Below are 69,401 nucleotides of genomic sequence, written 5' to 3'. Positions count from 1 at the left end.
GAAACAAGTCGGAAAATCTGTATTTTAACAGGATGCACAGCTGAGGATCATTGTGGCACCTCACAGAGGGAATTATAGGAGCAAGAAAATCCTGGAAGGGACCCACAGGATCATCCTGACACCCCAAAAATGCCAGCCTGTGCCTGCTGAGGGACATTCCCCTTCCATTGTCCCTTGCTGGGCAGTGGAGTGGGAGTGTTTGGAGACACAAGGCCAAGCCTGGCAGAGCTGGGCTTTGCTGCCAGGCTGGGCCTGCCCTGACTGGCCTCGCTTGGTAACTGAGGCTCAGCACCCCCTGCCCCTGCCAGACCTGCTGGGCTGCTAAATTGGGTGTTAAATGGCACAGCAGAGCCAGCAGGGCTGCAAATGGAAAGGGAATCCTGATTTTCTTGGGAGTTAAGAAGTGAGAGGTTCTGGACATGGGTTGGTGTTAAAAAGAAATGATGCTGGCAATTGTTTTCATCTGTTGGAATTGTACAATCCTGGAATGGGTTGGGATGGAGGGACCTTAAAGCCCACCCATTCCCAGCCCTGCCATGGCAGGGACACCTCCCACTGTCCCAGGAGCTCCCAATGTCCAGCCTGGCCTTGGGCACTGCCAGGGATCCAGGGGCAGCCCCAGCTGCTCTGGCAATTCCATCCCAGCCCCTGCCCACCCTGCCAGGGAACAATTCCTGCCCAAGATCCCAAGATCCAGCCCTGCCCTCTGCCCCTGGCAGCCATTCCCTGGCTCCTGGCCCTGCAGCCCTTGGCAATTGTCTCTCTCCAGCTTTCCTGGGGCTCCTTCAGGCCCTGCAAGGGGCTCTGAGCTCTCCCATGTTGGCTGTATAATTTTGAGGGTTTTTTTTTTTTTGAGGTTGAGCTCCTGAGAGAGGTTTCTGAGTTTTTATTTGAAGTGTGGCAGAAAGAGCTGAGAGCAGCTGGGGCTGCCCCTGGATCCCTGGCAGTGCCCAAGGCCAGGCTGGACATTGGGAGCAGCTGGGACACTGGGAGGTGTCCCTGCCATGGCTGGGGTGGCTCTGGGTGGGCTTTAACGTCCTCCCAACCTAAATTGTTCTGTGATTCTGTGATGTTGATTTTCATCCATTCACATTCTCCTGCCTGCAGAGTTTTCCTCCAAGGCCTTTCATTTGTTACTTCCCTGTGAATCAAAACTGAGCTGGAGCTTTCTCCCTCTTCCAGATGAGCCAGAGCTGTTTCCTGCACTGCCCTGAGGACAATTCCTGCAAATCCATGGAAAAGCTCAGGTGCCATCAGGGCACTGCTCCTGCTCCCAGAGACTGGTGATGCCCCTCTGGAGGAGCTGCAGCCCCTGCTGAGCTCTGACCTCACTTCTGAACCCAAAAACCTCCAAATCTTTCACATCTGAAGGTTCAGCAAAATCCTGTGGCTGTTACTTTGGAAGCCTGGGAAAGAAGGGTTGAAGCACTCTCAAAAGCACATTTTACTACTGAATTCCCATCCAGGCAGGAACACAAATTACCAGAAATTTCAGAACAGTTGGAAGAAAACTGTGATTAAATTTTTCAAGCCTCCAAAATTCCCAGGTGATTTAATCCCCCAGATCAATGATATCAGTGACATCCAACACCTGTAAGCTCCTGATCTTTGTAAAAGCAGAGCAACTTTGCACAAATATTACTTGGAGGAATGAACACCTGCTTTAATCACCAGCACAGAGTTTGAGGCTTCTGATTCTGTTTTATGGCATCTGCTGCAGGTTGAGCATGCAGGAATAAGTGGATTATCCAAAAGATTTGAAATTATTCACATTGCACCGAACAGTTCCCTTAATATATTGTTGCAAGGACTAAATTCCTTTGGAATGTGAGTCCAGTGAGTTCTGTTCACTGATCTGGGGAAAAACATGGGATGCTGTTTGTGAAATTTTAAATTTTGAATTGTCACCGTGTAACAAAGAAACCAAGACTAAGAGCAAGGCCCTTTGCTGCTCCCAGGATGATTTTTCTCTGCTTGGCAACAACAAAGAAGGTGCTTGATGAATCTGCTCTGTGTCATTCCAAGAGAGAATTCCTGAATCTTGTGGAATCAATGATGTGGGATCTGCAAATCTTCTCCAGGCTGGGTTATGCTGAAGGTCTCCTCCAACTTTGTGTTTCCAGGATTTCTCATTTATTGAGTATTTCCAGCATCTCTACAGTAACCTACAGTGGCATTTTGGTTTTTTTCCTGGGGATTTCTTGGACAAAACCACTTGAGCATGTTCTGGATCATGGAATCTTTAAATGGAATTGGTCTTCAAATGGAAATCCAAACATTTCCTGTTCCATCAGATGTCCTGCACAGGGAATGAACTCTTGGAAGCAGCAGGCTCACTGTGTTGCAGGTGGGAAACAGCTCCATGAGACCAAAGTCACAATTCCAGATGGATTTTCCAAGACCTGAAAATGGTGAAGAAATTCCTGAAATCTGCATTTTCTGCCCAGACACACTTTCTGAATGCAAAAAGGATTTTTGAATGGAAAAAGAATGAATGTCCAGGAAAAGCTGGTGCAGGAATTTGTAAAAAAAAAAAGGAGCCACAAAGCCTGGCTGAACAATTTCCACTTTAATAACCTGGAATTTGGGAAGAGCCACTGTGATCAGGGAAGCAGAAGATGGGTGGGCTCCACTAGAACAAGGGTGAAATAATTTTTCTTGATTTTTTTTTTGTTTGTTAGTTTTTCTCATGTATTACCCAGATTCTGAGCATTTCTGCTGGATATCAGCACTGTGAACAGCAACATGGCTTTTGAATTTCTGAGGGTGAAGGGATCAAACCTCCTCACTCCTCTAAATTAATCTGGGTAAAGGATTCCTCGGAGAAAACGTGGGTTTAAACTAGATTCAATTGGATCAGTTGATTCATGATGTTCTGTTTGCACAACACAATTTATTAGCAGCAAATTCCTGCCCAGAGAAGAGGACAAACAGCTGGAAAAGCCGGGAGAGGCTTCGTGGGGGAGACGTCACTTTAATTGCACGGAATTCCATTATCGCTTCCGCAGCGCTGGGAGGATTGCTCAGCACAACCTCGGAACCCTCTGGAAGGAGCTGGAGTGGCAAATCAGCCAATTTCCCAGAATTCTGGAATCCTGAAATCCCAGAATTGCTGGAAAAGCCCTCGCAGCCCAGGGAGTCCCAGCTGTGCCCGATGCCCACCTTGTCCCCAGCCCAGAGCCCTGAGTGCCACGTCCAGCCCTTCCTTGGGCACCTGCAGGGATGGGCACTGCAAAGCTCCCTGGGCAGCCCCTGCCAAGGCCTGAGCTCCCTTTCCATGGGCAAATTCCTGCTGCTGCCCACCCTGAGCCTCCCCTGGCCCAGCCTGAGGCCTGAGCTCTCCTCCTGTCCCTGTTCCCTGGCAGCAGAGCCCGACCCCCCCGGCTGTCCCCTCCTGCCAGGGACTTGTGCAGAGCCACAAGGGCCCCCTGAGCCTCCTTTGCTCCAGGCTCAGCCCCTTTCCCAGCTCCCTCAGCCCCTCCTGGGGCTCCAGCCCCTTCCTAGCTCCCTCAGCCCCTCCTGGGGCTCCACACCCTTCCCCATCCCTTAGTAGCTCTGCTGCTTCTCCTTTTCTTGCCTTGGCTCTGGGACAAGGTCAGGACCAAGGGCTGTCACCTCTTAAATGTTTGCAGAGGGGTCCAACCAAAGCCATCCCTCGGGTTCCTGACAAATCCTCTCATTCCCCTGACAGAGCAGCAGTGCCAGTCCCTGGTTGTCTCCCAGGTGATGGGACTGCACAGGATGCAGCCTGCCTTGATTGATTGATTGATTTTTCTATTTTTATTTATTTATTTTGCACAAAACACCAACAAAACTTAACATCCTTTCTCTTACCTGTGGCAGGAAACCACTGAAGCAGAAATTCAGCCATTCTGGCACCGTCTGTGTCTGGTTACAATCACTGAAGGCATGAAAAGACCTCAAGAAGTTATCCAGGGCTCAGAAACCTTGCAAGGTTTGCATCTTGGAACTGATTTTTCTTTTTTTTTTTCAGCTTTGAGGTTGCTGCAAAGAACTTATCCTTGGAGCTGAGAGATGCTTCACCCATGGGCAGCACCCTCAGGATGTCTCCAGATGTCACCTGAGCCTTTCAAATCCATTTCTGCAGCTTTTTAGGTGCATTTGCCTCAAAGCTTCTTCCCTTGGGGTTTTCCCAGCACACCAATAATCAGTGATGCTTTTCCCAGCTGCATTTAACACCCTCAATGCCCTCCACGGCTTCCTTAACTCCCTAACTAGGAAGTTTTTTCCTTAAATCCAGCAGAAACTGTAATTCTGGATATTGTTTAAGCTCCCTGCTCCCCTCCAAGCACTGAGAGTTTCCTGCTGTCTTCCACCTGTTACATATTTGAAGACTCTTATCGTGTTTCTTCTCTGTCCTATTTTCTTTAGGTTAAAGCAACCAAACCCAGTTCTTTGAGCTTTCCCTCCAGGGTCAGCTTTTTTTAAAGACTTTCAGCACCTTTTTGTGCTCTCAGGACTTTCCCTAATTGGGCTCGTGAGGAAGTTGGAGACCAAGCTGGGGTTTCTCGAGTTCAGTGACCAAAGGGAATTGTTCATTTTTCACTTTCAGGCCTCCCCAGGGCTGAGTGGGAGTGCAGGAATTATTCCACACATCCCAACCAGCCCATTTAGACATTTTCAGGACAATCCTTGATGTCCCACACTGTTGTTAATTCTCAGGGAGTTCAAGCTCTTCCAAAATCTCCATGCATTTTTGTCCAGGTTTTTTGCCTTGTTGGTTCCTTCCACTTGGGGGTTTATTCTTATCTAAATCTGAGTTTCCACCTGCACTGAATCCTGCTGTTTTCACACCATTTCTTCAAGGATCAAGATGTTAATCCTGCTAGAACTTTCCCACTCAATCCTTCCTCCTCCAAAACACAAGGAAAACAGGGAATGACACAAACCCTGGGCAGGGCATCTTGCAAAAATGCTTTCCATGATTTTTTCCACACCAACAACAAACCCTCTTGGAGGATTTTTGATGTTTCAAACAGCTGAGTCCACCTTACAATGGTTTCATTTTAGTTTTCTGAGCGGAGGCTGTGCTGAAAGCCTCGCTCCAGTCAAGATATGCAATAACTATTGTCCATAAGAGCTGCTACTTGTCAGGGGAGGAAATGAGCCTGGCTGGGCAGGATTTGTTCCTGGCAAATCATTCTTGGCCTCCACTTATCATTTCATTATTTCCCATGCACAAAAGAAAACTTTGTTTCATTATTTGTTTCCAGAAATTTCCAGGAATTCAAGTTGGGCTGTTTTCTCCTCGGATATTCCCCAATATGGTTTTTTTACTCAGCAGCACCTGTCCCTGCTCTTCCCTTTTCCAGGTGTGGGAAGGGATTCCTTGGGATTCCTCTAGGATTCAGCCACTCCTCCACGTCCTCTCAGTTGGTTCCTGCCAGGTCTGGCTGACTGGAAAAACCCCAGCTTGCTGAAATGTTGTGTTCTGTGTTCTCTGTGGTTACTCAATGGACCATTGTTCATTCTGCTTGCTGAGGAGTCAGGAGAAAAAGCCATCAATCATTTTGGCATTCCCTGTGTCACCTCTTCCCATCCTGCAGGAAGAGCACATCAGCTTTTCATCGTTTTCTTGCTCTAAACTCCTAAAGGACAGCCACACCTTCCTGGAGTTTTCTCTTTGCTAATTACGTTGATTTTATTCGTTTTCACTCTTACAGGCTTCTGCTTTTATTGCTGTTCCCAGTTTGCTGGAGTGTCTGCTCACACTGGAGGGTTAATGAGCCACTGATTGGGATTTAATTGAGTTGTGGCCTGAAGATGGGACACAGGAACCGAAGGAGCCTGTGGTGGCTCTGCAGCTTCTGCCAGAGCCTCCCTCTGCCTGCTCGTGCATTTAGAGCTCTTCCCTCATCAGGGGACAATGGAATGGCTTAGATTGGAGGGATCCTAAAGCTCATCCAAGCCCTGTCATGGACAGGGAACCTTCCTGTTCCCAACCTTCCTGTTCCACACCCAACCTGAGCTGGGACGTTTCCAGGGATCCAGGTGCAGCCACCCTGTGCCAGGGCCTCCCCACCCTCCCAGGGAACAATTCCTTCCCAATATCCCATCTAATCTCCCTTTGTATCTCTCTAATCTTATCTTGTATTCCACATAAGCTACAATTTGTTACAATTACTTTTGAACTCAATCATTGGGTTGCCTCTCTCCCATTAAAAGCTTTTCTTAGTTCAGCCATTTCTCTCTTTTTTTCCCCCAGGGTCTCCTGGCACTCAGAAGTTTGGGATAACCCAGCTGATCCCTCCTGGTGACTGCACCTTCCAAACCACACCTTAATTCCCAGGGTGCCAGAGCCAGAGTTTTCTCTGGGAGAACTGGGCCCTCCCAGAGCCCCAGATCCCTCCACAGTCACTCCCACCCTCACCCAGCTGGATTTCTCAGAATCCCAGGATCCTGGTGCTGGAAAAGCCCTCGCAGCCCAGGGAGTCCCAGCTGTGCCCGATGCCCACCTTGTCCCCAGCCCAGAGCCCTGAGTGCCACGTCCAGCCCTTCCTTGGGCACCTGCAGGGATGGGCACTGCAAAGCTCCCTGGGCAGCCCCTGCCAAGGCCTGAGCTCCCTTTCCATGGGCAAATTCCTGCTGCTGCCCACCCTGAGCCTCCCCTGGCCCAGCCTGAGGCCTGAGCTCTCCTCCTGTCCCTGTTCCCTGGCAGCAGAGCCCGACCCCCCTGGCTGTCCCCTCCTGGCAGGAATTTTAGAGACTCCTGGTCCCACCTGGCAGAGCCATTAACACTCAGGAGAAGGTAGAGAGGGGCAGGGGAGTCACAACAACTTTCCTGACCTTCCTGGGTTTAGGTTTTTTTGGGCAGGACACTTTTGGGATATCAGGATAAACAGGAAGATGCCCCTTCCTCCCCTTTCCATGGAAAAGGACAATCAGCCATAAACAGGTTTTGTTTCCTCCCGGTGGGATGGGCTTGGGATGGGCTGGAATTCCCTGCAGTTGAAGCTTTGATAGACTCTGGTTCCTCAGTCTGAGACAGTGAAGTGTTCAAGTGAGTACTTCCAGAAGTCGCTGCGTTCCTCATTCAGAGCACTTCACATGTGTAGCACCAATTGAATTTATTCCATCTGGGATCATTCAGCACTTCTGCAAATGAGACCACAAAATGTCAATTCAGACACTCAGAAACTGGGAGGGTGAAATTCATGGCCACCTGCAAGAAGTGTGGTTTAACTGACTCGTGCAGCCTCACCCAAGTGAGGAAGGAGGGATTCAATCCCTTCCTAAGGCACATCCCGGCGGGTTTAAACCCAGGATCTCATCCTTTTCCACGTGATCCCCTGCAAATTCACTGCTCATCTTCTGTCTGCTGGAACAAATGTGGAAAAACTTCTGGAGACAGCAGCCTCCTCCACTATGTCATCCTGACACAGCTCCAGAGTGGCTCCACCCTGAAAAATAAATGTGGCACGGAGCCCATGGAAAAGAAAAGTAGGCAATTATCTACTTTGCATATGCAGATGTAAAGGAGAGGAAGGAGAAATAACGCTCCTCATTATGTGGTATTGATTTTGCAACCTAATCCTCATTTAAAGCAGCCTGGATGTGTGCAATTATGCAGCTTTTTAAAACGTAAACAGAGAAAAGAATCCAAACTCCTTCCATCGTGTGTGAGCATCACATTGTGGCAGATGGACACAGAGCTGCTGGAGCAATTCCAGAGGAGGCTCCAGGATGAGCAGAGGGATGGAGCAGCTCTGCTGGCAGCAAAGGCTGGTACAGCTGCCATTGTTCAGCCTGGCCAGGAGAAGCTTTGGGGTGAACTAAGAGAAATTCCTGAAGGGAGGTGACAGGAGAGATCCCAGATCCATGGAATGTTTGGGTTGGAGGGACCTTAAAGCCCATCCAGGGCCATGGCAGGGACACCTCCCACTGTCCCAGCTGCTCCCAATGTCCAGCCTGGCCTTGGGCACTGCCAGGGATCCAGGGGCAGCCCCAGCTGCTCTGGCAATTCCATCCCAGCCCCTGCCCACCCTGCCAGGGAACAATTCCTGCCCAAGATCCCAAGATCCAGCCCTGCCCTCTGCCCCTGGCAGCCATTCCCTGGCTCCTGGCCCTGCAGCCCTTGGCAATTGTCTCTCTCCAGCTTTCCTGGGGCTCCTTCAGGCCCTGCAAGGCCACCCTGAGCTCAGCCCAAAGCTTCTCCTGGCCAGGCTGAACAATGGCAGCTGGGCCAGCCTTTGCTGCCAGCAGAGCTGCTCCATCCCTCTGCTCATCCTGGAGCCCCCTCTGGACACACAGATCCGTGATTCTTCCTGTTCTCTTTTAGCTCATTCATCTTCCTACTACCCCATCTTTCCCCATCCTAATCTTGCTCAAATCCAGCCTTTCTTCATCCCAGCCTTTTTCCATCTATTCTTCTCCCTTTCCTTTTCCCCTCTGTTTTGCATCCTCTCATTAGCTCCTAGCCCTAAATCCTAAACCCCCCTGAAATGTGTGGTGTTTATGGACAAACCTCGTGGAGCAGTGAGGAAACAGCAGGGAGAACAGGCCTGCACCTGTTCCACACCCCTGCCCATACCCAGGCAAACAAAACCTCACCTGGCAGGGCAATTCCTCTTTCCACAGGCAATCCCTGATTTCCACCAGCACCTCCCAATATCTCTCCTGATCTGGAGCTGGAGGTAGCAAACATCCCAGTCCTAAACCTGTGATAAATTTTGATTTTATTTTGATATTGAGCAAGGTGTCAGAGGTGGAAATTAAAGTTTTTAACAGAGGGAGAGAATTGGCTTTCTGTGGTGCACAGAGGACCTTCAAAATGAGGTTTAATCCAGCCTAATCAAGAGACTGCTAAAACCCAAAATAGCTGTGGTTAGAGAGGCTCTGAATGGTGATTCTGAGCTTCTAAAAGTGTCATTTTTTTCCTTTCATTTTCCCCTTTAACCCTGCCATGCTGGGCCAGCTTCTATGTCAGGAGCCTCTGAGATATTGCAGGACCTTTTTTCATAGAATCCCAGAATTACTGAGGTTGGAAAAGCCCTCCCAGATCATCAAGTCCAAGCTGTGACCTCCTTCCAAATCCTGACCACCCTTTCCATGGAGAAATTGCTCCTGGTGTCCAACCTGAGCCTCCCCTGGCACAGCTTGAGGACATTTCTCCTTGTCCTGCCCCTGTTCCCTGGGAGCAGAGCCCCACTTTGCTACAACCCTCAAACATTCCAAACATCTTTCCCAAAGAAAACCTGCACTGGCGTTTTTGCATGGAATGCATGAGGACACATTTTTATCTTGTTCTTTATTACAAAGGGTGATGTGTTAAGAGTGGAATTATTCATCCACGCTCTCTGTGCTGCTGTTTGGGATAGGGATGGATGGGACTGACACCAGGATGAAGACAGGGTGGTTTGCCCAAATTCCAGCATGAAAAACTCAGGCCATTTTGCATGACACTTATTATTTAAATAGATACAATCTCTATTAGGGGAGTCTTTATTTCCTTACTGAGTATTCAGGGCATGGCCACCACTGTTGTTCAGACCATCTTCTCTAACCATGTGCTTTTAAATATTAAATTTCCTACAGTCTTTGGATCCTTTTGGAGGAAAAGCTTGTGAGATTCAAGGGAGCTCAGACCTGGTGGACACCTTAGATCAGTGGTGAAAGATCTGGGGATCATCCTGAGCTTCCATAAAGGGATGGACAGAGCAGGAGAGGGCAGAGCTGGCAGAGCTGGAGCGTGTCCAGGGCAGGGAACGGAGCTGGGAAGGGGCTGGAGCCCCAGGAGGGGCTGAGGGAGCTGGGAAAGGGGCTGAGCCTGGAGCAAAGGAGGCTCAGGGGGCCCTTGTGGCTCTGCACAAGTCCCTGGCAGGAGGGGACAGCCGGGGGGGTCGGGCTCTGCTGCCAGGGAACAGGGACAGGAGGAGACCTCAGGCCTCAGGCTGGGCCAGGGGAGGCTCAGGGTGGGCAGCAGCAGGAATTTGCCCATGGAAAGGGAGCTCAGGCCTTGGCAGGGGCTGCCCAGGGAGCTTTGCAGTGCCCATCCCTGCAGGTGTCACCTGGACACCTGGTTTGGGGAGTCTTGAGACAGCTTTAAATACAGCTGGGGGTGGGATTCCCAAAAAGAGAGGGAGTTGGCCACATGCAGATGTGTATTTAGGGAGATTCCATGTGGAATGGAGTCAGAAGTGAGAATGAACAGTGACTGTAAATTTAGATCCTACTGGGAATCTGATATTGGCATTTGAAAGCAGCACTGGGAAGACGACAGGGACAGGGATTGAACATTTCCTTTTCTTCTGCCAGAGAAGTGTTTGAAGGAGGTAGAGCATGGGGAGAACTGGGAATTAGAGCTCTCCCCATTCCTTTCTGCCCCTGGCCAAAATGTGACAGCCCCGAATATGACAAAGAGAACATCACAGGTCACCTGTGGTGTGCCAGGAGCACCTGGAGGGTGGGAATGGCTGACGTGGGAATGGCAGGGGTACCTGGGCATTCCCACCTCACCTGGATTTCCTCCTGAACTTGCCAGGCACATGGTTCAAAATAAGAAAGAAGCTCAGGCCAGACAACACTGTATTAGAAAACAAACAGGGAAGCAAAGTAAAGGGAAGCAAACCCAGGGAGAGTTTGCATTGTGAGCACCAACAGGCAGTAAATTCTCCCTGTCAGCTGCCTGGCAATTACTGCCTGAGCACGGAGGGGTGGGAGCTTGGGAATACCTGTAAACACTTCTGCACAGGCAATTTGTCTTGTAGCAGTACCCAAAACAGCTCCCAGGACTCCCACAGCCCTCGTGCCTGGAGGGCACAGGATGTGTTGGGAACCACGGGGAGCTCACACCTGCCTGAGACGAGGAAGGCTCACAGCAGTACCGAGGCTGGCTGAGCTGCAAGTCCTGCTGAAAAGTGCTGGGAGAAGTTTTCCATTTCCATACCTGCCCTCAGGATTGATGGCACCGACTGTGGCAGCTTCCCTGTGCAGGCAGAGCAGAAGCAAACGAGCCTGGCTATGGAAAGAGCATGGCTGGGACTCCCAGGGAAGCTGTTGAGGCCTCTCTGCATGGCCTGGGGCTGAGATTCCAGTGGTATTTCATTAAAGTTTTTTATTCTTGAGATCTGCCACTTTCTCTGTTCCCCTTTGGGCATGGTGGGGCTGCTTTCTCACCCCTCTTTCCTGGGGACAGGACTGAGCAATGAGGGCTTCAACAGCTTGGGCAGAAACTTGTGTCTCCCCAGAGCCAGATTTTGGGTATTGGTGTGAGGGAAGGGACAGACAAGACAAAGAGTGTTCAGACAAACACCAGGCCCCTCAAACACCTTTTTCAGTGGGAGCAAGTGGTTCAGCTTCCAGCACAGCCTGCCTGGACACTGGTGCTGGATGTGCTGCAGCAGGAGGGATCGGTGTCACTGACTTTGGGCACGCCAGGCTGGGAAATGCATGTCCAGAACCTCCCTCGCTGGGAGGACTTGGGCAGCAAGGCTGGACACGCAGCTTTACCTCCATCCTGCCTCTCCTCAGGCCTCCCCACCTGGCCACATCCACCTGAGAGATGCTCACCCCATGGCTCTGACTGCCCCGAGGATGGGGAAGGACCTGGGGGTGCTCTCAGAATGGGAATTGTCCTGGCTGTGCATTGGGGAGTTCTGAGAATGGAGAAGTTCTGAGAGTGCCCTGAGGATGGGGCTGGTCCTGGGGGTGCTCTGAGGATGGGGATGGTCCTGGGGGTGCTCTGAGGATGGGGATGATACTGGGGGTGCTCTGAGGATGGGGATGATACTGGGGGTGCTCTGAGGATGGGGATGATACTGGGGGTGCTGAGGAGCTCTGAGGATGGGGATGGTCCTGGGGGTGCTCTGAGGATGGGGATGGTCCTGAATGTGCCCTGAGGACAGGGGAGGTCTTGGAGGTGCTCTGAGGATATAGATTGTCCTGGCTGTGCATTGGGGAATTCTGAGCATGGAGAAGTTGAGGGGGATGTCCTGAGGATGAGGAAGGTGCTGGGCCTCCACTGGGCTGCTCTAAGGATGGAGAAGTTTTGGGTGTGCACTGAAGGACTGTGCAGATGGAGAAGGAGCTGGCTGTGCACTGAGGACCTCTGAGCACGGGAAACTCCTGGGGGCGCACTGAGGCACCCAGAGGATGAGGAAGGTTCTGGAAGGGGCCAGGTTGGTCAGGGCTCGAAGCAACCTGGCCCCGTGAAAGGTGTCCATGCCCACGGCAGGGAGTTGAGCAGGAAGATTCCCCATGTCCTGTCCCACCCGAGCCTTTCAGTGACACAGGCAAGGAAGCCCCACACGGGCAGGGTGTCCCACACGAGCCGGGTGTTCCACATGGACTGGTAATCCCACACGGGCAGGGTGACATGGGCAGGGTGTCCCACACAGACTGGGAATCCCACAAGGGCAGGGAGCCCCACACGGACAGGGTGACATGGGCAGGGAATCCCACACGGACAGGGTGTCCCACACGGGCAGGGTGACATGGGCAGGGTGTCCCACACGATCCGGGTGTCCCGGTCTGGGTGTCCCACACGGACTGTAAGTCCCACACGGGCAGGGTGACATGGGCAGGGTGTCCCACACGATCCGGGTGTCCCGGTCTGGGTGTCCCACACGGGCTGGGTGTCCCACACGGACTGTAAGTCCCACACGGGCAGGGTGTCCCACACAGGCAGGGTGTCCCACACGGGCAGGGTGTCCCACACGGACTGTAAGTCCCACACGGCGGCACAGCCCGAGCCGTCCCCGCCGAGCTCAGCCCACACGCGGCGCGGCCGCGAGCCCCGGCCCTCCCCCGGCGCTCCGTGCGCGGCCCCGGCGGGAGTGAGCGCGGCCCGGCGGGGGGAGCGAGGGGGCGGCGCAGTGGAAATTTCCACTCCCTGCACCAGCGGCAGCGCCGGCGGCTGGGGCGGCTCGGCGGGGCCGGGGGCGGCGCCGGCCGCGGGGGCAGCGCGGGGAGGGCCCGGCCGTGCCCGCGCGGGGGTCCCGGCCCTCAGGCCGCGATGCGGGGCAGCCCCGGCCCGGCGGAGGCGGTGCTTGGCGCGGGCAGGGCCGGCCCGGTCGAGCGTGCGCAGCTCCTGCGCCCTTTAAGCCGCGCCGCCCCTGCCTGTACGGGCGTCTGAGCCGCGGGAGCCGCGCGGGAAGGAGCCGCCACAGCGCCGGGACGCGCCTTCCTCCTCTTCCTCCTCCTCCTCCTCCTGTCCCCCCTGCTCCTCCTCTCCGGCCTCGCCGCAGCCCCCTCCTCCCCACCCCGTGCCCCCGCTCCTCCCGCCACTGCCAGCTCTAAGATGCCCCGCTATGAACTGGCTTTGATCCTGAAAGCCATGCAGAGGGTGAGTGAGGGAGAGGAGATGGGAGGAGGGGAGGGAGGCAGGTGGGACTGGCAGACCCTCCCCACCCTTGTCCCCGTGGTGCCGCCGCGGTGTCCCCTCGGTGCCCGCTGTCCCCGCCGCACCGCGTGGCTCGGCCGGCCCTGTCGCCCGCAGTGTCGCAGCGTGTCCCGGGCTCCGCGGGGCTCGCTCGGCGCTCCGGCCCCTCTCGCCCATCTCCCCTTCCCTGCCCGAGCCCTCGGAGACTTGGCTGAGTCGCTCCCCCCGAGCCGCAGTCCCCTCTCCCCCCTCCCCTCCGGTCCGCAGGTAAGCAGATCCCACGCTTTCCGAGCGACAGAGATGCGGTTTTCCTTGCCCATCCCCTCCCTCCGTGCCTGGAGCAGGTGAAGCCGGCCCTTCCCATGTCCCCGCCAGCGCATCCCCCTCTCCCTCTGCAGCACCAGCGCTTTCCATCCCCCCTCCCCGCACCTGCGCTGGCATCCCCGGCCACCTCCTCGGCTCCGGGGAGCCTCGGGGCGAGGGAAGAGCGAGGATTAGCTCCCAGCCGCGGGGTGCCACCTTCCCCCCAGTGTGCCAGGGAAGTGCCAAGGATGGGGTTTTGGCCGCAGCAGTTGAGCGGGGCCGATAGGCTGGGCCGTATCGCCCCCGGGAAGGGGCGCTGGGGGTGGCAGCAGCCGTTGCCGCTGGTTTTTGGCAGCGCGGTGATAACAGAGCTCGGTTAAATGATGCTCTTCCCATTCGGCAGGAGCTGAGTCAATACGTGGGGGAAGGGGCGGGGGGGGGAATGGGGGATGTGTGTGCGTAAAAATAATAATAAAATAGAGCCATCTCCGTGTGGATGGGAGGTTTATTTGGTAAATAACAGCTGATACTGGCCCTTCTCTAGCACCTTCTATAGCCTTTGTTTATCTGCTACTTTCCAGCTTAATATGCAGTGCTGGTGTTGGAATGTAGCAGCACTTGCGCTGGGCTGGAGCCCTGTGATCCAGCCCGGCGTGGATACTCTGGGATTTACCCTTCATTCCCACCAGCACCATTTCTTTCCCACCGAGCGGCAGCAGCTCAGCAGCGTGGCCGTGGTTTTTTGGGAATTACGGGAGCACGTCTGGTGTGCCGCATGCACTAGTACATTTCCATTCATTTTACATGGACCATCCACATGTCGGGGCTGGCTTTTTTTTTTTTTAAATATATTTTTCCCCGTGCTTTAGCTGCAGAAGCTGTAGTAGAGACATCTCACCTGGGTCCTCTAGTGGAGAAACACAGCAGCAGGGAGAAAGCCGGGTGACATTGCTGCACCAGCTCACCCGGGCAAAAATCCGCTGCTTTTTCACCTGCTTGTCAACATCTAATTTTTGTCCCGTTTTTTTTGTTCCTTTCCACACCTCTCCCCACGGGTGGATGAGGCAGAGATGCTTTTTGTGGCCATGCTGTTGATGTGGGAGATGCTTTAAGCCGGGAGGGCACTCGGAATGCAGGGCAGGACAGCAAGCGTAGCAAATCTGCCATAATACTGAGGCAGGAATAAACTGACTTCTCTGAAAGGATGCCATGGAGTGCTCTCTGCTGGAAAGGCTCTCTGGTTTCTAGGATCTGACCATGGAGATGCAGGGATAAGCTTTTAGCTGTAAGATGCTTCTAATGAGCATCAGTGCACTCGGGATTTAACATCTGCAACCTTTGCCTCTTTGAAGTTGGACTCTCCAGCATGTTCTTTCCACATGGATGTACCTTGAAGGGTTTTCTTTTTTAGCTCTGTGATTATGTCCAAACATTTCAGTTTGTGCTGGTGTTTTTAACCCACCCTTGTTGTAAGTCTTAAAATTTAGAGTCTGTCTGTCGGTGCTGCTATTTTCGTGCTGTTTTCAGCACACCAGATCTGGGTGCTTTTTTTGTTTCCCAATATTTTGCTACTCCTGCCTTTCTTGTGCCATGAGAACACTTGGAAATATTTCCTTGAGTGGTTTTATGCTCCGTGGTGCTGCTGGATCTTGGCTGGGGGGTTACTCTAATGACCCCCGTAAGCTGTGCATAATCTTGGCTGTAATACGGAATTAAATGAGGCAAAATACGGGGATAATGAGCCAGTCTGAAAGAGTGGAACGATTCCATAACTCCTGCCTGTAGGAGAATAAATGATAATGGTTTTCCACACCGGTGACAGCACCTGGGCAGGTGTTCCCTGTCCTGCCCTGTCAGTCCCTCTGTGGTGGCTGCGTGTCCTGGTGCTGTCTGAGAAAGTGCTGACTCTTCCTTTGGTGTCTGTGATGTCCTTCCTCACCTGTGGCAGCTCCCCTGTCTTCCAAAAAACAAAACTAAACCCTTTTCACTCTATTTCCTATGCTTTAGGGCTTGTCCTGAACTTCTGGGAGCTCTCTTGGTGCAAACCTCAGCCTGGAGACTTTGCTGCCTCTCTTCAGAGGCAAACTTGGTGCTTCTGTGGGGTTTTCCCCACCCACAACTTTCTTTTAATAGTTGCCTTGGCATTCTCAGGGATCCAGGCAGAATAAGTCCCCTGCAGTTGGTTTTTGTTACTTTAAGCCCTGTTGCTGCCCAGCCCTGCTCATGTCCAAGTCAGGGATCCTTTCCCGTTCTTTTCCTGCATGTGGCTTCTGTTTGGAGCCTGTTGGGAGCTCCCAGGGCAGCACATCCCATCCATCCTGCCTGATGCTCTCCTCAGGCTTGGCAGGCTCCAGAGCCTCTTCAGCTTTCCTTTTTATTGCCTTGAAAATGCAACACCCAAGGGCTTTGGGAATGGTGGGGGCACGGGGGAGAACTTTCACTTCGCACTGGTTTCAATTTTCAGCCTTTGTCACTGGTTGTCTGCGTGTATTTTACACTAAAAGTCAGGATTTTATTCTGAAGTCAAAGCTGAGCAGCTCTTCTCTGTCCTGATTTTGAGAGGTAATGGACTAAAACCACTGTGGTTTTATATACTAAAACACAGGATATTTTATATATTCTGTGTGTGTATATATATATATATAGGGAGAGAGTTTTTCATCAGCAGAGCCTCCACTTAGTGACTCCTAGGAAAACAATAATCAAAGCTCTAAAAGCACCCCCAAAATCAATATTTCCCCCTGCTCTGTGGTGAATTTGGAGGGCGAGGGGTTTGTGTTGCAGCGTGTGAGTTTATGGAGGAGACGCTTTGGGCACAGAAAGGTGTGAGCACGTTGGGGTGAAATGATTCATTTTGCCCATTGTGTTGCTTTCCACACACTGCAGCATGGAAAGAACAAATGCTGAGGGGAGCTTGGTGGCAGATTTGTTATCAGCAGTGTCCAGGTGTTCACAAACCAAACGTTACCTGCCCACAGCAGCCCCAGACGAGCCCTGCAGACACAGCTGTCCATGGCCTCAATTCCCTGTTCATAACAAAAGTTTTGAAGGATTATTTCCTGATTTTTCTCCCATTCCTCTGAGTGGGGGGATTGTGTTAGAGCAGCACCTTCAGCAGGGAAGGGCAGTGAATCCCCAGGAGTGAATCCCCAGGAGTGAATCCCCAGGAATTCTTGATGGCTGAGAGAGCAAGGCTCTAAAACTACCTGGGAAGGGAAGGGAAGGAAAGGGAAGGAAAGGGAAGGAAAGGGAAGGAAGGAAGGAAGGAAGGAAGGAAGGAAGGAAGGAAGGAAGGAAGGAAGGAAGGAAGGAAGGAAGGAAGGAAGGACAGGAAATGGCTTCCTGCTGCTCTGAGACTGTTTGTGCAGAGTGACTGTGGGGATTGGGACACAGAGTGGGAATCCCACAGTTCTTGAGCTTGGAAAAGACCCCCAGGATGGAGTCCAGCCTTTGACTGATGCTCTCCTTGTCACCCAGAGCAGAGCACAGGGACACCTCTCCTCAACTGCACCCCTTTGTAACTGGCACTGAATGGGCACTTTGTAAATAACTCAGAGTATTTCACTTAAAATGAGGACATTTATCAATATTTCATTAGCAGTGTGCTCATCTTCACCTGTGACAAAGTTCAAACACACAGTGTCATAATCTAAAACCTAATCACCTTTTTTTCAGCACATACCTGGACTAGGAAACCCATCCACCCACTTCTGGAATCCCAGAGTGGTCTGGGTTGGATGTGATCTTAAAAATCACCTTGTTCCATATGTCCATATGGCAGGGACACCTTCCACTATCCCAGGTTGTTCCAAGCCCTGTCCAACCTGGCCTGGGACACCTCCAAATAATGATAATAATAATAATAATCCTGCAGTGAATGTGGGCTCTCAGTTCTCCAGCCATGTTCTCACAACACAACTTGTCTTCAGCAGCTGTTTGTTGCTTTTGGAGTGGGTTGCTGTGTTTCCAAAATTCCCTACCTGCCGTGTGGAGATTGTTGGCTATTTCAGGAAAGCCAAAGTAAATGGGCAGTAGTGTTGCTTGACATCTTGGCTATTCCACTTAATTGCTGTGTAGGCAGCTGCAGCAATTGGCCTTTTGATGTCTCAGTTGCCAGGAAGGAGGAGGGGAGGACAAAGCATGAAGATCCCTTTTTCCCTTTCCCCCTTCCTTCCTTTCTTTTCCCCCCTTCTTCCTTCCTTTTCCCCCTTCTTCCTTCCTTTTCCCCCTTCTTCCTTCCTTTTCCCCTCTTCCTTCCTCTTCCTTCCTTCCTCTTCCTTCCTTCCTCTTCCTTCCTTCCTCTTCCTTCCTTCCTCTTCCTTCCTTCCTCTTCCTTCCTTCCTCTTCCTTCCTTCCTCTTCCTTCCTTCCTCTTCCTTCCTTCCTCTTCCTTCCTTCCTCTTCCTTCCTTCCTCTTCCTTCCTTCCTCTTCCTTCCTTCCTCTTCCTTCCTTCCTCTTCCTTCCTTCCTCTTCCTTCCTTCCTCTTCCTTCCTTCCTCTTCCTTCCTTCCTCTTCCTTCCTTCCTCTTCCTTCCTTCCTCTTCCTTCCTTCCTCTTCCTTCCTTCCTCTTCCTTCCTTCCTCTTCCTTCCTTCCTCTTCCTTCCTTCCTCTTCCTTCCTTCCTCTTCCTTCCTTCCTCTTCCTTCCTTCCTCTTCCTTCCTTCCTCTTCCTTCCTTCCTCTTCCTTCCTTCCTCTTCCTTCCTTCCTCTTCCTTCCTTCCTCTTCCTTCCTTCCTCTTCCTTCCTTCCTCTTCCTTCCTTCCTCTTCCTTCCTGCCTTTCTTTTCCCCCCCTGCTGAGCAGGTTAAAATTACACCAAGGTTTTTTCCTCTGTTCCCACTGGCATTTTCAGTAGGCTGGAACAGACTCTTCAGCCTGGCAGGGAGAGATCCTGGAGTCAGGGGTGGTGCTGGGAAGGAGACCAGAGCCTTGGAATTAAAAGACGGGACCAGAAGACAGCAAGATCCAGCAGTGACTCTGCTGGAGGAGTCACCTCTTTGTTTTCTGCCTTGAGCATTCCATGAGATGGATTTTGGAGAGTTTGGTGCAGACAGCATTTGCGAACGATACCCTCTTGCCTGATATTTGACATTTTCAGTCTTGGAAGAGCCAGAATTTTTGCCAAGTGTGGGATATGTGCCTCTGTGTGAGGGGACACAGAGGATTATTCTTTTCTGCAGAATAGTTTAAGCCTAATTTCAGTTTCTTGCAGGCCCTGGTGGGATTTAATTGAGTTTGGCCAATCCCTCTTCAGGGGACAGCAGTGGGGGTTAACCCTCGAGTTAAAACTTCCCTGGGCTGCCCCTGGTTCCTCCTCAGCAGGGAGCTCTTTGCTCCTGCTCAGGTTTTGTTCCTGATGTGTTCTGGCTGTGAACAGGGAGGAGTTGGTTGCTCCAGCGTGGAGCAGATCCTGTCCCTAAACTCATGGTAAGGAAGGCAGGAGAACCCTTTGTGCTGAACAGCGTTAATGGCTGCATTTTTGGGAAGCCCTGAAGCGTGAGTGACTCCTGTAAAAGTTGGCCATTGTGACACTGAGGAGGAGCTGCTGCTTCAGCTCACGTGTGTTTGTGTTTCCCATCCCCTGATCTTCATCAATTCCACCCTTTGGAATGATGGAAGCTCCGGTTTTCTCTGTGTGTTCTTTCAGGAGCTGATTTCTTCCAGTTCCCTTATCCCAGAACCATAACTGGCCACACAAAAATTGCTTTGGGAGTTGTTGATCGAGTAATTTATCTTCCCTTTTATTTTCCCCCTCTTTGCCCAGAGCAGCTGGGGCTGCCCCTGGATCCCTGGCAGTGCCCAAGGCCAGGCTGGACACTGGGACAGTGGGAGGTGTCCCTGCCATGGCAGGGGTGACACTGGAAGGGCTTTAAGGTCTTTCCAACCCAAACCATTCCATGATTCTATGATTTGTCAGGTTCCATCCATGGCAGGCTGATCATTCCTGGAGCCACAGCCACCCACACCTGCAAATCTGGGATGAAGCAGGAGCTGTTTGGGTGGAAGCAGTTGCTTGGGTCATGTCCCATCTTCCATGTCCCTTACCAGGAACCTCTGGGCACCACGTTATTCCCTGGAAAAATTCCTGCCCTATGGAGCAGCAGGAATATCCCCAGTGTGCATTGAGGACCTGATAAAAAGGTGAAAGCAGGGAAAAATAAAAACACAGAAATAGACGCAAAATAGAACTAATTATGGAGAAGTGGAACGGGAAAAATTGGAAGTAAATGTGTGGAAAAGATGGGAAGGACCTGTCCTGTGGAGCACTGGTGCAAATATTGGTGCTAAAAATGAGATTCTACAGAAAATTCATCACCCCTGGTGGGGAGAAGGGCAGGAAGGAAGTGGATGGTGTAAAGGGAGGCTCATAAACCCAAGAAATAGGATTGAGGAACTGCAGAAGAAGTGTTGTTCTGCTATTTTTTAATCCTGGTTTGTCCATTTGCAAGCCAGTCCTTGTGTTCAGTCCTGCAAATATCTAAGGAATAATAAAAAGCCAGGTCCATGCATGGATTCAGGGAGGGAATTCAGTGGAGTTATGTTTTAGAAAAAGAAATCAATGTTCATTAGCTTTTAATACACATACTCTGTATCAAGCTTTGTAAATGGCATTAATTGTTTTATAACCAATAGAATTTTATTTAACTCTGGTTTTGGTGTCTTGAAAAATCTCTGAGAAGGATCAGAAGTCTTGAAACAGCACCCAGCTGACTGGGAAGCTTGGAGAGCCTCAAATTCCTGGATTATGTATGATTCTGAACTTCTGTCTCACCTATTAATAATCCTGAGGATTCTTTATATTCTTCCAAAGATTATGGGCAGCCAGAAATGTGATGGGAATTTAGGGAAGTCCTAAAGAAGCTTAATGAGTCTGGGTTTTTGTTAACTTGAGTTTGTTTTGTTGTTTGGTTTGTTTTGTTGTTGTTGTTCTTCCTAGAAATTTGAAGAAGAATTTCCTCCTGGTATCTTGCCCGGTTTCATGGGGAATGTCACTTCTCCTTTCTCATTTCCCAAGTAACTTCTGCACTCTACCAGCCAAAATCCTCCTCAAATGGGATGAACCAGCACATTTTTTAGGCTGGGATTATCCAGTTCCTGCTGAGTGGTGATCACCACCAGCTGCATCACATCTTTGAACCTCCAGCTGAAGGAAAGGGCATCTCCAGTACAGATTTTGCAGCATTTTTGATATTTGTGTCTAAAAAGATGATAACCTTGTCCAGGGAACTGAAGTGGTCCCAAATCCACTCCAGAAATCAAATTCTTGGCTGTTGAGGCTTGTTTGACCAATTCTTGTGCTGCTGCTCTGGTGACCAAGTATTTCATCTCCTTCGTTCCTGCCATGGCAGGGAAATGTTTGTGCTGCTGGATTTTGGGTTGCCAAAAGAAGGGATTTGAGCCTTGGGCCTCAGTTTCCTTCTGCACCTTCCAGCACAGTGACCTGCTGGGGAAATCTTGCCTGGTGCTGTGTGATGCCAGAACCTTCCGGTTTTTGCCAGCCCCTTTGCATTTCCTTGAAAATGTCTGGCTGTTTGCCCTCTGGTGCCCTTGATTTTGCTGTTCACCATGTGGTTCCTGGGTTGTCTCTGCCCCTTTTGCTTTCAGTTCCTGTGGAAAAGAACAGTCCTGTGCAGGGGGGACGTCACCTCTGTGTGGTTCCCTTGCTCAGGGTTGGGGTTGTGGTGACAAACTGAGCGCAGGAAGGCCCTGCTGGAGCTGCAGCCGAGGCAGGAAAGGTTCTGCTGATTTCCCAGGGAAGAGAGGCCAAATTCTTTGGCAGTTTCTGCTCCCTTCACAAAATTCCAGAGCTTGGAAAAGCCCTCCCAGCCCGTGGAGTCCAAGCTGTGCCTGATGCCCACCTTGTCCCCAACCAAGAGCCCTGAGAGCCACATCCAGCCCTTCCTTGGGGACTCCAAACCTCCCTGGGCAGCCCCTTCCAGTTCCTTTCCATGAAGAAATTCCTCCAGTTAACATTTGTCACCCATGGAAACATAAGCCAATTCTTTGGGCCGACAAGGGGAAAAGGAAGTTATTAACTCATTATTTTCTTTAAATTGATAATTGATGGATTAATCTCCTGGGTATGAAGCTACATCATGTCTAGGTAGGCCTGGAGAAGAAAGAATTTCTTTCTGGTATCTGTATTTAACAGATAAAAAAGGGATTTTTATCTCCTTCCCTCTGTCCCCAGCTTACCCCCATTGCCCTGTAGGTGTTTGGAGTTTTGGGAAGAACAGTGGAAGCAAATCAGTTCCTTATTCCTGCTGGAGTGCCAGGGACTGGCTCTTGGCAAAGGGAACCAGCCAAGTGTGAATGTCACAGGCAGTGGCATGAAGTGGCTCGGGGAGGGTGATGCAGATTCTGAAAAAATCCATTTTTTCTTGCTTTGCAAGGCTGGAGCTTCTCTCGTGTCCCCTGACAGGAGTGTCCTTCCTGCGCCTTCCCCTCTCCTTCATTTGTGCCTTGGGAGGACACTGGAAAGGGTTATTTGCTTAGGATGAGGGGGGACAATGGTTTAAAAAACCCCAAAAATGACCATTAAATGATGTCCTGCTCTCCCGGTGCCCTTGAGCTCCAGCTGGCCTCGCATCACTCCAGTTTCTGCTCTGTAATTGTCCGCTGTCCATCCCGTTCCTGGCTGGCAAACGCAGTGAGTTCTCTGTGTCTCTTGCTCTGGGGTTATTTATTTCTCTCATGTCTCCCCCAGCAGTTGTGTAGAAAAGAATCCAGAAGAATTTATGCTGGAACAAGCTGCTTTTTTGTGCTGCTGCAGTAAAACGAAGACCAGAGCTGGAGTGATTCCTGACCAAAACAAAAGTTCCTTACGTGTTCATAACAACTCCTTTGAGTGAGTGACTCGATCTTTGCACCTCCAGTTGGATTTTTTTGGTACTGATGGTTTATAGAGTTGGCTCCTGAGTTCTCCAGAGCAGCAGGAGGTTGATGTTGTGATGATGCAGATTTAGTCAGCTTGGCTCAGGTAACCTGCAAACGTGGCCCTTTCCTGCTGCAGCCTCTTGAGCTCAGCTCTGGCCCAGCATCCCCAGCAGCTCAAGTTATTTATTGGATGCTCCAGGTCAACTTCTGCCTTCCCTGTCTGTCCCAGGGGGGTTCCTGGCACGTTCCTCTGCCCCAGCTCCTGGTTTTCAGGGAAAAGCCTGGAACTGCTGCCCTGGATGCTGAGGGCTCTGTTGAGCAGCTGCCAAGGATAGCCCCTGCTTCCTCAAGGGCATGTGCTACATAATTTATGTATCATTTACTCCATGAAGAGCTTCAGTGCTCCTTTTTTGTATTCTGGAGTACTACAGTAAATGGAACAAAGGTTTTCCTTTTTTTTTTCCTTTTTATTCCTTTATTTTTCCTTTTTATTCCTTTATTTTTCCTTTTTATTCCTTTATTTTTCCTTTTTATTCCTTTATTTTTCCTTTTTATTCCTTTATTTTTCCTTTTTATTCCTTTATTTTTCCTTTTTATTCCTTTATTTTTCCTTTTTATTCCTTTATTTTTCCTTTTTATTCCTTTATTTTTTCTTTTTTTTCTTTTCTTTTTTCTCTTTTTTTTCCTTTTTTTCACTTTTTTTCATTTTTTTTTGCCTTTTTCTTTTCCATTTTTTGCCTTTTTTTTTGCCTTTTTTTTTTGCCTTTTTTTTGCCTTTTTTGTTTTGCCATTTCTTTTTTTTTTTTTCCCTAAGAGATATTTTCCTGAGGCTGCCCTGTGTTTACTGTGGAGCAGTGGACAGGCAGGAACTCACTGGTGTGTCCATGGCCAGGAGTGTGAGGAGCATGGGAAACACTTTGACATGGTACAGATCCCACTCAAAGCATGAAACTTCTGCTCTTTATTAATTTTTCTGTGGCAGAATTAATATTTTCCATGATCCTGGCAATTTCTTCCACACAACAGAGCTGTGAAGTAGGTAAAGTGCATTTTTCTGACTTCAAATACTCCTGCTTGAAGGTGGAGAGGGAAAACGTTGTTTCCAAGAAATAATCTGAACACTACTCAGAAATCTGTGAGCAAAGCACTTAATTTGCTAACAGTGGGATAGGTGGGCATCCACATCCCAAAATTAACCCTTAAAACATCAGGATTGGTGAGGAGGAAAGGAAAGTCAGCTCAGAAATTTCCCATCTGCCGAAAAGCCGATGGAGCCGAGAACAAACAGTGGCTCCAGAGCTGGAGCAGTTGGACTCTGGCATGTTTTAAACACCCATTTTATTAGAAAAGCACTGTGGAGAAAGTTTTCCTTTAGAACAATGGTACAAATTTCTCCTCAAAATCCCACCCTGGGTCTGTTTCACATTATGAAATCTCTCTTTAGGGACTTACTTGGGATTTTTTTTTCCCCCTTAAGGAACAGGCTGGGTGTTGGAGAGACATATGAATTGTTTCACCAGAGCTGCAGCCTTTATTTCCAGACAAGAGGGAAGCACATTGTTTTGTGCCTTTGATATGATCCAGCCAGAAAACAGCCTCAGGGAAGAAAATTCCCGGTCCTTGGCAGCAGCACTGTCTTTCTGCCTTTGTTTTTCTTTTTTTTTTTCCCTCCCCCTGTCAGTGTCACAATGTTCACTGTTCTAATAACTCAGGATTAAACTCACATGGGGCACATCTCAAAAGTCCTTTGTAAGACTTGAGGTCAGAACTTGCTGAAAGTTCAGAGGGACGAGTCTCATTTTCCTAATGAAGAAAAGTTCCAGGGTTATTTTGGAATTAGGTCTAAGAAACTGGTACAAGAAGCTACTTGAGTGCTGTAATTTAGTGACAGTGCAGCAAATTTGTGGTGGCTGCTGAAAACTTTCCACCTTCCAGCTCAGGCAAACCGAGCCCTGCACAGAAACCCTCAGGTGTTGGTGACAAAAAGCAGGGTTCAGCTCTCTGAAATTTGGTATTTCAGGTGCGTGGTCTGGCTGTATCTTCCCTGTGGAAAACGCTCCAGGAACTTCACATGTTGTTTATTTTGCTTGGAATGAGCCCCTTGGAGCTGAAGTGACTTAATTGAGGAATGCCACAATTTATTTGAGGGCAGCTGCATCTAATACTGACAGACTTGTCAGGGAGTCTGGATCCTGGAATTCCAAAAGGTTTGGATTCCCTGGCACCTTAAAGCCCATCCAGTCCCACCCTCAGGGCAGGAACACCTTCTGTTATCCCAGGTGGATCCAAGCCTCATCCAGCCTGGCCTTGGACATTCCCAGGGATCCAGGGGTAGCCACAGCTTCTCTGTTAATTCCCTGTTTATAGAAACACTCTGGATACTTCTGGTATCAAAATGAATTCATTTTAACAGATATTTTTGTAATTTTTCTGTATTGCTCTATAGGATATTTCTGACAGGTCACTGAGGAATTTACAGGGAAGATGGTGGGGGATGAACTCAAGTTAAATATTTCTTAGTAATGAGAAGAACAACAGAAGATTAAAAATATTAATTATTACCATTTCCTTACCTGGCTGTTCTTCTGGTTTTCTGTATAGCAGATTTTCTTTTTTGTCTTATCTCAGTAAAATCTCTTCTTCCCTTTCCCTTCAAATATATGTTTTGGTATAAGCATAATGTAGTTGAAAAATTAGCTGAATACAGCAAAAGACACAACACTATTGAAGTGTTGCTCCAAAGTGCTTAAAACTAAGAATAGTCCATTAAACTTGGCTCTGATTGCGTCATCTGATGTGAAGTGTTTATAATTTTGGGTTGGATTAAGCTATTAGACCATTTAACTACTCCTGTATTTGCGGGTGGGGAGAAATGTGAATTCTTCTGTGGAAGAATTGAAAATACATCTGTGGTTTGAGGCTTCTGAGGAATGATAAATTTAGCCCAGTGCTGTAATCAGTCCGTTTTGTGCCATGTCTCCTTAGTCTCTCATTATTGGCTGTAATTCCAGCAGAAGGAATATCTCTATTCTCAAGTGGGCTTGTGGTGCTGGGGGGGAACCCTTATTATTTTTATTTTTATGTTTTATTTTTCTCATGAAAAACAGCTGGACCATACAAATGACACAATGGTGGAGTTCTCCTTAAGGTTGAAGTTGTGGCTTGCTGGGAGCTATTTTTAAAATCTCTGAGGAGTTTTTTACCTCAGCACCATTGCTGCTTTCTACACAACGTGTGCATTTTCAACCTTAACTCTCCTGGAATTCAAAATGGTTTTATTGACCCTTTAAACAAACCCAATATATGGCAGGGATGTAAACATGAAGCCAACCAGATATTAGAATATGCTATCAGGATGTTTGTACTAATTATTAATTAATGGGGCAGTGGGAGCTTCAGCCTCGTGCCAGAGATTGAATTGGGAAGGGGTGCCTGGAGCTGATGCTTGTAGGACTTGTGAGATTTTATGGCCAGAAAAAAGACCCAATGTTGGTTTTCTTGTGCCTTTACCTGTGGCTGGGGAAGAGGAGTGGAGTCAGACCCTGTTCCTCACCTTCTGTAATAATCTCATTATTGCTACTGAAGAATTGTGTTCTCATCTTTGGACTAAAGCTGCTCTTTGCTTTGGTCTTCCCTTCCCATGGCCATTGGGTGTAGGAAATGGAAGAATCCAGTGTCCTGCTCTCCCTAAACCCATTTGAAGTTTGGTTTGGGTTGGTAGAGGGTGGGCAGGGGCTGGGATGGAATTGCCAGAGCAGCTGGGGCTGCCCCTGGATCCCTGGCAGTGCCCAAGGCCAGGCTGGACATTGGGAGCTCCTGGGACAGTGGGAGGTGTCCCTGCCATGGCAGGGCTGGGATGAGATGATCCTTAAAATCCCTTCCATCCCAAACCATTCCATGATTCCCATTTTTATAACTAAATTCCCTGCATCACTTCTCTTCCTGAAGTTTCATACTAAAAATATATTTCAATTCTCATTTTTTACATTTATAGGAAAACTGCATTATTTTGGAAAAATATCCCTGAATATATCCTACAAAATAAACAGTGGGACAAGACCTCATTATAATATCAGGAGAATCATATCAGGGTGCCTAAATCCAGGGGAAAAAAAATAAGAGGGAAAATCCTGCTCAATTTTATCCCACTTGTGAGCAGTCCCACGGATCCCTGTGCAGGTGTTGAGCCAGTGAAAAGTGGTGGCACTTGCCAGTGGAAGAGCTGGAGTGGGAATCTGGGATTTTCCACACATTAGGAGAGGAAAAAATGGGGAAAAAGATCACTAAGGTGGGAAATTTTTTTTTTCCCAGTTTTGGGATGAGCTTGGAGCAGCCTGGGAGAGTGGAAGATGTCCCTGCCCACGGCAGGGGTGGCACTGGAAGGGGTTGAAGGTCCCTCCATCAAAAAGCATTCCGTGATTCCGTGGTACCTCCCAAGGCATGAACAGGAGATGGGAGCACATCCCAAATCCACGAGGGAGCCACCATGGAGCTCCTCAGTGCCCCTTCCTCTGCCACCAAGTCTTTATTGTCCCCTTCCCTCCACGTCCAGCACTCCAGCCCTGCTTGCCAAAACGAGTTTTGTTTCCTGCCATGTTTGGGAGCTGTCAGGTGAGATTGGGAATTCGGGAAGAGGGCGACAGGGAAAGTTTTGACTCTGTGCCTTCCACCTCTCCATGCTGGGATGGGAATGGATGCTGGGAAAGGCATTTGCTGCTATCCTTCCAGCTGTGACTGCTGCCAGAATCCACCCAGCGTTCCCTCCCGTGCCTCTGGCGCTCCCACAAAACCCCGGGTGTGGGTGTGTGTTTTACTGGCTGTAAAGTGGGAAATTTTGCTTCTGCCACTTGCTGGAATGGGATGTTATCCCCCCTTGGATCACGTGGATATGTATGGAGAGCTTTCCAAGTGAAAAATAACTGTGATTATCTGTACCCTAGACAGGAGCAAACTCACCTCAAAACCTGTGCAATAACCTTGATTCTCCAGCCGATTTGGAATGGGTGTTGTTTTTTGACTGCGCTGTGACCCCACTTTGATTTTTCTAGCAGCCAGCTGGTGCCTCAAGTGCATTCCTGTGGCGGTGCCAGGATCTCCCAGGATTTGGGGGATGCAGTGCAGGAAACGCTGAGCCAGGTTTGGGCTCCATAGCCATTGTTATTGGATTATTTTAATTTTATATTCCCAAGATTGCTTGAAAGAGGAAGATCTGGTTAGTGGCTTGAGAAGGAGACTTTGTGAGACACTGGAGTAAAGAAAAAGAAAATGTGTTTTTGTTGTTTGCCGTGTTCTGGGGAATTTGGGTCGGACAATCCTCCCGAATTGCTGCGTCTCTCAAGGTACCTGTAACCATTGAAGTTGACTTGTAAAAGGCTTTTACCACTTAGCCCTACAAATATTGAATGATGTCTTTTATGGATTGCAGGAAATATAAAGGGGGAAAAATCTGTGGTGTTGAGTGATTTGTTTTACTACACTTCAAATTTTTTCTCATTACTTCATGAAATTCCTCTCTAATTCAATCTTTGTCTTTTGTCTTTGCTGCCTTGCAGGGTTGGTACAGTAGGCCTCACTAAACTTAGCTGCAACTAAGAATTTCTCCTACATCAACTGAGTTAAGGCTGATGCTCTTGTGGAATGTGGATTAAAAGTGCGTGCTAAGTTCCCAAATTTGAGAAGCGGAGAAAAGTAAATGTACCACTGCCACCAGCATCAGGACAGCAAACCAAGGGACAAAGAATTTGACCCGCTGTGTTGATTTTGGTTAAAACTGGTTTCACGTGGTGCTTAAGAGACGTTGGCTGGGGGGCGAGAAGTGGACGTCAGCGAAGGCTTTTTGGTTACAAAATGAGGGCTTCTTTGGAGCCAGCAGACATTGCCATTGTGGCCCTGTACTTCGTGCTTGTAATGTGCATAGGTTTCTTTGCCATGTGGAAAAACAATCGGAGCACCGTCAGTGGCTACTTTTTGGCAGGGCGTTCTATGACCTGGGTAGCTATCGGGGCCTCGTTGTTTGTGAGCAATATTGGAAGTGAACATTTCATTGGGCTCGCAGGATCTGGAGCGGCGAGCGGATTCGCCGTAGGCGCGTGGGAGTTCAACGCCTTAATGCTTTTGCAGCTTTTGGGATGGGTCTTCGTGCCAGTCTACATCCGGTCGGGAGTGTACACCATGCCCGAATACTTGTCCAAGCGGTTCGGAGGGCATAGGATTCAAATCTATTTTGCAGCGTTGTCTCTAATTCTTTATATCTTCACCAAACTCTCGGTTGACTTGTATTCAGGGGCGCTTTTTATCCAAGAGTCCCTAGGGTGGAACCTGTACCTGTCGGTGATCCTGCTGATCGGAATGACGGCGCTGCTGACTGTGACCGGAGGGCTGGTGGCCGTCATCTACACGGACACCCTCCAAGCGCTGCTTATGATCGTCGGGGCCCTCACACTCATGATCATAAGCCTCATGGAGGTCGGTGGGTTTGAAGAAGTGAAAAGGAGGTACATGTTGGCGTCACCGAACATCACCTCCATCCTCCTAACCTACAACATCTCCAACGCCAACTCCTGCAACGTCAATCCAAAGCCCGACTCTCTCAAAATGCTGCGCGAGCCGACGGACGAAGACATTCCCTGGCCCGGATTTCTGCTGGGACAGACCCCGGCCTCGGTGTGGTACTGGTGCGCTGACCAAGTCATAGTGCAGAGAGTTCTGGCCGCCAAAAACATCGCTCATGCCAAAGGCTCCACCCTCATGGCCGGCTTCTTGAAGCTGCTGCCCATGTTCATCATCGTGGTGCCGGGGATGATCTCCCGCATCCTGTTTGTGGATGACATCGCCTGCATCAACCCCGAGCACTGCTTCCAGGTGTGCGGGAGCAGGGCCGGCTGCTCCAACATCGCCTACCCGCGCCTGGTGATGAACCTGGTGCCCGTGGGGCTGCGCGGGCTCATGATGGCCGTGATGATCGCCGCCCTGATGAGCGACCTGGACTCCATCTTCAACAGCGCCAGCACCATCTTCACGCTTGACGTCTACAAGCTGATCCGGAAGAGCGCGACCTCCCGGGAGCTGATGATCGTGGGCAGGATCTTCGTGGCCTTCATGGTGGTGATCAGCATCGCCTGGGTGCCCATCATCGTGGAGATGCAGGGCGGGCAGATGTACCTGTACATCCAGGAGGTGGCGGATTACCTGACCCCGCCGGTGGCCGCCCTGTTCCTCATGGCCATCTTCTGGAAGCGTTGCAACGAGCAGGGGGCTTTCTACGGCGGCATGGCCGGGTTTGTCCTGGGCGCCATCCGGCTGGTCCTGGCCTTCTTCTACCGCGCTCCCGAGTGCGACCAGCCGGACACCAGGCCCGGCTTCATCAAGAACATCCACTACATGTACGTGGCCACGGCCCTGTTCTGGATCACCGGGGCCGTGACGGTCGTGGTGAGCCTGCTCACGCCGCCGCCCACCAAGGAGCAGGTCCGGACCACCACCTTCTGGGCCCTGAGGAAGCGCGGTGCGCCGGAGAGCGCCGGCAAGGGGGAGCTGTACCAGGCGCAGGAGAAAAGCATCCTCAAGTGCAACGAGAACGCCAACCACATCATTCCCAACGGGAAGTCAGAGGAGAACATTAAAAACGTGAAGCCGGAGGACATCAACCTCCTGGTGACGTGCAGGGATGACAGCAACCCGGTGATCTCGGTGAGCCACTCCGAGGTGGAGACGCCCGTGGATTGTTATTCCAACGGACAGGCGGCCCTGATGGGGGAGAAAAAGCACGAGGAGGAGGAGGGGACTGACGACAGGGAGAGACATTTGAAATTCATAGATTGGTTCTGTGGCTTTAAAAGTAAAAACGTAAACAAGAGAGTGGTTCGGGAGGTTGAGGAAGAGACTGTTTGTTTACAAATGCTGGAAGAGACTCCAAAAGTTAAACTATTACTAAATACCGGACTGGTCTGTGTCTGTTCGCTTGGAATCTTCATGTTTGTCTACTTCTCTTTGTGAGTGAATAGTGAACTTTTAAGGGTATGGCTTAAACATACAGAAGTTGATACAGGTCTCTGGAGGTTTTTTTGGTTTTTCTTTTCTTTTCAAACAACATAACCACAACCCAGGCATTGTTTACGCTATAATTGTAAGATCGACTCAGCTTTAGCCTATTTCGAGACCATTTGAAATGTGTTGTCCTCCCTCTGCTGAAAGCAGAACCTGTCCTGTGGTGGCTTTTTCTTTATTCCCTTTTGTGTTGTTTTGGGGTTTTTTTGGTTGTTTTTTTTGTTGTTGTTGTTGTTTCCATTTGCAGCACTAGCCTTTTGTTTTTCTGTGTATAAATATACCAAAGGCAGGCAGGTGGCTGTGTTTGAAGTCAGGCAGTTACAGCTCAGTCAGCATTAAGTGAAGATAACAGGTAATCAGTTACCAGTGTGTAAAATCTGAGTGATTAAAGCTGTGTCAAAAGATTTGTAAGTGCAGAGCTGTGATGCACATTTATAAAATAACTGTATTACCTTGGCCAACTTAGCACTTTTTAATTGCACTCACTGCTTTCTATCTTTTTTTCTTTTTTTTTTCTTTAGTTTTCTCATTTTTCTTCTGGCAAGAACAGGAAGCTGTTTTGTCTCATTTTATAGCACTTAAAACATGATAGCTCTTACAGCTTTCTGCTTTCCTTTTTGTTTTTTTTTTTCTTTGTAAGGAAGTTTTTGTCTTTTGATTTTTTTGTCCACTGTAAATTCCATTACTGAAAAGCTTCTGTATTTAAAAAAGAGAGAAAAAACTAAAATGAAAACAAGCCTGGAGATGACAAACTGTCAATGGAGAAGGAGAAAAAAGAAATATTCTTTCTGTGGGGTTCGTAATATATTGAAATAGAAAAACCCCAGAATTTTTAGGGTGGGTTTGGGATGTCCCTGGGCAGCAGTTGCAGGGCTTTACCACCTCCAGGGAAAGAAATTTTTCCTCAGGTTTGAGTGGAATTTCTTGAGTTTCAGTAAATGGCCGAAAATATTCATTCAGCTCTCCAGCCTCTGAACCTTTAGGACATCATTAGGATTAGTTTCTTTTTTAGGGAAAATTCTGTATGTAGGTTCTACCACATGGGAAAAAGAGAAACACGAGGCTTTGCGTGAAAAACTGTTTTTCACCCTGCAGAATGGTTTTCCTCTGCTGTGTCTGGGAGGAATCCCAGATGGCTGAGAAGGCAAGGAAGGGGAGATGGGGGAGAGAGGTGAAAGTGCTCCTTGTTTTCCAGAGTCCTTTTGCCCCACGTCTTCTCCCACTTCTCCTTTCACCGTCTCAAACTTTCTTTTTGTTTTTTGAGGAATCCCACAATTCCTGAGCTTGGAAAAGCCCTCCCTGGTCATTGAATTCCAGCTCTGCCCAATCCCCACCTCATCAGCCAGCCCAGAGCACCACATTCCTTGGACACCTCCAGGGCTGGGCACTTCACCCCATCCCTGGGCAGCCCCTTCCCATGAGTGACCTTTGTGTGAAGAAATTCCCTCATTCCCTCACTCCCTCCCTCCTCAGAACGATCCCGAGGGATTCGGTGTCAGGAGAACACGCGCAGCCAAAATCTGTGTCGGCAATTGAGGTCTGTCCTGTCCTCGGGATTTTTCCAAAAACCTGAATTCTTCCCAGGCAGTCACAGCTATTTGTAGGTCTCCAGATCCAGAGGATCTTTCCTGCTGAAGGATGAGTGGCCAGGCAGGGATGAGCAGTTCCCAGGTGTGGAGGGTGTGTGTGCAGCAGGTTGGAGCTCTCATCCTTCCCCAAGCCAAGCTGGCTCCTGGTTTTTGGAGTGCTGAACTCCTTCCCTCTCCAGGGCACAGTGCTCATATCCAGGCTTCCCAAGGAAATAATTCCTCCAGTTTTCTTTGCTCCTGAGCTCATTCAGGAGAGCACAAAGTGGCTGGGCCAAAATGGGGCTGAGGGACCATTGTGAGCGTTCATCTAAACAAGTTCAGGGGTCCAGCAGCATTTCCTTGGCACACAAACAAGAACCAATTCCTGTGGGGGGGACTGTGTTGTAGAGATGAAATTTGGGTCAATCCTGCCTTTGACTGCTGGAGAAAGTTTGCTTTTTCAGTGGTGCCATCCTCATGGCTTTTAGTAGATAATTTACAACACATATTTTCAGATAAAAGGATTCACTTCTATTTTTGGGCTGGTTTTGTTTGCTTTGGTGATGTTTTTATATCGATTAGATCTCATTCATTCCAAAACTTTGAGCAGAGGCTGAGCTGCTGCACTTTTCTCCACTTGGTTTAGTTGTTGCTGCTGGGAAGTAGAACTACTCCAAAGTGGAAAACTTTGAGTGTTGTTGCAATATTTGTAGAGAGGAGTCACCATACTTGGTGTTGATGTTGCTACCAGTGGGAAAAGACACATTTTGTTACGATTTGTGTAGCCACGGCTTGCTTTGGGAAAACATTTCAAATCCTATTTAAGGGTGAAATCCTGGTGTGTGAAATTAATGGCATCTCGAGTCGCTTCGTTAGTGGGCTGAGCTGTGAAGGATGGTTTGATGTAAAATGTAGGGATAAGATAATTTAGGGCAACGTTCGATCCCAGTGGGATGAAAAACAACTTGTAGAGGGTAAAGATAATTCTCAGTCCAACAATATCCTCTTGAGAGGGCTGGGATGCGGCTCAAACTCCCGATCTGGTGCAGGGAAGGAGACTCGTGTCCCTTTGGAATTGGGAGCAGCGGCTGGCACTGGGATTTTCCAGGCTGCTCCTCCTTGCCCTCCATGTCCAGCGCTTTGCCACCGCCTGGGAATCCAGGTTAGCTCAGGGACCCCTTGGCTCGGCCCCATCGCCCCCTGTGCTGTTCCCCAGGGTGCCTTACGCGGGCGGGCACGGCCGGAGGAGGCGCTTCCAGCGGCTTCTCCCTGCTCCTTCCATCCCTCTGCCCCTTCCCCGAGTCATCTGCTCCTCAGAGAGGACGCTTGGAAGAGTTGACAGGCAGAATCCCAATGTCCTGCTGGGTCAGACCCGCGGGGAAATCATCCTGGGCTGTGGGAGGGAGTGCAGTCGTCAGGAACGCACCGCGGAGCTCCGTCTCCCCCTTCATTCGCTCACCCTTGTGCTAACTAACGAGCTGCCACATTAATCACACTGCTAATTGACAGGCAGGGTCATCATTAATTATTAATTTGCCTCCCCACCCCATCTTTGGACCTGGTTTTGTGGAGCTTTTAAGGAAATTTCTTTCTCCAGCGCTTTTTCTCTTCAGGTGTTTCGCGCGCTCCCCTCCAGCCTCGTCGTCGAGGTGCTGGAAGTTGCTGACGTTCTTTGCTGCATAAAACCACTTAATAAAAGGCCTTTATAATGAAATAAAGACATTTCTGAGGTTCCAAGCGAGAAGGACCTTGTGTAAAGAGAAGGGATTTTTTTTTTATAGCGTAAACAAGCCTTTGCTGAGGGGGGAAATTGATGATTTTTTGGGGTTAAACACCCGTTTTTTGGTGCAGCAGAACCACAGAGTGTTTCCCACCATGGACAGTCAGTTCCATGAATTTTGTTGCCTGGTCTCCTCCCCCTGAGTGGGGCTGGGTGTGCTTCTGTCTTGCAGCAATGGGTTTATTTATTATCACCTTGAGCTTTTAGGGTGACAAGTCTTGGAAAACTGAGTTTGGAATGACAGCTTTTTTTTTTTTTTCTTCTTCTTCTTATTTCCCTTAACTTATTTTTTAAGGTAAGATATTTGAGTTTTGCTCCTGGAAATGGTAGAAGCCTTTTATTTAAAAAAGAAGAAAAAAAAAAAAAAAAGAAATTAAAAAAAAAAAATAGAGGCTTTTTGAGAGTTTAATAGTACACTTTGGGAGACTGTTTTTATTTAAGTTTTTTTAAATGGCTAATTTGATGCTATTCTCTGCCAAAGTTTAGAGGGTTGGTTTTTTTGTTGTTGTTTAATTTTTATTTTTAATATTTTTTTTTCCTGATTAGCTTTTAGGGAAAGGAAATAGTGCGAGATTGTAAGAAATAAAAAATGGCCTTCAGTATATTCCTTATATTGTGTATTTTTTACTTCTCCACTTGTGTGTTCCCTGATCCCAGAAGGGCCAGGATGAGACTTCTGATGAGAGTCATGAGCCCTGTAATCCAGGAGAGAAAAGGATTTATTTCCATGAGGTTACAGTGGAGGGGGCAGAGCCACCCAGGGAGCTCTGCCAGCACTTAAGAGATGCTTACAACTTTAAAACAGCTTTATTTTTTTTATATATCTATTTTTTTAAATCCTGAGATAGAGGAGGTGTCGGGAATTGCTCCCTTTCAGAGAACAGGAGACGTGGAAGAAGCTGGAGTTGCCAAGCTCCAGCTTTCTCAAGGAAATCTTTGGATTTAGCATGTACAGAGAAGCAAAATTACTCATCTGTTAATTTGGTATTCTGTATGTTCTGTGCCCTTAAATGTAATTGTTTTGAAAATAAAACTAACCTTGTTATGTGATGTTAAAAGCAGACTTCTGTGCAATGTTTTAATTTTTTTTTGTTGTTGTTTTTTTAAAGAAAATGTTTGTATATAATTAAATGGTTTAATGTGCTTTAATTGGCCTAAGGTAAAGAGTAGTCCTAGAATGTAAAACATATATAATTAGAATTTCTGATTTCACTGTGAGATCTCTGAACTCTTGTTTTTCTTTTTTTTTGGTTTTTTTTTTATTTTATTTTATTTTGCAAAGTGCTTTTGTTTTGTTTACAAAACACTTTCTCTTTGATTTCCTTTTCCTGCTGTTGGTTTCAAGGCATTTGCTTCACTTCTGTTCCAATCTTGAACTCATGGTATCGTGACATCTGGTGACACTTGGCATTCTCAGTTCCACTGTGTAAAGTCAGACACTTTGAGCAAAACTGGCGGCGAAATGACAATTCTGTGTCTAGGAATTCACGCTTTTAAAATGAGGTGGTTATAAAAATAGTTGCTGTGCAAAATGTTAGTAGTCTTCTTCAAGAAGAAAGCAAAATTTTCTAATCTCACTCGAGCAGTCTCTTCATTCATCATCTTCTTTTTTAAAGCACAGTGTCAAAGTGATGCTGCTTTACCTTGTATCTCTGAGAAAAAAAAAAAAATAATGTTTTTTTAGATATCTGTGAAGTATTTTTGGGTTTTGTTGCTGTTGTATTTTTCTGCAGATTTTATATAAAATACCAGTTAATGAACTGCCTTTTTTCTGTTGGTTTTTTTTTTAAAACTCTCTAAAATACATTTCAGACCAAAACCAAATGATATCATATAGCATTTGAAACCTGCCTTTTTCCTTGTCCCTTGGTTGTTTTTTTGGAAATAAGCCAAATGGGCATGTAGATAAGATCACTATAATGGATCCAGGTCTCTTTTGGTAAAGTGTTATTTAAAGGTCTGTTAAGATCTTATAAGACAATATGCTGAAAACAAAAAAAAACCACAAAAAAAAAAAAACCTTTACTGTAGTAGGAATATAGATTTAGAAGTGTTAATGAGATTAATACAGCTTAATTATATTGTAAGTTGCTACTGTCCTTAATGACAAGCTTTTTTGTCATAGAAACGATGTATGATAAATTAATTTTGGTCTAGTGTATAGAATTATCATATTGCTATCAATCTTTGAAGTAAATCTGATGCAAAATTTTCATAGTTAGCATTGCTGGCCCTGTGTATACTGTTCTTTGTATACTGTATGCATATTATTTTGCCTCCTGCATTAGTCTTCAAACTAAAACTCTTATTAGAGAGTATTTGGATAATTTCAGACTGTGTTTCTTGCAGTTTACATTCCTTTACCATGGCATTTTGTCCTGTCTCAAAGTATTGTATGGAAATGTTTCAAACTTCTGTACAAAGTTTCAATAAAAATAGAGAAAGAAAAAAAAAAAAAAACAAACAAAACACAACAAAACAAAAAAAACACCCACCCAAAACAGAGATTTGTGGAGCTGTTTTGGAATATTTTACTTTCAGTAAGCCCTGGGTCCCTGTAGATAAAGATGACTCCAGCTTTTCCTGGTTATTCCAAAGGCAAACTGGGTTCTTTGAAACTGCAAGGAGAACTTGAGGGTGGCAGATCCTGAGTTTGGGCCGCTGGTTTTGGGAGGTGGGACTGGGCTGGGCTGGGCTCAGGGCACTTTGCAAGAGTGAATCCCTTCCTTTAGCTGAGGAATCTGCTTGGATATTGTGCAAAATTCCTTTTTTTTGTTGTTGTTTTATCTTTAATTATCATGTTCAACTGCTGCTTAAGCAGTTCTTGAGAGGGACCAGCACCTTCTTATTGATTCTGGAGTTAAAACATCAGCACATTCTGTGAGCAGAGCCCTGAATCTCCCTTCTCCTCCTCCCTGTCCCCCCCATGAGGACGTGATGAACTTGGGAATCGTGGTGGGAATCATGAATTCCATGTCCAGTGTTGCTGGTTCAGCAAGGCCTGCTGTTAAATTGGGGATTCACGTTCCTTTGGATGTTGGCAAAACCTGTGGCAAGGCTGTTAAACCCACGATTTCAGCTGCAGAGAAAATGAATTTACCCAGATTTTTCATTTATTCTCTTCTCTTGCTGCTGTGTTATAAAAGAAAAATGGAAATTTTGCTGTTTGTTTTGTTTCAAGGGGCTGACAAGAAACATTTTACAAGAGGAAACTTTGGATTTGGGATAAAAATAAGCATTTTCCTGCCTTACAAACCTGGTTTGGATTGGTGATTTCCAACAGGGAGCATTTTCATGAGTTAACTATTAATTAACTGGTTCTGTAATTAGTTTATTAGGTGTTTACTCAGCGAGCAGCTTTCCAGGTCAGTGATTCTCAAAGAGGTTCAAGCAGTCTCTTTGTCACCAGCTGGTTCTGTTTGTGTTGGCCGAGCCTCACTCCCCAATTTCCTCCTCTTGGGGATTTCAGGCTCCTCTGGGTGTGGGGGCCTGGCCCAGGTGGGATCTGGGCAGGATTCACGTGGAAAATCCCATGGAGATGGTGGCAATGAGTCCTTTTTCCTGCAGGGAATTCCTGGGATGTGGCTGCCCCACTTTCCCTCTGGATGTTCTGGTGCTGGGAAAGGGAACGAGCCCGGAGGTTTCACCTCTGGAGCTTTTCATTTCAATCAGGTTCTACGCAGGGATTTGCTCTTTGGGTGTTTTGGGCTTTGTTTCTGAGGTGTTGGTGAAGTGATAGAAGATAATTCAGTTTATGGTGTTTATAACCCTTCATCAGCAGTGATTTTTAATATTTACCTGTTTGTGAGGTAGCTTTGTGTATCCCAGGATGTACCTGGCAGAATTGGAGCAAGGAATTGGCAAAGTCCCTCTTCACCTGGTGAAAACATTGTGACTTCCACCTTAAACCTTCTTCTGCTCCACAGCCAAGGATGCTTGTGTTCTACTAAAGTGGGAGGATTTAAAAATTACAGTTGTGCTCCTCAAAATGTGCTTCTGGAAGGTTTTTTCCTCGCAGTCTTTGTCCTGACTCGATGTCCTTGGGCAGCAGTGAGGAAGTGCAGGATGGGTGGAAGAGCTGCGAGTTCAGAGCCAGATCTGATCCATGAAAATTCCTCTCATAGAAGGGAGAGATGGCTTAGACCAGTCTGGGTGGGGCAAGAGTCAACTGGGCTGGGTGAGGAATTGTGTGTCCAGCAGGAGCAGGGCAGGGATTGTCCCTCTGTGCTGGCTCTGAGAGGCCCCTCCAGGGCTGGCTCCAGTTGTGGCTGGTGCAGGAGAGCCCTGGAGGGGCTGCAGCGTGTCCAGGGCAGGGAACGGAGCTGGGAAGGGGCTGGAGCCCCAGGAAGGGCTGAGGGAGCTGGGAAAGGGGCTGAGCCTGGAGCAAAGGAGGCTCAGGGGGCCCTTGTGGCTCTGCACAAGTCCCTGGCAGGAGGGGACAGCCGGGGGGGTCGGGCTCTGCTGCCAGGGAACAGGGACAGGAGGAGAGCTCAGGCCTCAGGCTGGGCCAGGGGAGGCTCAGGGTGGGCAGCAGCAGGAATTTGCCCATGGAAAGGGAGCTCAGGCCTTGGCAGGGGCTGCCCAGGGAGCTTTGCAGTGCCCATCCCTGCAGGTGCCCAAGGAAGGGCTGGACGTGGCACTCAGGGCTCTGGGCTGGGGACAAGGTGGGCATCGGGCACAGCTGGGACTCCCTGGGCTGCGAGGGCTTTTCCAGCAATTCTGGGATTCCAGGATTCCACAATTCTGGGAAATTGGCTGATTTGCCACTCCAGCTCTTTCCAGAGCTGGGCAGGGACCCCGAGTGACCACGGGGACATCGCAGCCCCGGAGGTGCCGTGCCCAGGCTGGAAAAGCAGGGAAGAAGGAGGAAGAAGGGGAGATGTTCCCTCCAGCTCTGGCTTTGTTTGGATTTCATTCTCTTTCCTTTCCACTCTTAATTCTAACGAACACACAAAGTGAACTTGATGAAATGTATTCACATCAGGAAGCCATGGCTGGGACACAACTTGGGCTTCTGGGGATCTTTCTCAGCAAGATCAGGAGAATTCTGCAGAGTTACAATGAAGCCTTTACTGGAATGTGTTGTGGTTGGTAGCAGAGTTTCTGGAGTTTGAAGGAAAATGTTTGATTAATTAAATAAATGAATTTAATTCATTGATTCTGAATTGCTTCTTCCTGGAAGTCTGAGGATTTCCCATCCCTGGCAGTGCCCAAGGCCAGGCTGGACATTGGGAGCAGCTGGGACAGTGGGAGGTGTCCCTGCCATGGCTGGGGTGGCTCTGGGTGATCCCTAAAATCCCTCCCAACTCTTCTGTGACCTTGTGGCCAATTATTACTTTAACTGTTTCTAGTAATAAACCATTGAAATTCCCCTAAACTATGGAAGATTTGGTTGCTGCTTATTTCAGATTTAAAAGGCACCTTTTTATTCTTCTTTTTAGAAATTCTCAGGACTTTCAACTCTCTGAAATAAATTAAATTCAATGTTGGGATTGACCTTTTAATTTAGCTGTGAGTTGGTATTTACAGAGTACTTGCAGATTTTAGTTTAATTTCTTCTTTAATTTCCTTTGATCCTAAAAGCTGAGTTAAAAATTAAAAAGATCCATCACAGACTTTCGATTCTTTGAAGAAGAAAGGTGGGTTTGAGAACAGGAGAGTTCAGGCATCACTTTGAGTTTAAAAGTTGCTGCTTTCTCAGCATCCAGGTCTGTGGGCTTCGTGTTCACATCTGATTCTTTGGCTTACACACCATTCACATGCAAATTAAAATCTGTTTTGAGGATGGGGTGTTAGTTTTAATTCAGAAATCATTTTGATCGCTTCCCTCCCAAGTTATTTTTTGTGACGTGCCTGCTGCAACTTCCTATTTGCCATTTCTGGAATAGTTTCTCCTGCTTTTGTGTTCACTCAGTGTGGGGTGGGAACATGGAAAGGTTGTCGTGGTCAGGAGAACCTGGGGTTTCCTGTTTGTCCCTTGTTCTGTCTTGGGAAAAATTGTGCTGTAGTTACAGGAGTCTCTGTCCCTGCATCCAGCTGTCCCTAAATTGATCCAGGTCTGGGGCTCCAAGACAAGAAAGGTCTGGAAATGTTGGAATGAGCCCAGAGGAGCCACGGAGCTGCTCCTGGAGCCCTCTGGAGCCAGGCTGGGAGAGCTGGGGGTGCTCAGCTGGAGAGGAGAAGCTGCAGGGAGAGCCCAGAGCCCCTTGCAGGGCCTGAAGGGGCTCCAGGAGAGCTGGAGAGGGACTGGGGACAAGGGCTGCAGGGCCAGGAGCCAGGGAATGGCTGCCAGGGGCAGAAGGCAGGGCTGGATCTTGGGATCTTGGGCAGGAATTGTTCCCTGGCAGGGTGGGCAGGGGCTGGGATGGAATTGCCAGAGCAGCTGGGGCTGCCCCTGGATCCCTGGCAGTGCCCAAGGCCAGGCTGGACACTGGGAGCTCCTGGGACAGTGGGAGGTGGCCCTGCCATGGCAGGGCTGGCTTTGAAGTCCCTCCAACCCAAACCAGTCTGGGATCCCTTCCCCACCCCTGAAATTCCAGGCAGGTGTTGAGAGTCCTCCCATTTCCATTGCTCAGTTTCCAGCCAGCCTGGTCCAGCACAGCCCATTTTTCCCACATTTTCATGTGGGATTCAGGACAGCTCCCACATCTTCTGTTCCCTTGGAATTCTGCATTTCTCTGGATTTTCATCTTTCCTGCCTGCCCTCAGTGATTCTACCCGACCTGCGGCTGCTGCTCTGGGTCCTTGAGGTTTTACAGTAATTGCAGTTTTTAATAATTTTCAGTAATAATTTCTAATGTTTTATTAAGTAGTAAACAACAGCAAGGAAATGGCTTTTCCCCTTAGTTTTGCTGTTTGGAATTGCAGCTTCCTTCTAAACATGGATTTTGCCTTTTTTGATTTCCACCTCAGTAAATAATCCCAGACCAACCTTTTGTGACTGCTGAGCAACCAAAAAAAGACATAATTTTATCCTGTTGTTACTACATTGAAGGGATAATCAAGTAATTGGGATGGAGTTATTCCTGTTTATAATTTGGGATGTGCCCACTGCCTTTAAATGCTTCCTGTTGGACTGAGCAAGTGGCCAGAAGAACTTGAGAAATTTCCTAGCCCTAAAACTCCTGAGGATTTGGTGTTTGCTTCCTTTTCTCTCTCTTCTTGAAGGAGGTTTTGGTGGTTGACAAAGCATATTTCATAGCCAGTGCTGGATTTTCTATCCCTTGGACTTTTCTTGGGGAAATGAGATGGAAAAAGGAGCAGTGGAGCTGAGTCCTTCCACACGGCTCTGGTTCCAGATGGGTGGCTCTTCGTTTTTTAAGAGGCATCACCATCCCAGAGGCTTTATTTCCATGTTTGGTTTGTCTCCAGGCTGTTCTTTGAGCTTCATGGCTGATGGTCATGCCTGAAGCCACTTTGCCACCGGAGAATTCCAATTTTTTCCCAATTCCCCTTTCTTTGAACCCTTCCTGATTGCCAGGTGGGTCCTGTGGGACTGATGGAACACATGGGAGCATTTTTATTCCCTCTGGTACACAACATCCCCTCAGAACGAGGTGGTTGGTGCTGCTCTGATGGTTCTTTGGGCATTTGTAGCTTTAATCCTGGGACACCCCCAGCAGTGCATGGAACAACTTCCTGCTCTTGGATGGGATTGTGCTGAGCTGACAGTCCGGGGAGGAGAGAGGGAGAGGCCACAATCACAGAATTGCTGAGGTTGGAGAAGAACTTTAAGACGATCCAGTCCAACCATGAATCAGCAGCAGTGGTGGGCTCCCCTTTAAACCACGTCCTCAGGACCACAAACCCACATTTCTGGGGCACCTGCAGGGATGGGCACTGCAAAGCTCCCTGGGCAGCCCCTGCCAAGGCCTGAGCTCCCTTTCCATGGGCAAATTCCTGCTGCTGCCCACCCTGAGCCTCCCCTGGCCCAGCCTGAGGCCTGAGCTCTCCTCCTGTCCCTGTTCCCTGGCAGCAGAGCCCGACCCCCCCCGGCTGTCCCCTCCTGCCAGGGACTTGTGCAGAGCCACAAGGGCCCCCTGAGCCTCCTTTGCTCCAGGCTCAGCCCCTTTCCCAGCTCCCTCAGCCCCTCCTGGGGCTCCAGCCCCTTCCCAGCTCCGTTCCCTGCCCTGGACACACTCCAGCCCCTCCAGGGCTCTCCTGCACCAGCCACAACTGGAGCCAGGTTTTGAGTTGGGGTGAACCAGAGGTGGGGACAAAGTGCTCAGGGTGTCCCCTCACCTGGGACTGCTTTTGACTTGGTGAGAACTGTGGCGTTAACAGGTTTCTGCTGGGCAGCTCGAAAATATGTGGAGGTGAAGAGGTGGGGAATTTGGATCTGTAGACAAAAGTCCTTTGGTTCCTTCTTCCAGGGGCCCTCAGCCCTGTCCATCCCTGTCCATCCCTGTCCATCCCTGTCCATCCCTGTCCATCCCTGTCCGTCCCTGGGTGCAGGAGGGGCAGAGCAGGCCCAGGCTCTGCTCCAGGCCCAGCAATGGCACCAGAGCCACGGGCAGGGGCTGAGCCCAGCAATTCCCCCTGCACAGGAGGCACAACTTGTGCCCTGGGCAGTGCCCAGAGAGGGGCTGGAGTCTCCTCCTGGGGATATTCCACAATATCCACAATCCGTGCCCTGAGGTGGCACCGGGTGAGCTCTGTGGGCCCTTCCAGCCTGAGCCATCCCAGGGTTCTGCACCTTTCCAGAACAAGGTGACAACTTCTGACCACTGACATGGCCCAAGGTCAGTGCCAAAGTTCTCCAGGGGTGAAGCTGCTTGGGAATTGCTCTGGTTTGCCGGTGGGGGCAGGAGGGGTGTCCAGAGCTGGAATTCCAAACCAGGCCCTTCGTGCTCTTGGGAGCTTTTCCTTCTCCCCTCTGGAGCAGCAGCTCCCATTGTCTCCTCTTCCCTCCCCACAGCTCTGGGACTGGAATTAGTGCTGGGCTCTGGGACTGGAATTAGTGCTGGGCTCTGGGACTGGAATTAGTGCTGGGCTCTGGGACTGGAATTAGTGCTGGCTGTTCAGGAAAAAATGTTGTGGCTCCTGAGTTGGGAGCCAGGCAGTCCCATTTCCTCTGTGCCCAAGTGGGCTGGCTCTGAGGCAAACCAAGGAACCTGTGTCTGTGGATCTCCTGGTTAGCAGAGTTCAGCTTATTTTTAGTTTGGGTGATGGCTTTAGGCAAGCCAGGATAAACCACGGCAATTTTGGGAGAGGGAGAATGAGAGGGATTATAGTGACAAGCTTTCCAACCCAACAATTAGTTGGTGTTTTCAGAGTATGGCCACAAGTGGAGAAGGTTGCAAATTTTACAATCCTGAATGTAGAAATCTGTGGCTTTCTTTTCTTGTTCTTTCTCTCTGGTTTTGTTTCTAAATACAAGGGGCTCAAATCTTTGGCTTCGTTGTGTTCACAAACTGCACCTCACGTTGGCCTTGCAGCCACTCAGGGAATGTGGAGAGGAGACAAAAAGCTTCTCTGTCATTTGGGGGGTGAGGGATGGAGGGCAGCGAGTTTACCCAACAATATTTAATTTAATTTAAATATTAAACACCGAGGTTTAAGATGGGTTTGTCAGGGGGGACCTCATTGCTCTCCACAACTCCCTGAAATGAGGTTGTGGAATGGGCACGGCCCTGAGGCTGCCAGAGCTCCGGGAGCCTTTGGACAGCACTCCCAGGGACAGAATGGGATTGTTGGGGTGTGTGCAGGGCCAGGAGCTGGATCAGTGATCCCTGTGGGTCCCTTCCAGCCCAGCACATTCCGTGGTTCTCTAAGAGTCACACACATGCAGTGTAAATAATATAAATGAACGTGGTGCTAATTGCTGTCTGCACATCAAGCCATGGGTTTTGTGTTTTCCCCACACTGCTGATTTTAAATATTAATGAACAACAACAATGCAAGGACCCCAAAACTGCTCCCAATCCATCATTTTCCTTTGCTAGGACTATTGACTTGTGCAAGGCTCAGACCAAGTGATTCCAGGTGAGTCAAATCCATGAACTCATTTCCTTTTTGCTGGTGCCTGACTTGGAAATTTTGCTGAGGAATTGCCTGCTCCTAAAAATCCTCTCCCTAAATGCTTCCACTTTGTCTTCTTTGGTTGCAGCACCACCTCTCCAGGTGTCCTCTCTACCACATAAAATAACCAGATTTCTCTGAATTTCTCACTTTTCTCTCTCTCTTTCCCAGCCTGAGACAGCTGCGGCGCTCAAACGCACCGTGGAGGCTCTGATGGAGAGAGGAGCCATCGTGAGGAACCTGGAAAATCTGGGGGAAAGGTCTCTGCCTTACAAAATCTCCAGGCACAAGGAGCGCCACAAGAGAGGAGGGTACGTGGTGATGCCTTTTCCTTAAATCCTTTGGGTGCTGCTCCTGGAAAATGGACATCAGGAAGAACCCTTTGGTCTTCCCTGGTGTTTTTTGGGTTGTGGGTGGGAGCTGGGAGGGCTCAGCAAGGTGGTGGGTGGTTGTTGGGGGGTGTGTGTGTCCTCCTTGGAGTGTTTAGTGTGTTTTATTCTGAGTGGTGTCAGTTTTCTGTTGGTTTTCTGTCGTGTTTTTGTAGCCCCGAGCCTGAAGGACTTTCCCCAATATAAACAATATTATTATTATTTTAAATAAATATTTTTAGGATGTTTCCTGATAAAAACTGAACTTAATCTGCTGGTTGGCAGGATGGGTTCCTTTCCTCCAATGTTAGTTATCGTGTTTAGGTGCCCTGTAAGACTTGGTTGTGTTTCTGATAGAGTTTTTAGGTTTGATAAAGTCCAGAATCATGGAATGCTTTGGGTTGGGAGGGATTTGAAAGCTCATCCAGTGCCAGCCCTGCCATGGCAGGGACACCTCCCACTGTCCCAGCTGCTCCCAATGTCCAGCCTGGCCTTGGGCACTGCCAGGGATCCAGGGGCAGCCCCAGCTGCTCTGGCAATTCCATCCCAGCCCCTGCCCACCCTGCCAGGGAACAATTCCTGCCCAACATCCCAAGATCCAGCCCTGCCCTCTGCCCCTGGCAGCCATTCCCTGGCTCCTGGCCCTGCAGCCCTTGGCCCCAGTCCCTCTCCAGCTCTCCTGGAGCCCCTTCAGGCCCTGCAAGGGGCTCTGAGCTCTCCCTGCAGCTTCTCCTGTCCAGGTGAGCACCCCCAGCTCTCCCAAGCTCTGATTTAAGGGTGTTTAAGATAATCCTGTGTTTTATGGAATCACAATAAGTGGGAATAAACACTCCCACAGTGCAGAGGGAGGTGCTGTAGCTTCCATCCCCTGCCCAGGGTGCTTTTGCTCCTTGAGGCCACCTTTGAAATGGCTGCTGCCTCTCCCAAGGCCTGGGAGATGTTGCTAAGCAACCCCCACTGCTGGGGCTGCCTAATCCAAATAACAATTAACCAGCTCCTCCCGATCCTGCAGCGATGGCTCTGCCTGCAACAGGAGCTTGGCCAACCCTGCTCTTCCTTGAGCAGCTCTGAGGGGGCTCCAGAGCTGCAAAGACCTTCTGGGATCCATTCCTGCATTCATTCCCTCTCCTGGGCACCTCGTGCCAAATGGGAGTGCTGAGAGCTGCCAGGGGAAGGGGGAATCTCCACCACACTCCTGTTCCTTCAGCCTGGGGAAGAGAAAGGCCAGGGAGACCTCAGGGCCCTTTCAGAACCTTAAGGAACACTAGGAAAAGGAGGAAAGGGGACTTTGTCCAAGAACATGTAGGGTTAGGTGGGATATTGGGGAGGAAATTCTCCCTGTGGAGGTGATGAGGCCCTGGCACAGATCCCCAGGAGAAATGGCTTCTCTTCATCTCTTCTCCAACCTTCTGGAGATGCTGGTTCCTGTCTTCTGTTGAAGAACTCAAAAGCTGACCTGCAGAAGTGCTGTCACCCAAGGCAAAAACTTTCATCCAAACCCTCCAATACCAAAAATCAGTGGAATTTCATCCCTGTGCCTTAGCTCCCCACTGGCACAAGGAGAGGAACACCAGCTCCTTCTTCTGCCCTTGGAAAAAGCATTAATGTTTATAAAATGCTTCTGCTCCGACAGCAGGATGAGGTAATCACTAATTCTGTCTTGAGACAAGAATTTCTCAGCTCCCATGGGCATGCAACAGGATTTCATCCCACATTGCAAAACTGGCAGGGTCAAGCCATGGTTTGAAAAGAAATTGTGTGGAGCAGGAGAGCAAAACAGGCACAGGCACAATGGCAGGGCCTGGAGTCAGAGTTTGGGTTGGGAAGGACCCCAAATCCCACCCATTCCCAGCCCAGCCATGGCAGGGCCACCTCCCACTGTCCCAGGAGCTCCCAATGTCCAGCCTGGCCTTGGGCACTGCCAGGGATCCAGGGGCAGCCCCAGCTGCTCTGGCAATTCCATCCCAGCCCCTGCCCACCCTGCCAGGGAACAATTCCTGCCCAAGATCCCAAGATCCAGCCCTGCCCTCTGCCCCTGGCAGCCATTCCCTGGCTCCTGGCCCTGCAGCCCTTGGCAATTGTCTCTCTCCAGCTTTCCTGGGGCTCCTTCAGGCCCTGCAAGGCCACCCTGAGCTCAGCCCAAAGCTTCTCCTGGCCAGGCTGAACAATGGCAGCTGGGCCAGCCTTAGCTGCCAGCAGAGCTGCTCCATCCCTCTGCTCATCCTGGAGCCTCCTCTGGGCTCTCTCCAGCAGCTCCAGCTGCTCCCTGGGCTGGGCCCAGGGCTGGGGCAGCTCTGCAGGTGGGGTCTCACCTCAGGGGACTCAGGGCACAATCCCAATCCCTTTCCTGCTGCCCACACTGGGCAGGGGGGCTCTGGGATGGGACAGGTCCAGCTCTCACCCCCCAGCAGTTCCAAATCCTTCTCCCAGAGATCTTGGAGCAAAGCCCTCCTGTCTCAGGGCAGGTGTATTTTACGTGCTGAGTAAAGCAAGGTTTTAGTGAGCAGCAATTGCAGCCTTCACACAGGAAGCCATCAGCTCCTCCTCCTCCTCCTCCTCCCAGGTCAGATGTCCCCAAATATTTCCCAGTCCCTCTCCCTGCCCTGCACCTGGATCTCTGTCCTTGGATGTGGCAGGAGCCTCCCCCAGATTCCCTGGCCTGTTGAAAGGGAGAAGGGATTGAGGGAGGTGCTACAGGAAATGGTTTGTGAGAATTTCTTTGGGATCTCAAATTCCAGAGGCAGGGATCCTACAGGGGGAGGCAGCTGGCAGTGGCAGTACCTGGGAATTCCAGGGGATTGTATTCCTGGAGATTTTCCTGCTGAATTTGCAGCTCCCTGGGCAGGCAGGGTGGATTTCTGGTGGACCATCCAGTATTTTATATTGGAAAATGAAACATTCAGGAAATCAAACATTATCCACCTATAGGAAATGATAAATCTGGTTTTTGAGCCACCTTAGGAAATCAGCCAGTTCTACTTTACAGCAGCTGTAAAAAAAAATCTTTTTATTTTATATTTTTTTTCAATAGGACAAAGTTTAAAAAGAAATTAAATAACTTTTCCAGATACCTTCCTAAGCTCCTGGATTTACCATAAAATCCTGGAATCTTTTTCTCCCTCCCAGGCAATTTCTAATTCCCCTGTGTCCCTTTTGGAGCACGTTGTCATGGAGTGGGACATTGGATAATCCATAATATTTCATCTTTCCTTAGTCTTGGTTTATTCTGAATTAATTTAAGAGGCTTCTGTGAGAATTCAAATTAACGTCTTAATTTTTAATTTTTTGCTTGTTTGAGATTTTAATATTTTTTTAAGTTCCTTTTTTTTAAAAAAAATTTGACTCTTAGAGCTTTAACTGATTTTCTACAGCATGTAGTTATTTGGAGGTTTGTGATGGACTCTCAATCCATTATTTCCTTGGACCTCCTGGCTGGTGAATTATATGAATTATATATTATATTTTATATAATATTATGTATTATATATTATATATTATATATTATATATTATATATTATATATTATATATTATATATTATATATTATATATTATATATTATAATATATTATATATTATATATAAAATATATATTATATTTTATATAATATAATTATATAAAAATGAATGCAAATTGGCTTGGACTGAGCTGGGCTGGTGGAAGATTCCGGGCCCATGGAATGATCTTGAACTTCCAACTCAAACCATTCCATGATTTTTAGGGCAAAGCTTGTGCAGGTCAGATTTGAAGTAAAAAATACAAATTCATAAATCAGCAGGAGGGATGGTTTGTCCTTAAAAAAAGAGCTTTATTCCCTGAGTTCTGGAGTGCTCCAGCATCATCTGAGATATTGTGGATACAAAATGCATTACAGGCACATTACAGACTCAACAATATCCAAGAGACTTGACAGGGAAAAGGAATTTTCTGGCAATTTCTGTCTGAAACTGATTTCTCCAAGGCTGCCAAGGGGGACTGTGGCCCTAAACTGGCACTGGCAGGAGCAGCTTTCCTCTCCTGAACACCTCAGATCCTACAAACAATGGAATTATTCCCTCTCAGGAGATTCTGCTCATTGAGGAGATGCCAAAATTCAGGTTTTTCTCTTAAATGCATCTCTTTGGGCATCCTCCTCCTTTTTGTTTTATTATTTTTTATGGAAGACCTGATATTGACAGTTTTTGCCTGTAGGTCATTATACAAATGGAGTTTTGGGAATTGTGTGGATTCATCTACAGAATCAAACTTTTCAATCCCCGATTTACTCATCTTTAAACTGAATTAGCCACTCATTCACACTGATTTTACTCACAGTGGAACACGAATATTTCGGTTTTTAATGATTTAAAAATGGAACAATTCATCTTGTGGGTGAATAAAACGTGACAAGGGCCAGGTTCCAGGTATGGAAATTTAAGTGAGACTTTGAGCCTGACATATCCACGGCCCTGGCTGTGAAAAAACAGGAGAAGAATGTGTTTAAATAAAGATTCCCAACCTTTCTCTCCTGCTGGGCAACACATTGGTGCCAAATATTTCTTTTACTCGCCACTACTTGTTATTAATGAGCCGCATTTAAATTGCTTTGAAGGTGCTTGGTGGTTTTTTGGGTGGCAGAGGTGTTTCTACCTGGCACAAACAAAACCAAACTGATTTAAATAAGGTGTGTGCCAGCCTTTGAATGGAAGGAATGTTCACCTCTGGCTCTGTTTGCAGTTTGAGATGCTCCAGAACCACTGAATCCCTCTCCAGGCTGGCTGAGGACAGCAGAGCAGATTCCAACTGGTTGTAAAGTGATAGTAGCACACTGGGGGTGGCACTTTGTGGTTCCCTGTTTGCTCTGGCCCTGCCTCAATCCCACCCTGGTGCCTGACCCACGGGGAGATGATCCAAAGGCAGCTCCAAAACAGCACAAAAAATCATGAAAAAAATAAAATCAGATTCACACATTTCCTTTGGGAATCATCACACATCCCTTGGGGAAGGTGATGGCTCCAAGGATTTGCAGATCAGGAATCTGGGAAATTGCAGGAGCTGGGATTGGAATTGGAGAGTTTTTAGTGGTTTTTAGCCCCCCTCCAATGTTGTTTCCATTCTTATTTTTGGTCTCTGGAGCTCAGCCTGCTCAGGGTTTGGGGATTGATGGAGCACCAGGGCCTCTCCTTCTCCTTGCCTTTGGGATGTGTGGGATTCCCTCTGTTTCATCTGTAACACAGGAATCTTTCACACCTTTCTCCCCACGTTTTTATCATTTCATTCATTTTATTTTATCAAGTTGCACATTGAATTTCTATGGAAGTGCCCAAGGCCAGGCTGGAGCAGCCTGGGACAGTGGGAAATGTCCCTGCCATGGCACTGGATGAGTTTAAATTCCCTTCCAACCCAAACCATTCCACGACCTATGAGTTCTCCAGCAAAACTCTGATTATTCATAACAATTTCCTTGTTTGATTTGCCAGATTTTCATTGCCTTGTTGGGTTGTTTTTTTTTTTTCCTTGCTTTCAAATTTGATTTTGAAGAGATGGCAATTTTCTTTTGTTATTTGCTTGCTTTGCCTCTTCATCTTTTTGTTTTGCTCTTCACTCCCAGTTGTCTCTTCAGCCCCCGTGTTCTCTGAAATAGCAAACCCAGGGCTTGCTTTTGTTCTTGCTGAACTGCATTTTGGGAATTGATCAGGAATTATCAGCCAAAAATTCCATTTTTGAGGTTTAAAAAAACCACATTTTGGCGGTTTAGCAGGAATTCTCAGCCAGGAATTGCATTTTGGGGAGTTGATTTGGAATTGCATTTTGAGGAGTTATCAGGAATTTTCATCCATTTGGGGGAGTTTATCAGGAATTTTCAGCCAGGAATTGCATTTTGGGGAGCTGATCAGGAATTAATCATCCAGGAATTGCATTTTGAGGAGTTTTCAGGAATTTTCATCCAATTTGAGAGTTTATCAGGAACTCTCAGCCAGGAATTGCATTTTGGGGAGTTCATTAGGAATTCTCATCCATTTTGGGGAGTTTAGCAGGAATTCTCATCCAGGAATTGCATTTTGGGGAGCTGATCAGGAATTAATCATTCAGGAATTGCATTTTGGGGAGCTGATCAGGAATTCTCAGCCAGGAATTGCATTTTGGGGAGCTGATCAGGAATTAATCATCCAGGAATTGCATTTTGGGGAGCTGATCAGGAAGTTTATCAGGAATTCTCATCCAGGAATTGTGTTTTCGGGAGCTGATCAGGAATTAATCATTCAGGAATTGCATTTTGGGGAGCTGATCAGGAAGTTTATCAGGAATTAATCATTCAGGAATTGCATTTTGGGGAGCTGATCTTCACACCTGCCTGGGGGATTTTCTGTAGGAGGTGAATTCCAGGGTCCCTGAGGATCATCACAACATCATCCAAGGGGGTCAGGAGACAGAAATTCCAGGTGGCTTTGCCAAAGCACAGGAAAAGCTCTTGTTTCCAGAACCCAAACCAGCAGGAATGGATGTTTCTCGAGAGGAATAATTCAATAATTGACCGTGGAACCATGGAGCGGGTTGGCTTGGAAGGGATCTCGAAGGTCATTCAGCTCCAACCCAACACCTTCCACTCTCCCAGGCTGCTCCAAACCCCACCCAACCTGGACATTCCCAGGAATGAGGAATCCACAACCTCTCTGGCCACCCCCTTTTTTTTTTGACTCTTGTTGAAATATTTCCATGAAGATTTTGTTCCATCTTTGCCTCTTCCCACAGAGCAGCTGAGCTCGGGGAGTTGCACAATTCATTTTTAAACCTTCTCCTCGTGGCAGGATGAAATTTTTCCACGTGGATGGGAGAGGTTGAAATGCCCTCTGATCATCCCAAGCTCCTGGATACAATTTCATTGCCTTGATTTATGTAAGAGTGAAATAATGGTTACCTGTCAGAATTGTTCTCTGGAGCGTTCACAGGTTTGAACAACCCTCTCCCCACCCTTTATTGAACACAAATCACGCAGAGTTAAAGGACTTTTTTTCTCCAAACACGCTTGGCCTCGCTCAAGTGGAGCCTCTTGGTGCTTTTCATGGCTCTTGAAGACCAAAAACAGAAGAAAGGAGCTGCAATTTTTTATCTTCCTTAATCCCCCCCCAAAAAAAAAGTAAATTTCAGCTTCACGCCCAACCCAACTTCTTGTTGCTGTTTGGATTTTCAAATATCTTGAGCTGTTTAGGCAAAAAGGTGTTCTGGCTCTGCAGTGCACCTGGATGAGAACAAAAGCAGCTGGAATATTTGTGGATTTATGCACATTTGAAGTATTTTCTGCTCAATTGATTGTCTTCTTCCACTAGATGGGGCTTTCTTCATTGATGAGTTCAACCATTACTTAGCCTTCAAATTCTTTTCCCCATTTAAAAGTGTGGATGTGCCTCAAGGATCAAAGCCCTGATATGTTTGGGATGTTTGTCTTATTTTATTTTTCCTTTCCACCTTACCTGTATTGGAATTTTTGTGCTTTTTTAGAGGCCTCGAGCAAAGCTGGTGATGTGGAGGCACCAGAATCCACCAAATCCTTTATTGTTTTAAATTTAAAGATAATTAAAGGTAATTAAAGATAATTAAAGACAAAGCTCCCCTCTGAGCTCTCTGTGGATCATTCCCATCCTTGCTGTGTCAAAGTTTGGTCACTAAAATCCAACTTTTTTGGGTTTGATCTTGTCCTGCTCCTTCTGATAATTCTCATCTTGAGTTTGCCCTGCTGAGGAGAGCCAAAGCAAATTCCTCCCTCATTTCCCTGGTCTTAAAAATGAACATTCAGACAGAAAAAAAAAAAAAAAAAACAAATTAAATTATTTTTGTGGAATTACCTTCATGAGGACAACGTGGAGCTCCTCCTGCACCCTCTGTGGTTCCCCTCAGGTGTTTTCTGCTCCTCTCACTTCTGCTGTTCCTCAGAACATTTTCTTTCCCTTGGATCTTCCACCTGCACACAGGGAAATGTTTTGGGGCCAAAACCTCTTCTAAGCCCATCACATCTTCACTGTTCCCCTTGGCTCAGGGTTGTATTCCAGGAGGATTTCAAAGGGAATTTTCATCCAGGTTCCTTGAAGTCCTACAAGGGATTTGAGCATCCTTAGGACTCAAATTTCAAACAATTTCTGGTTTGAATATGGCAAATTTGAGAAATTAAACCTGGCTCTTTTCTTTTTATTTCCCTCATATGCAAAGGCACGTCCTCCTTTATTTGAGACCATCTCACATTTTAATTTATTATTTTTTTTTGCAGTTAATGCATTGTTTTAACGTGTTCCAGTCTGCTCCCCTGCATTTAAATCATCCTTGTGTTTGCAGTCAAGCAGGAGGACAAAAATAACTGCGGGCTTGTGGTGAATCAGTGGAATTTTCCTGCATTTCTCCCCTGGTGACTCCTAGAGAGCACAAATGCTTTTTGCATTTCTGTTTGCAAGAACGAGGTGCTTTCCCTGCTGCATTCCTGTATTTTTCCCTGGTTTTGTCTCGCTGGGATTTGGGTTTGTTTACTCCACCAGCAGCAGCCTTGTGGGGTCATAGAGCAGTGCTTGCAGTGAAGGTTTGAGGGTTTAAAAACCCTGCTGGCAGCTGATTTCAGTGTGGAGATTTGAGGGGAAGGGGTTCAGATCTCCTCAGGGATTTCATTGTCCATTATGTTGCTCATTGTTTTTCCAGCCCTTCTTTCTTTCCTGAAGAAATCCAATTTTTTTTTCATTTTTTTTTTTTTTCCCTCCCTTCTTTCTTTATTTTCTTTTGTTGTTGTGGCAGAGGGAAGCAATTGGAGAGAGAGAGAGAGAGGTGGTTGTTTTTTTGAAACCCCACGTTGTTCCCAGTGCCTGCAGTTTTGATAAAATACCTTTTTCCTGCGAGGAGTCAGAAAAGATCTGCTGGAACAGCTCATCCTCCCTTCCCCCCCTGCTCCTCCTTGGCTTATCAACAGTGCGTCAGTGGAAATTTCCACCCTTTGCTAATGGCAGAGAAAGCACAAAGTTGCAAAGCAGCCTTTGGAGGGGAAGGAGGGGGAAAAAACAAAATAAATAAATAAAAAAAAAAACACAAAACAAAATAAAAATAAAAATCCCCCCCCAATCCTGTCGCCGTTTTAGGAGCGCGATGAAAAGCGAGGCAGAAATGGAATTAAATTGTGGATGAGGAGCAATGGGATCGGAATCACCAGCTGGAATTCCTCCCCCCATCCTCCTTCCTGGTAGGTGAGAGGATTTGGGAGGCTGCTTCCCAAGGAGGAGAGTTCAAGTGTCATCTGCTAAATTCCCCAGTGGGCTGCAATGGCTTTAGCAGAGAATTCCACGTTTTTCAGGGCGCTGCATCCTCAAATCCCGCTGGGCTGCGCTTCCACAAGATTGACCAGGCTGGAAAACGCTTCCTGCCCCAGTCCTCTCCCTTCTGGAGCCCCCAGAGCAGCTTCCCAAAATCCCAGTGATGCTGGGGGGGTTTGCCAGGAGGAGCCAGCCCAGCAGAGTTCCCCCAAATCCCTGGGATGAGAGATTCCCGTAGCTCAGAATCCTGGAATACCGAGCTGGAATGGGCTGGAGCTGCTCCCTTGGCTTCAGGGACAGCCCATTCCAGCTGGGCACCTCTCCTGGAGGAACCTCAGCACTAGGGATTTAATTAGGATTTTTTTACCATTCAACCTATCCCATAAGGAATTCTGGAATTTCTGGGAAGGGTTTGGAGATGATTTGAGGCTGTTACGTGGATGCTGCTGTGAGATCAGGGTGGTGGCTGAGGAAAAGTGTCATTCCCATGTTTTCCAGGGTGGATTCTGCACTCCAGTGGTGCTTCTTGAGTCATTCCTGGCCCCACTGCCAATATTTGGGATGTGATGCAAAAGAATGAACCCAGCACAGTCTGAAGGAGACGAGCAGGGTTTGTTCACAGCCTCACCTCCTGGATTTCCCCTTCAAATTCCCAGTTCCCTTCTGGTCTTGGGGGATTTTCCCTCCAGGATCAGCTTGGTGAACAAGGGATGCTGCTGCTGTGGTTCACTGAGATAAAATCCAAAATTCCTGCACAGTCCTCTCTGTCAGGGGCAGTTTTGAGATGAAAATGGGATAATGTGCCTTCATTTAAGGGATGCCACTTTTGGGTTGTGTGGTGCTGCATGGGGAGGTGGGATTGGAGAGTTGTGGGATTCTGGAATGGGTTGGGTTGGAATGAACCTTAAAACCCATCCATGGAATGGTTTGGATTGCCAGGGACACCTCCCACTGTCCCAGGAGCTCCCAATGTCCAGCCTGGCCTTGGGCACTGCCAGGGATCCAGGGACAGCCCCAGCTGCTCTGGCAATTCCATCCCAGCCCCTGCCCACCCTGCCAGGGAACAATTCCTGCCCAAGATCCCTGGCCATCCCTTCTCCCATGAAATGTTGTGAATGAAGCAGCACTGCCTGTAAAGCTGGAACCAGAACTTTTAAATCATTTTCTCCAGTTTGGAGAGACAATTCCCAACAGACAGGAGCCAGGGAATGGCTCCCAGTGCCAGAGGGCAGGGCTGGCTGGGATCTGGGGCAGGAATTGATGCACAGGATCTCTTGTGTCCCCTGGCTGGAACAGAGCAGGGAAGTGCAGGGCACCCCATTGCTCCCTCAGGTGTGCTGGAGCCAGAAAAACCTGGAAAACTCCAGCTCAGCTCCTGAGGAATTCAGGATCTGAATCTCCAGGAAGGGATTTATTGCAGAAATAACTTTGGCAATCAAGATATCAGTGAGGAGCCACACTCTGCTTCCTGCAGGGTGGTGGTGGCTGTGTCCTCATGGACACCAGGAGAGCTGTGGGGACACCAAAGGGATCTGAGACCTGGCACAGGGAGGGGCTGCAGCTGGCCCAGCAGGGATTTAGGCTGGGTTTTAGGACACCCAGAGGCTGCTGGCACTGCCCAGGCTCCCCAGGGAACGGGCACAGCCCAGGGATGCCCAGGCTGGGGTTGCTGGGGACACTGGGTGATCCCTGTGGGTTCATTCCCACTCAGGACATTCCATGCTTCAATCCCACTGCTGGATGCTCATCAAGCTCCAGCAGGTTGAAGGTTTAAGCTGTGTTCACATCTAAGATGTGATTTGGGATAAATCCACCTCTTTTTTCTTCACATCTGCATTCAGCTCCGAGGCAGAGCTTTGCAGAAGGAATTTTTGTGTGTGTGAATGAGCTTGAGATGTTTCCCACTGGCATCTGTTCCCCCAAAAAAACCCCTCAGGAATCTGAGGAAGGAGCTGCTCCTGCCATCCTGCCTTGTTTTAAAAATTGTCAAGACGTGGGAATGATTGGAAGAGGAAAAATCAAATTCCTCAATCCCCTTGGGTCAGCAGTGCTGGCCAGAGCTCCAGGAGTGTCGGGACAGCATTCCCAGGGAAAATCTGGGATTGGTGGGGGCCTGGATGATCCTGTGGGACACATTCCTGCTCAGAATATTCCATGATTCCAACAGAATTCAATTGAACTTTTCATCATTGAAAATTTCAATTTCATCACTGAAGTCAAGCTAACATTGAGCTTTTATTCCAAACAACCCAGGCACCAAAATCCAAAAAAATAAACTTAGGAACTCCCATTAAAAAAAAAAAAATAATCTCACAGGAGCAGAAAAAACTTAAGAATTCTCTTAAGAAACCTCTTAATTTCCTTGAATTTCAGCTGTTGCAGCCCAGGTATTTTGGTTTATTTGGTGTGTCTGTCATTGCAGGTATTTCCTGATAGATCTGGAGGCTCCCCCTTCCATCGTGTCCCCCATGATGGAACATTTGGGACGGGACATCGATGTCATCAGAAGGGCTTTTATCAAACACCCCCTGGCCAAGGCAGAAGAATGTGGTGGCATCATCCCAGTCAGCCCTGAAGAGAAACTCTCCTCTAAAAAAAACTGAAAATCTCAAATGTTTCAAACCTTTCTTAATCCATTTTTTTTTTTTAATTGCTGCTGTGTAAAAGAATTGTGATAATTCCTGTCCAGCATTAAAAAAAAAAAAAAAAAATCCCTTTATGACCAGGGGATGTGTGTGGTCTTATCACAGCATCCTCATTATTTTGGTTCAAATAATTGGAATGGTTTTAATCTGGGTGCTTATCTTGATATTTGACAACTCTGCAAATTGATTTGCTTTTCTCTCAGAGCATTACGTTGATAATGAAGATTTCTCCAGCAGCAGGAGGATATAAATAGCATTTTTTCCAGAGATTACTCCAGAATATGGATATTTACAGGAGAGATTGAGATGTCTGCAGTGGAAATATAAAAATCTAGGATGTGATTTGGTGGGGAGGTTGTTTTGGAGGGGAAAAAAAGGCAATAAAAGTGTGGATAAAAATAAAACCTGACACGTTTTTTGGTTTTTTAAGTATTAAAAAATCCCAAAACCTTCACTGCCAAAAGCCACCTCATGGTCCTCGAGGTAAATAATGTTCAAAGCACAAGTAAAAAACCCTTTTTACACAATTCCAGGTGGGAATTAGAAACCCCCCAAGCTTTTGTAGGAGCAGGAGAATCAAAGATGATTTTTTTTGCCACCAAGTGGACATTTCAAACCGGAAAAAACATCAGAATAAAGTGTTCATGTGTCTTTTTTGTCTTTCTTCTGTTGAAAACAGGAGGAAAATCAGTGATACTGTTGTTATGTGTAAAGACCTTCTGCTCTCTGATGTAAATCCAGAGGTTGGATCATTCCTAGGGGGGTTTTGTGCTCTTTTTTTTCTTCCTTGGATGTGGAATTTTGGGAAGGAAAAGAAGTTCTTCTGAATATCTTCTTTTTTTTTTAATATATTTTTTAAATGCATCAGAAGAAAAAGTAACATCTTACATCTTACTTTAAGAGTTCTGAATGTCTGGATTTGTGGGGTTTATTTGTTCAATTTTCATCATGGTTTTTTATTTTTATTTCAATCTGATTTTTTTTTTTTATTCTCTTTTTTCCTGGAAAAATCATTGGAAGAACAGAGGGAATGCACTACACACTCCCTGAAGCTCAATCTGTATTAGAGGTGCTTTTATCCAGGCAGAGCTTTCCTTATCCATGATTTTTCCTTGTGGGACACACCTTGCTCCCACCCAGGGATGAGCTCAGCCAGGAGGAGCCGTAGATTTGGGAATCTGTGCCCTGGGTTTGGCTCCCTGAGCTGCTGAAAATTCACATTTTTGGTGTAGAAAGTGCCAGCTGCAAGAATGTTTCTTACTCAGGGGTTTCTCTGAAGGTTTCCTCAAACAGAGAGTGGACAGAAAACCTGGGGTTTAAAGGGATTTTGCCTCTGACCTGGAATTTGGGACCTGGATTTGGGTTGAGTAGGGAGGGGAATAAATAAGATTCCAATTCTGCTATGTGAAACCCAGCAAAGGCTGGAAATGTAAAAATGTTATTTGTCCTTTTTCAGTTTCCTTGCTGTAGTTTTAAATTTTGCATTTAATTTGTCCCAATTTCAAGATCGATGGAGAGGCTGAGAACCAACCAAACTGGGAAACAAATCTGTCTGCAGCTGAATTAGAGAAATGTGGAATTGTGGATGGGTTGGGAGGGATTTTAGGGATCATCCAGAGCCAGCCCTGCCATGGCAGGGACACCTCCCACTGTCCCAGCTGCTCCCAATGTCCAGCCTGGCCTTGGGCACTGCCAGGGATGGGAAATCCTCAGACTTCCAGGAAGAAGCAATTCAGAATCAATGAATTAAATTCATTTATTTAATTAATCAAACATTTTCCTTCAAACTCCAGAAACTCTGCTACCAACCACAACACATTCCAGTAAAGGCTTCATTGTAACTCTGCAGAATTCTCCTGATCTTGCTGAGAAAGATCCCCAGAAGCCCAAGTTGTGTCCCAGCCATGGCTTCCTGATGTGAATACATTTCATCAAGTTCACTTTGTGTGTTCGTTAGAATTAAGAGTGGAAAGGAAAGAGAATGAAATCCAAACAAAACCAGAGCTGGAGGGAACATCTCCCCTTCTTCCTCCTTCTTCCCTGCTTTTCCAGCCTGGGCACGGCACCTCAGGGGCTGCGATGTCCCCGTGGTCACTCGGGGTCCCTGCCCAGCTCTGGAAAGAGCTGGAGTGGCAAATCAGCCAATTTCCCAGAATTGTGGAATCCTGGAATCCCAGAATTGCTGGAAAAGCCCTCGCAGCCCAGGGAGTCCCAGCTGTGGCCGATGCCCACCTTGTCCCCAGCCCAGAGCCCTGAGTGCCACGTCCAGCCCTTCCTTGGGCATCTGCAGGGATGGGCACTGCAAAGCTCCCTGGGCAGCCCCTGCCAAGGCCTGAGCTCCCTTTCCATGGGCAAATTCCTGCTGCTGCCCACCCTGAGCCTCCCCTGGCCCAGCCTGAGGCCTGAGCTCTCCTCCTGTCCCTGTTCCCTGGCAGCAGAGCCCGACCCCCGCGGCTGTCCCCTCCTGCCAGGGACTTGTGCAGAGCCACAAGGGCCCCCTGAGCCTCCTTTGCTCCAGGCTCAGCCCCTTTCCCAGCTCCCTCAGCCCCTCCTGGGGCTCCACACCCTTCCCAGCTCCGTTCCCTGCCCTGGACACGCTCCAGCCCCTCCAGGGCTCTCCTGCATTCAGCAGGAAAACCCTGGATGCTGTTTGAGCCCTTCAGTTTTTTCTGGAATATTTGCCACCGTTTGGGGTGAATTAGGACCATTTGTGTCCCTCTTTCTGAGGGATCCATTCCCTATTTTATCCCAGGTTTGGGGGATGGCAGGAGCAGGACTCCAGCACCGGAGCTGTCTCAGCACCCAGGTTTGTTTATAAACCTCTCCACAGCTGCCTCCCAACTGCAGCTACTATTTTCCTCAAAATGGATAGTTTCTAATACGGACTTTTAAAATCTTTTTGTTGTTTGAATAGGAGGTGGAGTGGGGAGTTCCAATTTGTTAATCCCAGTCAGCTCCCAAACCAAGAGCTGGATATTTTGGGAATGGAGGTGAGGGGATCAAACTGGAGCAGTCCTGGGACTGAGCAAAACAGCTGTGCCAGGAAAAAAAAGGCTTTTTCTGTGCCCTGAGGGATCATAAATCCCTCTGGAGGAAGGGAAACCTTGGGATGAGTTCCACCTTTTTTGATTGTCCATAGCCCAGTTTGTCCAGGGGTTCTGAGAGGCTCTGGATCTCCAAGAGTGAAATTTCAGGACACTGGAGAGCCAGAGGAGCCGTGCAGCCAAACCATGGCCTGAAATGTCCAATTTGAGAATTGAGTGGGCAATTCCATGGCCATTCCCAAAGGTCTGAGCAATTGGAACGCCAGGATTTGAGTTTTGTTTCCCAGAGAATCCAATAGTGAAGCTCCTCAGCCCTTCCTCTGCTTGTCTGAGGGTAGAAAATGAGGAGTTTTCTGCTCCTAAATCCTCTGGGTTTTTTGTTTGGGGATTTTGGGGATACACAGCCTTGGGAAAAATGATTCAAATAACAACTGGAAGCTCTGACTTGGAAAGGTTTCCTCAGCCAACAAACAGGGAAGATCTTGGGAACGTCCTCAATCCCTCTCTTTTCCTGATCTTTTCTCTTCCATGGGGGAATTTTGCACTCTGGAGGTTTCTCCAACAGGCTGAGGGCACTGCACCATCAAAGAATTTCACTGCCCTGATCCTGGGAAGTTTGAGCACACAAGGATTTTCTCCCTGAATCCAGAGTGCACCAAAATCCCTTTTGCTGGCAGGGTGAGCATAAAGAATTGCAGGATCTTCTGTTTCAGGGTCACTCTGGAAATCCAGCAGCAGCCAGGGAGGTGTTGCTTGGGAAATCATCCAGGGAAGGATTGGAATGGCAGAAGTCAGCCTGGCTCCTGCAGCTGGATCTGGGATTTGATCCCTGAAACTCATCCCTGTCCCTTGGTGGGATCAGCTCCGTTTGCTGGGTTGTTGATGAGGAAGGAAGATTTTGGGATGCAAACCAGGGCTGTTGGAGTCAGGAATTTCTCTCAGGATGTGACCGGGTTCTTTCTGCCCAAAGAGTCTCCAGCACAGGATCTCCATTCTCTCAAGGAATCACAAACTGGTTTGGGTGGGGAGGGATTTTAGGGATCATCCCAACCCAGCCCTGCCATGGCAGGGACACCTCCCACTGTCCCAGGAGCTCCCAATGTCCAGCCTGGCCTTGGGCACTGCCAGGGATCCAGGGGCAGCCCCAGCTGCTCTGGCAATTCCATCCCAGCCCCTGCCCACCCTGCCAGGGAACAATTCCTGCCCCAGATCCCAGCTGAATCTCCTCCCTCTCAGTTTGATTCCACTTTTCAGGCTCCTTTTAGGTTCTGGAAAGCTGCAATTTTAAGACAAACACCCCCCCCCCCCCCCCAGCTATTTTCAACTTACAGCCTGGAAGCACAAGCTTAAAAATCATCAGCATTGTTTAAAATATGAGGGGTTTTAATTGGCCTTTGAGATTTTTATGATTCACTTCTCTCCAGCTTGGGTGCTGGCAGGATTTTCCTGGAACATCCCACTGAAGAGCCTTTGGAAAAACACAAACTCCAGCAAACCAGATGCTTGATAAGGAGGCAGCACCCATGGAAGAGGGGGAGCTTGGCACTGACAGATTCCATTCCTGAAGTATTCCAGGTTGCTTTCTTCAAGGATGTTTTCCTGGGAGGGGTTGGATGCTGGGAGCTTTAATCCCTGCTGGGCTTGGGTCGTGCTTGGGCTGCCAAGTCGGGCGTGTGTGGAGGGTGCTGCTGGCACGGAGGGAATCTGGCTTAGGAAAATCCTGAGGGGTGTTTTGTGGGATGGTGAGACTCCACTGAATCTGTAAGAGGCCCCCAGCTGAGGTTTGGAGGAACAGAGGAGTTGTGGATGCTCAGGGAAGCTGTGGCTGCTCCCTGGAAGTGTCCAAGGTTGGACAGTGGGGGAGTGGAAGTTGTCAGGGATGGGATGGGGTGATTTAAATTCCCTCCCTACCCAAACCATTCCATAATTCCATGTACCCTGACAGTGCAGTGCACTTTATCCCAAGAGGAATCCCTCAGCCACCTCAGCAGGGTTCCAGAGTTGGGAATTCTGCTGCTGAAGCCTCACAGGAAACTTCTCTGCAGAGTCTGGTGGAGATGTCCAACATTCCTTGGGGAATGTCCAACAACTTCAGGGCCCTCCAGGGCTGCTCAGCTCAGCTCAGTTTTGTGCTGAGGGCAGATGTGAAGTCACAGGTAGGGAGGAAAAGGCTTTCAGTTGGATTTTCCCTCCCCAGTTTCCCTTGGAAGCAGCGGAGGAGGCTCGTGGCACACCTCGTGCCCTTGCAGCCTGGCTGTTCCCCGTTTTTGGGTGACAGGCAGGGTGACAGTGACATCTGTGGGACCTGGCAGAGCCAGGAGGGAGCCAGGAGCAGGATGCTCCATCGTTATCCCAATGATGCACAGGCAGCATTCCCACTCTTCTGCTCAGGGAATGGTGGGAACAAAATATTCCCTAAATATTAAAGATGAGGGGACTTTAGGAATGCTCCTGGCACAGACATGAAGGATCCTCCAAGCTGCTCACTCCGAGGGCAGGGTATTCCCAGTTGTCCCAGCCACTGGAAAGAGCAGAGAGTTTGCTCTGATAATCCCTGGGATCCCCTATAAATAATTCCCTGCCCACTACTGAGAACAAAACAATTCCAGAAGAGCTGCACCCAGCCCAAAGGGGAAGAGAAACAACCAAAACTGACCTGGTGCACCTGGTGCTGCTCAGATTTGTTTGGGATTGCAGCAGGATGATCACCAGGAAGGAAAAGCTGCGGAATCTTGGGCTGGAGAAGGAGTTTTCCAAGAAACTCCAGAGCCAAAGGCTTTGTTTGTTACACAGGACATGGGCAGAGCTGGAGTGGGAGTTGGGAGCGTTGGGTCGTGCTCCTCATCCCTGGCACTGTCCAAGGTTGGACACTGGGGCTTGGAGCAGCCTGGGACTCATCCCTGCCCGTGGAATGAGATGAGTTTAAGGTTCCTTCCAGCCCAAACCATTCCATGATTCCATGACTTTCCCTTCTTTTTGTGTCCTGTTAAGCTGTCCTCATCCCAGCCCACAAGTTTTCCCTTTTTCCCATTCTCTCCCCATCCCCTGGGAGTGGGGCAGGGAATGGTCTGGGTGGGCTTTGGCTGCCAGGCTGAACCACGAGATCCCTTTTGGTGTCCAACGTGGTGCTCCAGGGGTTGAGATCCCAGAATCCCAGAATCCCAAAATCCCAGAATCCCAAAATCCCAGAATGACCAGGTCTGGAAGGGCCCTCTGGAGATCACCCAGGCAGGGTCACCCTGAGCAGGTGACACAGGAACACATCCCGGTAGCTTTGGGATGTCTCCAAAGAGGGAGAATCCATCACCTCCCTGGGCAGCTGTTCCAGAGCCCCATGGAAAGAGATTCTTCCTCTGTTTGGGGTGGAATTTGTTGTGTTTTGGTTTCATGGCCACTGCTCCTCGTCCTGTCACTGGCACCGCTGGAAATACAACAAAAATCTGACTAGAATGTGTTAAAACAGATTTATTAAGAGCATTTTTTGCATCAGTTTCGTGGTCTCTGGTCACCAGAGTGATTTATTTGCTCTCAGAGCTGTGGTGTTTATTGGTTGTTGTTTATTTGATTTATTTTCTCTCAGGGCCGAGGTGTTCCCAGACCTGCTCCAGGTGACGCCTCCCTGGCTGTTCCCTGCTGGGTGAAGATTCTCACTTCTCTGGGCTGGGAGGTGAGGAAATTCCTGGTGGTGAGACTAATCCAGAACAGTGCCCTGATCTCTGTGTGCTGGGAGCCATCACTTGGAATTCCAGAATCCCAGAATCCCAGAATCCCAGAATTCCAGACTGGTTTGGGTTGGGAGGGACCTCAAAGCTCACCCAGAGCCACCTCAGCCATGGCAGGGACACCTCCCACTGTCCCAGCTGCTCCCAATGTCCAGCCTGGCCTTGGGCACTGCCAGGGATCCAGGGGCAGCCCCAGCTGCTCTGGCAATTCCATCCCAGCCCCTGCCCACCCTGCCAGGGAACAATTCCTGCCCAAGATCCCAAGATCCAGCCCTGCCCTCCTCCAGCTCAAACCATTCTCTGGCTCCTGTCTCTCCATCTCTTGTCCCCAGCCCCTCTCCAGCTCTCCTGGATCCCTTTAGGTGCTGATTTCCCTGATCTCTCTGTGCTGCCAGGGTGAATCACTGCTGAGAAATCCAGCATTTCTCCCTGTGTAGGATTTTCTGCTCCTCCGCTGACTCTGAGTAATCCAAGGGACTGGAGAGGGTTGTAAATCCCAGCATCCCAGTCCCCGCTGCCCGGGACATTCCTGCCGACCTCGGGGAGCTCTAAAAACAGCTGTGGTCTAAAACCCCTCCTTAATTGCACTGTGAGGAGCACGAGCCCCCTCCCAGGGTTATTCTGGTGGGAATTCCACAGTCCCTAAACGCTGGCATTTAGGAAAGGACAATAGTGGTGTTCCTCATGTGAGAACCCACAGAAATGTGATGGCTTCTTTCAATGAGAAGTGTGGCCAAACCACAGAGCCCAGCTGGAGTCCCAAGGCGGGGGGGGTGACCAGAAATATTTGCTGAGGGATTTTTGGGAGGATGAAATCAAGTCCAGGGCTTGAGACACCAAGGTGCCTCGTTCCTGCAGACACGTGCAATGCTTTGTTTTCACAGAATCCCAGGATTCCTGGTGCTGGAAAAGCCCTCCCAGCCCAGGGAGTCCCAGCTGTGCCCAATGCCCACCTTGTCCCCAGCCCAGAGCCCTGAGTGCCACGTCCAGCCCTTCCTTGGGCACCTGCAGGGATGGGCACTGCAAAGCTCCCTGGGCAGCCCCTGCCAAGGCCTGAGCTCCCTTTCCATGGGCAAATTCCTGCTGCTGCCCACCCTGAGCCTCCCCTGGCCCAGCCTGAGGCCTGAGCTCTCCTCCTGTCCCTGTTCCCTGGCAGCAGAGCCCGACCCCCCCGGCTGTCCCCTCCTGCCAGGGACTTGTGCAGAGCCACAAGGGCCCCCTGAGCCTCCTTTGCTCCAGGTTCAGCCCCTTTCCCAGCTCCCTCAGCCCCTCCTGGGGCTCCAGCCCCTTCCCAGCTCCGTTCCCTGCCCTGGACACGCTCCAGCCCCTCCAGGGCTCTCCTGCAGGAACCAGAACTGGACTCTCCTGTCAGGGAGTTGAAGTTTTATTTCCATGTCATTGATTTTTCCTTGGGCCAGGGGGTGAACCTGTGTTCACTTTGCTTTCCCTGTTGATTTCACTCCAACTCAACAGCTCACTCAGTTCCATCCAGCTCCAAAAATCAGAGCTTTCTGCAGAGTTCTCCTGAAAGATTCCTAACAAACATTCCTTGGAAAATAATGAGAAAGCAGCACTTGGCAGAGAGAAGACTTTCCAGGTGGCCAATTAACTTTAACGAGTTTTCTGCTCTTTTTGTGCTCCTTATTTGAAAATACCTCGTGGGGTTGTTTGGGAGCCTTCTGGAGTTTGGGGAAGGCTGCTGGCTTCTCCAGGCTGCCGTGATTTAGGGAGGCTCAGGGAGAGATGAAGATTTCTGTGAGCTGAGATAAACAGATGTCGTTTGTTTGTGACATCTCCCAGAGTGCTGGCCCTGCCTGGGAGCTCACACAGGACTGAGATGGAAATGTCTGGATCCTCTTTTGTCCCTTGGCCAGTTCTTTGTAGGTTTTTCTCCAGTGCTTGCTTTTTTCTTTTATTCTTTTTTTCTTCTTTTATTGGTACAAATAAGTTTAATTTTAGTTTTTAATCTGAACTTCATTGTCAGGAACCAAACCAATCCTCTTCTTATGACAGGAAACTGCACTTTGGAGGTATTTGTACTTTTTTTTTTGCTTTCAAGCTGCATCAGGTGCCTCCTATAATTAAATTAATTTCCACTTATTCTTCTTCAGTTCTCTCATCCCTCCTTCAGCGCATTCCTGAAGCAATTGCAGCTCTTTGGAATTCTTCTCACTGAGTGTTTCTGCCATTGTCAATGCCAGGGAGCTGCCTGAGGAATGTTCTGTCCCTGGATTTCTGGGGGCGAGCCCAGGGGTGCCCAGGTGGGCAAGAAGGCCAAGAACATCCTGGGCTGGGTGAGGAATTGTACAGCAGGAGCAGGGCAGGGATTGTCCCTCTGTGCTGGCTCTGAGAGGCCCCTCGAGGGCTGGCTCCAGTTGTGGCTGGTGCAGAAGAGCCCTGGAGGGGCTGGAGCGTGTCCAGGGCAGGGAACGGAGCTGGGAAGGGGCTGGAGCCCCAGGAGGGGCTGAGGGAGCTGGGAAAGGGGCTGAGCCTGGAGCAAAGGAGGCTCAGGGGGCCCTTGTGGCTCTGCACAAGTCCCTGGCAGGAGGGGACAGCCGGGGGGGTCGGGCTCTGCTGCCGTGTCCCAAGTGACAGAACGAGAGGAAATGGCCTCAAATTGCACTAAAGAGGCTCAGGTTGGAGACTGGGAAATATTTTTCCCATGGAAGAGCAGTCAGGCCTTGGGATGAGCTGCCCAGGGAGGTTTGGAGTCCCTGGGAGTCTGGATGTGGCCCTTGGGGACAGGGTTTGGGGTGATGCTGGTGCTGCTGGGTGATCCTGAAGGGCTTTCCCACCTCAGTCTTCCTGGGATTCTGGGATATTCCCTGCAGAGATTATGGAGCAGAGCAGGTGCCTCTCAGTTCCCAGTAACCACCATTTTTATTGGAATGTTTTCCTGTGAAATCAGGGCAATATTAAGATACAAATCAGGCATCCTGCAGCTTCCAAGCTTCCAACCTTTGTTTCCCTTCCAAGATGCTGTGGGGTTCTGCTGTTGCTGTCCCTGATCCCATCCCACTCTGGAATCTTCCTGGAGCAGGTTCTCCTGCACAAATCCAGCTTTGACCATGGAGCTTTTCCTGGGGATGGAGCTCTTCTCTTCTCTTCTCTTCTCTTCTCTTCTCTTCTCTTCTCTTCTCTTCTCTTCTCTTCTCTTCTCTTCTCTTCTCTTCTCTTCTCTTCTCTTCTCTTCTCTTCTCTTCTCTTCTCTTCTCTTCTCTTCTCTTCCCTTCCCTTCCCTTCCCTTCCCTTCCCTTCCCTTCCCTTCCCTTCCCTTCCCTTCCCTTCCCTTCCCTTCCCTTCCCTTCCCTTCCCTTCCCTTCCCTTCCCTTCCCTTCCCTTCCCTTCCCTTCCCTTCCCTTCCCTTCCCTTCCCTTCCCTTCCCTTCCCTTCCCTTCCCTTCCCTTCCCTTCCCTTCCCTTCCCTTCCCTTCCCTTCCCTTCCCTTCCCTTCCCTTCCCTTCCCTTCCCTTCCCTTCCCTTCCCTTCCCTTCCCTTCCCTTCCCTTCCCTTCCCTTCCCTTCCCTTCCCTTCCCTTCCCTTCCCTTCCCTTCCCTTCCCTTCCCTTCCCTTCCCTTCCCTTCCCTTCCCTTCCCTTCCCTTCCCTTCCCTTCCCTTCCCTTCCCTTCCCTTCCCTTCCCTTCCCTTCCCTTCCCTTCCCTTCCCTTCCCTTCCCTTCCCTTCCCTTCCCTTCCCTTCCCTTCCCTTCCCTTCCCTTCCCTTCCCTTCCCTTCCCTTCCCTTCCCTTCCCTTCCCTTCCCTTCCCTTCCCTTCCCTTCCCTTCCCTTCCCTTCCCTTCCCTTCCCTTCCCTTCCCTTCCCTTCCCTTCCCTTCCCTTCCCTTCCCTTCCCTTCCCTTCCCTTCCCTTCCCTTCCCTTCCCTTCCCTTCCCTTCCCTTCCGTGATTCCAGTTCTCCTGCAATTTTCATTTATCCCAGGTCACCTGGAGGGAAACCTTGGCGATAAGGGGTGGTTGTTCATGATGAGGACACAGAAGTGTTGCAGAGATGAGGAGAATTTGGAATCAGGGATTTTTTTATCACTTCCTTCCCTTTGAGGGACACAATTCCCGAGCCAATTCCTTTTTTATTGCTGCTCTCCCAGGAGTGGCCGCTCCAGCTTCAAAGGGAGAGGTTTTTACCACCCAGGTGGAGCCAGATTTGGGATCAAAAATCACCACAGGATCAAAGAGATCGTGGCTCTTTTCCTCCCGCTGCACCTTTTGTGTGAGAAACAACCTCATTTTCCATAATTGTGCTGGGGCTTTTTATTTAAAATTTATTTTTATTCTGTTTTATTTTGGATTTTTCAGGGTTTTCAGCTATTCCTGGGAATTGTTGGGGAAAAAGACTTATTTTATATAATTATTGTGGGGGTTTTGACTTAAAAATATTTTTTTGTGTGTTTTATTTCATATTTTTCACAGTTTTCAGCTATTTCTGGGTATTGTACGTGGTGTTGTACACACAGAGTGACACCCAGTTCAAACATCACATCACTTCCATTCGATTCTTTTAATTTGATTCTCAAATAATTTAGAGTAACTTCTCCTGAGAGCTGACTGAAATATTTCATCTTCCTTTCTTTCCTGTGTCAAAGCACCAAACTATCCTATGAGGGGGAAAAAAAAGATGTTTTGATCAGTTCCAGGTAGCAACTGCCCTTAATGCTGTTAAAAATAGAACTTTTGGGTAAAAGAGAAGGAGATTTAAATGATGCTGTGTCATGTTATGACATGCTGGTATTAGTCAGTGCATAATTCCATTGATTAGTCATGAAATAACAGGAAAATACGAAGTAAGAGAATTTCTGTAAGATCAGATATAGTTTAAAATGAAGATTGAAAGGTTTATAATGGACTCCAGCAACCAGGTTAAATTGAAGCAATTAAAACCGGGTTTAATTCTTGTTTTATTCTGGATTGGGCATTTCTTGGGAAATTACTGAAAAACTTTCATGGAATTATGGAATATCCTGAGTGGGAATAAACCCCCAGGGATCACCCAGTGCCCCCAACAACCCCAGCCTGGGCATCCCTGGGCTGTGCCCATTCCCTGGGGAGCCTGGGCAGTGCCAGCAGCCTCTGGGTGTCCTAAAACCCAGCCTAAATCCCTGCTGGGCCAGCTCCAGCTGCTCCCTCTGCTTTAATATTTAGATTAATCCCAAAATTAAAAATCAAAACTTTGATGAGAAAAGAAGTTTGGAGTTTTGTTAAGCTCTGAAATGAAGGTTTGTGCTTGGAACTTCAGTCAAAAGATGATTTCAGGTAATTTCCTTTTTCTTGTTTGTATTTTATGATTTCATAATGGTCCAAAAATGTCCCTGGATCCCTGGCAGTGCCCAAGGCCAGGCTGGACATTGGGAGCTCCTGGGACAGTGGGAGGTGGCCCTGACATGGCAGGGGTGACACTGGAGGGGCTGTGAGATCCCTCCCAACCCTAATCTTTCTGGGATTCTGTGATTCCAGCCAAAGTCTGAGCCTGCAGATGAGCAGAGGATGATGCTGGAAAGGTCACACATTCCCCTGACTGCTCCTTTCCCCTGGAATGCTCATGGAGTCCATGGCACTGCAGCTGTGCCTGACGGAGCGGCTGAGAACTGAACTGAGAAACAAATCTGTTTGCAGCTGAATTAGAGAAATGTGGAATTGTGGATGGGTTGGGAGGGATTTTAGGGATCATCCAGTGCCAGCCCTGCCATGGCAGGGACACCTCCCACTGTCCCAGCTGCTCCCAATGTCCAGCCTGGCCTTGGGCACTGCCAGGGATCCAGGGGCAGCCCCAGCTGCTCTGGCAATTCCATCCCAGCCCCTGCCCACCCTCTCACAGGAAAGGATTTTTTCAGGACTCCACTGGAGTGAAGTTCTGGGAACACCTTGTTCTCTTGTTCAAACTGGTTTAACTAAAAGCTCTTGGTGGTGTCTGATTTGGTTCAGCTTCCTGAAAAAAATCCAGACCTGTGCAGCCTCCCAGGCATTGAAACAGGGCCTGGGTTTAATGGATTTATTTATTTCCATAAGGACCTGATGTGATTTCACTCAGGCTCAGCAAGGTAAACCTGTGAAGTGGTTTAATCTCAGTGCTGGGCTGGAGCCTAAGCCACAATTGCTGGCACAGAACCCTGGGATGGCTCAGGCTGGAAGGGCCCACAGAGCTCACCCGGTGCCACCTCTGGGCACGGATTGTGGATATTGTGGAATATCCCCAGGAGGAGACTCCAGCCCCTCTCTGGGCACTGCCCAGGGCACAAGTTGTGCTCCTGTGCAGGGGGAATTGCTGGGCTCAGCCCCTGCCCGTGGCTCTGGTGCCATTGCTGGGCCTGGAGCAGAGCCTGGGCCTGCTCTGCCCCTCCTGCACCCAGGGACAGACAGGGATGGACAGGGATGGACAGGGATGGACAGGGATGGACAGGGACAGCCAGGGACGGACAG

At 48.7% G+C, this 69,401-nt stretch overlaps 2 protein-coding genes across 3 annotated transcripts; both read left to right on the top strand.

Annotated features, from left to right (window-relative positions):
- Positions 1 to 13,083: 13,083 nt before the first annotated feature.
- On the top strand, positions 13,084 to 35,671 carry SLC5A3 (solute carrier family 5 member 3). Of its 2 annotated transcripts, none has more exons than XM_086883928.1 (2): positions 13,084 to 13,303; positions 28,070 to 35,671. In XM_086883928.1, the coding sequence occupies exon 2, from the start codon at positions 28,365 to 28,367 to the stop codon at positions 30,510 to 30,512; it is 2,148 nt and encodes a 715-aa protein (XP_086740054.1). In that variant the 5' UTR covers positions 13,084 to 13,303; positions 28,070 to 28,364; the 3' UTR covers positions 30,513 to 35,671. The 2 variants fall into 2 exon arrangements, with proteins under 2 accessions (XP_086740054.1, XP_023781940.1); XM_023926172.2 differs by lacking the exon at positions 13,084 to 13,303 and adding an exon at positions 22,348 to 22,488.
- On the top strand, positions 13,169 to 56,611 carry MRPS6 (mitochondrial ribosomal protein S6). The gene is made up of 3 exons (XM_086883929.1): positions 13,169 to 13,303; positions 44,103 to 44,242; positions 55,985 to 56,611. The coding sequence occupies exons 1-3, from the start codon at positions 13,259 to 13,261 to the stop codon at positions 56,163 to 56,165; spliced, it is 366 nt and encodes a 121-aa protein (XP_086740055.1). The 5' UTR covers positions 13,169 to 13,258; the 3' UTR covers positions 56,166 to 56,611.
- Positions 56,612 to 69,401: the final 12,790 nt, after the last annotated feature.

The sequence above is a fragment of the Cyanistes caeruleus genome, chromosome 3 (genome assembly GCF_971803275.1).
Source record: "Cyanistes caeruleus chromosome 3, bCyaCae1.hap1.1, whole genome shotgun sequence".
NCBI classification, from domain to species: domain Eukaryota; kingdom Metazoa; phylum Chordata; class Aves; order Passeriformes; family Paridae; genus Cyanistes; species Cyanistes caeruleus.
The sequence above is the reverse complement of the archived record's forward strand: the minus strand, read 5'-3'. Positions and strand labels throughout refer to the sequence as shown.

What these genes read in the sequence shown, in the direction of transcription:
- SLC5A3 (XM_086883928.1), top strand. Translation starts at nt 28,365, where the DNA reads ATGAGGGCTTCTTTGGAGCCAGCAGACATTGCCATTGTGGCCCTGTAC.
- MRPS6 (XM_086883929.1), top strand. Translation starts at nt 13,259, where the DNA reads ATGCCCCGCTATGAACTGGCTTTGATCCTGAAAGCCATGCAGAGG. An exon ending in TCCTGAAAGCCATGCAGAGG is followed by an intron (nt 13,304 to 44,102) that starts GTGAGTGAGGGA and finishes TCTCTTTCCCAG; the next exon opens with CCTGAGACAGCTGCGGCGCT. An exon ending in GAGCGCCACAAGAGAGGAGG is followed by an intron (nt 44,243 to 55,984) that starts GTACGTGGTGAT and finishes CTGTCATTGCAG; the next exon opens with GTATTTCCTGATAGATCTGG.